The sequence below is a fragment of the Coturnix japonica genome, chromosome 5 (genome assembly GCF_054131305.1).
Source record: "Coturnix japonica strain WE chromosome 5, WE-NBRP24, whole genome shotgun sequence".
NCBI classification, from domain to species: domain Eukaryota; kingdom Metazoa; phylum Chordata; class Aves; order Galliformes; family Phasianidae; genus Coturnix; species Coturnix japonica.
The window spans coordinates 44635078-44707166 of record NC_140667.1 but is presented as its reverse complement, the minus strand read 5'-3'; the positions used below and the strand labels follow the sequence as shown (position 1 = coordinate 44707166).

The 72089-nt window shown below is 37.2% G+C and overlaps 1 protein-coding gene across 6 annotated transcripts; it reads right to left on the bottom strand.

The window, feature by feature from the left end:
• Positions 1 to 36256: 36256 nt before the first annotated feature.
• Positions 36257 to 67682, bottom strand: VRK1 (VRK serine/threonine kinase 1). Of its 6 annotated transcripts, XM_015865408.3 has the most exons (15): positions 67597 to 67682; positions 66666 to 66834; positions 64736 to 64820; positions 62344 to 62505; positions 60799 to 60854; positions 56856 to 56925; positions 56357 to 56444; positions 55137 to 55245; positions 54891 to 54983; positions 53789 to 53921; positions 52541 to 52661; positions 51427 to 51485; positions 51060 to 51238; positions 45702 to 45795; positions 36257 to 37734 (listed from the first exon to the last, which is right to left on the bottom strand). In XM_015865408.3, the coding sequence occupies exons 4-15, from the start codon at positions 62498 to 62500 to the stop codon at positions 37652 to 37654; spliced, it is 1242 nt and encodes a 413-aa protein (XP_015720894.2). In that variant the 5' UTR covers positions 62501 to 62505; positions 64736 to 64820; positions 66666 to 66834; positions 67597 to 67682; the 3' UTR covers positions 36257 to 37651. The 6 variants fall into 6 exon arrangements, 4 of the variants coding, with proteins under 4 accessions (XP_015720894.2, XP_085405567.1, XP_015720893.2 ...); XR_014946788.1 differs by lacking the exons at positions 64736 to 64820; positions 66666 to 66834 and adding an exon at positions 50185 to 50542; XM_085549441.1 differs by lacking the exon at positions 64736 to 64820.
• Between the last annotated feature and the right edge of the window lie 4407 nt (positions 67683 to 72089).

Here is a 72089-nt window from a genome sequence, read left to right as displayed (position 1 = left end):
ACCACGGTACTCTGACCGTCTTTTCTGCGATTCACCGATCTGCTGCTTGCAGCCTGCTACTCCGTTGCTGCTCTCCCCTGCCCCGGACCAACGTTAACAACGTGCTACGGGACGCTGCTGCATCCAGGAGGTGACTATTCCCCGCTTTAACGTAATTCTTGCTCTTTTCCACCTTTTTCTATCGCCTACTTTCCCTTCCCCATCACCCTAATTTTGGCATTCATCACTCTCCCTTCCCCATCCCCTCAATTGTCTATTATTTCCAATAAACTGGTCGGATCAACATTTGAATGCTTCTTCTTCTTAATCTCACGCCGGGCATAACATTATTAAAAGAACCTTTGCCTCACTCCTAAATTGGAGCGAGACAATATATTCATATATATATTCATGAATGTTCGGAAATTGCAGATAGTAACGAGTGTGTAACTGAGGGTGGTCATGGGAGGCAGAAGAGGACTTCCAAAAATGAGAGTGTACTACATGCAAGCTCTTGCAATGGCACCTGAATGACAGATCAGAAGAGTTTCTATTCTCTTCCCAGTAAGACATCATGAAAAATACAGAATTTTGGTCCAAATGGACAAGTCACTCCTTGGTTCTGTGGAGCACCCAGCCCCTCTCAAAGAAATAGAAATGTTTTTAAACCAGGTCAGCATGCTGCCATGACAGAGGAGAATACACACCATGTGCACCTTTCTGACAAAACAGTTGTTCAGTTTGCTACAGAAACCCCAAAGGAGACTAACAATTTACTGTATTTATATAACAAATAGTTTTGAGGTAGGAGAGCTGTGCATCTAGTGTCAAATTGTCAGCTTGAAGGTCTGTACAGTGCTGAAAAGGGGAAAAAAAACGTTTAGATTATTCCTAGTGACCCACATACCGCAAAACATCTGCTGACAACATGGTTGGCTTCCTGCCCAAGTTCAACTATGAGCTGTCTCCAGCTGATCATCTTTGCCCTCACAGTAATCAGAAGAGTCCACAGAAAGCAAAGGCGATAGTCAGGGATACATAAAGCAATTTGACCAGTTGAATAAGCACAAAGTTAAATAAATATGCACATGAACACATAACTCAGACATAAACCTGACCTTAAAAAAAAGAAACAACAGTACTACCATCAAATATAAGTCTTTCTTAAGAATCTTTGGGTTAGAAATAAGAACTCATTGGTGCTTAACATAATCCTTTGTGTTTGCAAAATGCAGGTTGTTTAAAATTTCAGATCTTAGAGATATACATGCACAATATGATTAGACAAAGCACTGGAAACAAATAAAAAGCCTTAAGAAATAGCTTTTGTACTGCCTTCATCCATCACTGTATTAAGTATAGTATTATCTTGCTTATAGGGACAGAAACAATATTTCTAGGTGCACTTGTGTTCCATCCTTCATTTTACATCTGAAATGGTGTTGCCTTGTCATGCAAACACATTGATGCAACTTGACTGTCAACCTCCCCTTTCATTGTTTACGGTTATTACTTTTTTATTATTTTTATTCAAATCAGTAATTACTCCCAACTTCCAAGTTTCTTGTGCTATCTTTGCTCTTGTCTTTAGGTGCTCATTCTCCTTTTTAAATGCACCTGACTGCTCAGAACACAGCCATAATCTTACCTGATACTGTTCAGATTAATAGACACTCATTTGTGGTCATAGTTGTGGGGCTTTTTGCACCTTGTATTACATACGTTACAAACCTTGCCACATCATTCAAAAAGCTGGACAAGTCTCTCATTTCAGTAACCTACAAAAATACTTGCTATTTTGCTGTTCTCTTTGTTAGTATCAGTAGATTAATTTTCTGCTCAGTAAAGGCCAAAAGATACTGTGATTTAAGGGTAGGAGAGGGTGTTCACCCCCTTCTCATCAGATTCTCCTCTGGGCCAACAGAAAGCCTTGAAGATTCACCTGAAATTTCTGAACAGACAGCTCCTGGACCTGGCTGAGGGCTTGTTACATACAAACTGTTTGGATGATTTAAAATACAAGTATAGAGATATGTAGCAGAAAGATGTAACAGCAAGCGACAGAAAACATGATCCCTTAGGTGCCATAGCTAGAGGCTTAGTGACAGATGATGCTGCAAAATGGCTTCAAGATGGGATATTTATAAAACTGCTTTATGAGAATTTTACACTGCTAATCACAAGGCTTTAATAATAAGTCTTCCCCTATTAATTGAAATCTAACTACTAGCTCACATTTTCAGACATTGTCTTTGTTAAATCACATCAGAAACTCCTAATATTCCTTTTCAATTTTCCAACCCTGACTTTGTATCTGGCAGTTTCAGGATTGCCTTCACCCTTCAAAATATACTAGACACAGCACCCCTCATTTGATTAATTCTAATAATTTTTAGTCATTATTACTTTTTAACGTATATTGGTACTGCAGATTAAATATTATTTATAGCTTTAATTTGTGTCCTGTTTGGATTGTACAATCACAGGGCTAACGTAGCCATCATTATTATCATATTGTTTTATACTGCTCCTAAAATTAAAATCCATTCTTGTCTTTAAATGTTTTATTGTAGTTGTCTTTCTTGTTTTGCGTTGCATAGTCCATGATTAATTCTGTTAGCCAAGTGCATATGGCCTGCTTGGCTATCATCCATTATCTTCATCATTGTTGCCTCAAAATGAGCACTTTATTATTACCTTTTTCATCTTTCCAATTACCAGATGTGCTTTTGCATTCCCATACTTTTCCTACTAGACTGAGATCTACATTTAGAGTAAAAGTCCCAGCTCATTAGTCACTGAAGACAAAGTGAATTTTCCCTGACTAAATACTGAAAATCTGAGGGTCAGTTCCAGTATTAGAGAAGCAGCCCATTTCTGAGAAACAGAATCAAGAATGGCTGTATTCTCCCCTAGAAGAAAAGCTTCAGGTTTTCTCAAAAGATGGTAGTTTAGTAAATGATAAGAAGAATTTTTCCTCAACAATTCTTTTTGCTATGTTTGATTCAAGTATCCTTATAGAGACTTAGAAGTCTTACCTAAGGCAGGTAAGGGCAAACCTCATCTATCCTGTAACTTATTTCTCGGAATGGCATCCAAAAAATAAAGGAAAAATAAAAAACAAAAGACTGAAAGCAGATGTTTTAAACATCTACATAAGGCTGGCAGCAACATCTCTCACTGTGAAAAGCCTTTTTCAAATATTCTATCCTGATTTTTCAGGTACAGGTGATGTAGTGTCGTCCAGTGTGTCAACACTCAAACACTTCTCTGACTGAATTCAAACTCCTAATCATGCAGTGTTCACTTATCCCCAAGGTTAGCTGAGCTAAATACGACGTGCAGTGAAAAACCTTGCCAAAGTAAGGAAAATATCTTTTTCTCATTCATTTCATTCATATGCTTTTAAGGAAAAATCACCTATACTTTTCTGTCCCCCTAACACCTCAGTTCACTCCAGTATTATTTCTCAAATAGTTTTCACAGGGCTATTAATTTTGTTTGTTAGTAATTTTACAGTCCCATTACTGAGCATTAAAAATAAAATACCATATCATAAAGCCACAAATTCTTCTCATGATTGATATTTCTAAATGCCCATGAATTCTTTCTATATTCCAATAAGGGTTCTTTAATTGAAAAAGAAATAAGGGAATCTCCACTTCTTTCTCTAAAACCTTTGTACCATTTATCTGTTTCTAGGCAAGAACATTCTTATTGCCGCACAAAGCAATGATGGAGCCAGACCTGCACATAACTGGGGATACATAAGGGAGATGTTATATGATAAGTAAGGGAAGAAGCTGCCAGCCACAAACATGCTAGCTTCTGTCTTTTGACCTAAGTCTGCTGCTGTGGGCATTTTAGAAAAATCTGTTAATAATCACTGTGAAGGAGGAAGCAAATATTACAATAGGGAAAAAAAACCAAAAAAACAGTAAAGGTAGCAGGATGTAGATAGAAACATTTAGAAGTAACTAGGGTGACAAGCTTGCAACTTCCCATAATACTGTGCTTTTGAAGAGACAAATACCTATTTGCTAAGGTTGGGTAATCAGAAACAGCAAGTAGAGCACCAAAAGCAGAGGCCCTCTGCATCATGAGTTACCTTTGAAACTCAGATAGTCCAGGAGAGGTTTGAGGAAGTGCTGTCACTTACAGGAACAACTTGCAAGTTCCTGTAGTGTTTTGGCACTTATAACAGGCTTTTTAAACTATTTTTTGGAACTCAACTGTTGAAGTGACACTTCATAATTAGCCCTCCTTGTGCTGATCACAGCCTTGGAAAAAAAAAAAAATTCTTTTACATTGTCCTTATGTGGATATTTCCGAATTGAGACTCCGTTCTTCCCATAAAGAAAGAACTGTGTTCCTCAGGCAAATTCTTGCCCTTGATCTCTCTAGATATGATGTTTATACCTTTGTGCCTCTCTATAGCCTCTTACTCCAGGCATAGTGACATTTACTTCAACAGAGCTCTGCCCAAGTGTTGTGCTGTACTGACATATCCAGACTTGGTTCTTCTGCGCCTGTAGAAGTAAAAGATGTCCCGTATGTATCAAGATGACAGGGCAATGTGTTGAGAACTTTTACATACAAAGTGTATTAAGATAACAGATCAAAAGAGATTGTGGAAGTGATAAATGTCACTTATATGCTGGCAGATTAATATAATGGCAGTGTCTGGGTTTTCATCTAAACACCAGCAGGAAAAATTTGACAAGTCTGGGATAGCATGGCATGGCTACTTCTCTCATTTGGGCTGATATTTGCTTTATCTATTCATCTTAATAAGTTTGCTCTGAGCAGAAGAGCAACTCTGCATCTTGCCTCCTGGCAAAAGATACACAAAGTACCTTTCTGATCTCAGTGAACAGTTTCCATTCTTTAGCAGGAATTCAGAAACTTTCTACTGCTAAAATATCTGCCCTATTTTTTTTTCCCCCTTTTTTAATGTGATTGTACTATCAGTGGCGGACTGTCTTTGGTAGTCCTTTGTTCTGAAGTTTTAGTAACAAAGTGTCTGGATACAAAACTTTGTCATATTATGTTTTGAAGGTTTTGTAGCAGTAGAAAGTGGTGTGCGTCTATGAGCATTTATAATAGAGAAAAGCTAAGTGATAAAGTGCACCTTTAACATAATGACAGTAATTCAGTCTCAGACAGTGAATGCCATTATACTCTCCTTTAAAGACTAAAATCAGTCAATTGAAATGACAATTATGATAATCCTCATGTAATGAAGATTATTTTGAAACAAAAATCTTTTTTGGTATGTATGCCTCTTAATGTGTGTGTATTTACTGTACCTAAGTACATTCTTGCCATTCTACTTGGCTGGAAATTTGATACAAATATAAAGGAATTTCTATCCATTCTGCTGGTTTTAGTTGTTATTTCTGGTAAACTATAAAATAGATATACATATATATACATACATACATACATATATATATATATATGTAATATTATTATATTAATTAATTACAATTAATATAATATTATTAATATAATACTATATGTTATATATATTATATATAATAATTAATATAATAATATTAATGTAATTAATTATATTAATATTATATATATGATTAAATAATAATATAATATAATTAAATATTAAATAATAATTAAACATTAGGTAATAATATAATTAAATAAATAAATAAAGCTTAAAAAGCTTTCCTAAAAAACAGCCATATATAAGTTTTGGCAAAATACTCTGAGCTGGGTAGCTTTTGAAAGTGGTTCCTTTGGGTGGTCTTTGCATGTGTGACACGATAATTCCTCTCCAGAGCATTCTGTGCTTTTATCCTGTGTTTTGTCATAACCTTCTACAGGGAGATGCAGTGAGCTTCCAACAAACCACCTGGATAGCTCACAGTAAGAGACTGTATCAGAAAACATTATTCTAACTGGGAGTCAGAGGGCAGTGCATGGCCCATCACAGTTACCTGTGCTGAAAGAGAAATATGCCAAACTTCTGATTTTAATTAGCCAACATAACATTTTCAGAGATGTACAAGGGAGCATCTAGGCACATAATCCTACAAGATTACAACCAGAGTTGTAACTTTTCTTGTGTTCCTCTGAAGAAATTGTTCCATTCTAACAAATTGAGGTACTCACAGACATTGTACATAGGTACAATGTCACAGAACCCAGAAGAACATACAAATACAGGGAAAAGAGAGATCTGTTGGGGTAAAGAGGATGATACAGCAGATAATAAGTCCAAGATAACCATAGGCAGCTTGGCTCCACAGTGAATGTTATGTAAAGCTGCCCTATGAAACAACCCTGACATGAAGTAGAGATTAGCACTACAATTACAAAACACATTGCAGAGCTGTAAGAACACTTCTGCCTAACAAGAAAGGTGCTTCAAGCTGTAGCTATGCATTTTGCATATTACAGTCTGCTTTATTTGTTTCAGGTTTAAAATTGTCATAACGATACTCCCCACACGTTCCTGGAAAATGCTTTTTAGGAAAATCGATACGTAAATATTTCCAAATGCTTCTCATTCATGTTTTTGTACCTTCCATCTCTTTGCTGATTTCAAGGTAGAGAACTAATGAAAATCCCCCAGGGAATCCCTTTAGCCAGGTGGTAGTTTACCTGCGATGTTTAGCAATCATTTAGGATGCATTCCTTCTTTGTTGAGGGATAGTAATTAGGACCACGTGAATTTATATTTATTTTGCTTGCAGAGTTTTATTAATGTGAACTACCCTAGAAGTGGATGGATTTCAGATGGTTATTTCTTCTTAGACCTGACTTAGTTCTAATGATTTGCCGTTCAAAATATGCGGAACTTAGACCTTTGAAAGAAGTTGTTACTATTCACTGTGAACAGTGGCCTAAAGTGATGCTGTATACAGCCAGATACACTTGTTGCAGTAGGGAAATGAGGCCTTTACTAAGGCTACTATTCTAATCTTTTCATCTAGTCCCTTGTCCAAATATATTATGCACTGGTACAAAGTTAATTTTTTTTAATTCCTGCAACAGTACAATAAACACCATGACAAAGCAGGGTGTCAAACACATGCTGGAAGGCTAAATGCAGTGGAATTCAGTTTCAGTACTGAGAACAGTTTCACCTGTACACATTTCAGTTGTGAAGAAATCATTGTGCCCTCCTGCACATTCTTGTTCCTTGAGTTTATAAGCTCACTGAGCCCTGATCCTATCAGCAAACTTTCTCCTGGCTCTGCATGAGTTTCCTGTACATAGTGCTTAATGCAGCAGAGAGGACTTCAGCTGGAATGTTTGCCATGGTACCATCTAGGGAAGCACGGTGGCCCCAGCTAATAAATTGTTGGGCAGATATTAAAAGATTTTAAAAGGCCAAATCTTGCAGGCCAAACACTGCCCTTGCCTTACATCAGCCATCACATATATGGGATATCTCAGCTCTGCTGTTCTCCTCCCTCCCTCTCTCATTCATGTGGGAAAGGAACAAAGTCTGTCTCTTTTTGCCACTCCAGGAAGCTGCATTGTACCTGAAGGCCTGACATGAGAGAACCACAGGAGCAGACTGAATCACTTCTTTTCTATCCTCAGCTCATGACTAACACTAATGTTGAAAGCCTGATGATGAGAACAGAAGTGTGCTGAGCGCTTCAGTGGGAGTTAGGCACTAAAAGTCATCCAGGCCCATGTACTTCACCAACATTTTGTCTTCAAGGTTCCACGAAAACATTAATTAATCCTCACAACGTTCCTGAGAGCTATCCCTACCCATTTTGTCCTGAAGGGAAACTGAGGGAGATAATTAGAACCTTGTAATGAAGTAACACTTGATGACCTGGAGCCCAATCTGCTATCTGGGTCAATAGGCAGATTATGTCCTTGGACTGACTAATTGTAGGTGCCTAATTGTATTAACACACAAAAGCAGCAATTCATGGCATGGCAAAGAAACTGCCACCCCCAGCAGTCCTTCCCTCTGGGTGAATTACATCACCTCAGGGCTCTGATTCACCATCCCTGACAGATTTAGCTGTGGAAACTAAAGAAAGTACTGCCTCTACAGCTGCCTTGATAGGTGTCACAGATGAATCCCAGCACCCCTCCTCAGAAATGAGACAGCAAATACTCTCTTTTTAAGGATAAAATACAGCGTTGCATGTTCTTATCTCCAAAAAAATATTGTAAGCCTAGAATCGTAAGTGGAGACTACTGTACCTTCAGCATATGCATAAAGAGTCGCTGCTCACTTCTGCCTCAGTTTCTCTATTTATATTTCCTAGTGATAAAGTATTGCTCCTATTTCACACGTTTGAACTTTGTCACCTTCAGTGAAGAAACCTTTAGAACAGGACTATATAACGAGCAAGTGAAGGGAGCTTACTGCTCAACTCCATCTCGAGACAGTGGACTGAACACTGGTTGATCACACTGAGCTACTTTGAAATTCCAGCCTTTAATTCAGTAATTTTTTATTGTTCCATTATTATGGGTCTAATGTTGGTAGGAAGAAAAATAAAATCTTTTCGGCCTTAAGTGTTTAGGATTTGCTTTCCTAAATATTTTTCCCCTTTCCTCAGTATTACTGCTGCCTGAGAAGCTGATGCGTACTTCACTGACTTTGAAACAATGTTTAGGGACAATCCAAAGGAAAAAAAGAACGCTCAGATGATACTACCTGTTTCATATGTTGAGATTCAAAGCAATTGCGTTTCATCAGAAATACGTGATGATTTCTCTCCCTCTATTACAGTCAATCCTAAGTATAAAAATTCTGTATGAAAATTTAGACAAGCACTACATTCTGTAGTCCTGAGATTTCACAGAGTAACATTTATCATTTCAGAAGCATCAGCATAAACATGAGTGCACATTGCTGGGATTTGTATGCAGCTATACCCATCCTTCAGACTTTTTTAACCTACCTTGTGGCTAATGACCTCAGGTGGGAATATGAGAGTATTGCATTTAAAAAGCAGGAAAGTTGCAAACAGAAGCCAATGGTAGGCTTTTCACTCTTCTATATGCTCTGAAGAGACTTAATCAGAACCTTTTCAATATATTTTCACTAGAGTTGGACTCAGCAAAACAACAATCACTTTTTTTGATTTTCAGATGCAGGAGACTGACAAAAGCAAAACAGCATGTCAGGTTCTACATTCTAGAACTCTAGAGACACAGAGTACTCTGTGATTGATCTCTGCTTCATTGTTCAGCTTGACACCACAGCCCTGCAGGAGATGACCAGAGCCTACTCTACATGCTCTACTCTAACAGTATCTCTCATTCAAGTGACTGGTGATCATATCTGACTTAGGGCACCCCAGAGCCTCTAAGGATACCAGCTCCCACCTGTAGACTAAAGGCCAGCATTTATTAATGACCAACTTCATCTGCTTTTCTTTTGCTAAACTTTACCAAAATAAGAAACTGTGGTTTTCAGATTGCTCTGAGACCAGCTGGCTTTTAAGCATTGGGAAATAACTCCCTAGCTGGGAACCACCATTAAAGACAGCAAATTGATATTGTATTAAAAATAGATGTAAAAGCCACTTACATAACTTTGCATTTTCATACACTTAAAGAATGTCAATTTATTGAAAAAAAATAACAGTCCACTTCCATCTAGCAGACTAAGCCAATAATAATGATGTATTTTACAATGTATGATCTTTGTCATGTGGCGTAGAAGTATAAAAAATAAATAAAAAAAAAAAAATAAAAATCAATGCAACTAAATTGTCAAGTTTGTCAATGACTGAAACTTCCTTTTAACTGTTACTTCACTAAACTGAATTCCATAACATCACATTAATTAACATCCTACTCTGACGCGTTTGTATAGCTGGGAAACAACTAGGTTATAACTGGGAGCGTCCAGGGAAAAGGGTGTATTATTACCCAAGACAGCAGGAGGTGTTCATATATAGCTATAAACAATTTATTCATTGCAAAAACTTTTTGAAATTATCAAGGCCAAAATTTCCCAAATAGACAAATCCTGCTGGATCCTCAGCTGGACTCTCAGGAAAAAGTAAGACTATGATTTTCCAGAAAATCTGTGTCTGTCTCACACAGAATTTATTTAGCCAAATGAAAGCCATAAGATCCAGTAACTCACTTAGATATTAATTAGCACACTGGCTAAACTACGTAGTTGTGTCTCATCAAACTCAGAGAGTACAAAAGTAAAGAACAAACCTTAAAGAGGATCCCCAAAGAAAGGCTTCTGTAGATTCTGAATATAAACTCTTCGAGATGCTCAGTGAAACATTACACAGGATTACCATGAACTTTGAAGGACCAGGCTGCTAGTGTTAGGAAATTCTTTCTTTCTCAAATAGGTGAAAGGGATCAGGACTTGCAGCTGTGATATGCAGGTATCTTGTCTTTTTATTTCTAGCCTTGTTTTTAGGGGAGCTGTTGAATTCCATTGTAAAAATCCTTTGGTTTTGGTTTGTTTTCCTGTATACGTTCCAGAGAACAAGGAGAAGTATTTTTTTCAGAATAAATATTCTGTTATTTGCTATTATGTTTCTGCAGCTGAAATCAAGCAGCTCGATCAAAGAGATCCTCTGGGACAGGTGCTAAGAACCATGTTTTTCACCTTGGTCTTTTGGGCCATGCTCTTAATTGGAGCTTAGTGTCCCATTAACTGTTGTGCCTCTTGGGATTTATATGACCACTTCAGAATTGCAGTTTTTGCATAACTGACTGCTGAACAACAAAGAGTCCTTGTAGCCATATCCCAAAGGCCCCCCAATTAAACATACAGCACTTATCAATTAACCTGATGTTTAAAAACCACAGTAGCTTAAAAGGCTATCTGCTTAGGAAAGTCCCTGGTCTAAACCAACAAAACTTAATTGTCCTCTAATGCAATTCTGCCCACATGCAAGGACTGGCTTTCATGTGATGCTAATAGTAGACTTTATGCTCTGTGGTGACCAGGTTAACAGATTTCTGCTCCATAAGTATTAGTTTAAAGGCATTACAATGCTGAAATTAATTCTGATTGTATCTCAGAGTTCAAAATATCTATAATTTTATAGTGTAAGCAAGTACACAGTGAGTTCCTATGAAGTTTAAGCCACCGCAGGAGAAATATATCACAGGTCTTCCAGTTAGATCTGGAGATAGATATAAAAAAAAGAAAAAGAAAAAAACAACAAAAGAACAAACAGATTGGTAATCTCAGCAGTAGTGTGGAAGAACAGTGCTGACATTTCCATGCTAGGGAAAGTGAATTCCACCACCTTCCTGAAACACCTGTGACAAATCTTTAAAAAAAGACTAATTTAACCACAAAGATACACACAGAAGTATATTACTAGTCAACTTATCAATGTAAAATGTTCAAGTAGAAAAACTCATCCATGTTCTTGTTTTTATAAGCTGAAAGAACATATTTCCATAATTCCCTAAAAATATTTGCTGCAAATTCCGTTTCAAAAGGGCTGGTGAAATAGCCATAAATAACTTTATTTATCTGCTGATCCTCTGAATTTGTGGAAATGAGTAGAGAAAACATACATTGGGTTTAGGTAGGACCACAGAAAATGGCTCTGCAGCAGAAATATGTATTTGCATGGGTCTAAGAAGACATTATTAAAAGCTTTCCAATGTTGCTTACTTAGATGTATGAGTTTTTAGTTCCAAGCATGCAAGGCCTTCCTTGCAGGTCAGTTCTCTGGGCCTCTAATGCAAAGAGGAATCCAAGTAAAGGTCATCAGAAAAATTCCTAGGATATCTCCAGGATCCCAAGAATGTTTTGATTTGTCTCCTAAACTGATCTTTGAGTCAATCTCCAAAAATTGGAACATCACAAATATACAGGAACTAAAAAAGAGGGGAAGGAATGTGGGACCATGGATGTGATCTCTCCAGAGAGCACTGGAGAATGGGGCAGTGCAATTCTGTTGCGCTCCCACTGCATTTCCCTCCACTGCCCTTTTCCCTTCCCTTTTGCTTCTTCCTCTGCTACAGCTCCTCTGACATTTTTTATCTGTTCACACCTTGCTGATTCAATTCATCAAACTGACAAGAAGATATCTACTTGTTTTTGCTGAAAAGTTTTCTATTTTTCTGATGTTCTACTTATTGAATCTCCTTTCTATATGATCAAGTGAAGAGGTCAACACAAGGTGAACAGCAGAGGAGCAGGAGGAGAGAACAGACCTCCAACTATTAGCCATAGCAAACTATGAGTCTAGCCAACAGCCTAACAGCTCATTCCTGTCAAAAGGAGGTGGGAGTACTTCCTTTCTGCTCCTCCTCACCAGCTCCTCCTCCTTTCTGCCTTGCTCCAGCTGCATTTTCTGTGGTTCTGATGTCAGAAAGTCTCAATTATAATTCAGCAAAGAAATATCCAATTTCTTTTCCCTTTCCATTCCTTTTTTCTTTTCCTGGTCTAGTTCCTGGAGATAAGTGAGTTGAATTGATTAATCAAAGCACTCAAGCCAGACCTGTTCAATGACAGATATATGGAGCTGGGACTGGCTAAGGGTTAGAGCATAGGACAGTTAAGCTCCACTCCTGGACAGTGAAGGTTGACTCAGATGGTCCTGGAATAATGCTGTGGTATACACACACAAAAAAAAATGAACTGGCTCAGAGTCAGATCCAGAGAAAATTTTGGTGATGTGTTCTTGTGTTAAACAAAAGAAGGCCCCACCAAGCCAGTCAAATTGCTGAACCAACAGGAAATAAACCATGACAAGAAATATGAATGATTTTACAGACTAGAACAGATGAATTGGACAAGAAAGTATCCAACAATTGCCAAGTTTTCTCAAGGGAAAACACCACAGTACAAAGTGCAGCATAAGAGCAGGTGACAGAAAAAGGCAAAAGTTGTTGGTCAACTTTACCTGGTTTACAGCTGCTGCTTTGTGTTTCCACTCGTGTTATCCCTGCAGCTATTTCAATGCATTTGCATGAATTTCTCTATGAGCTAGCTAACGTTGTTAGTGTCGTACAGAATTGAGACACAGAGTTCAAACAATTCACATTAAGTCCCAGAGAAAATTAGGGGAATGTGTAGAATCTGACCCTAAGATTTAACAAGTTCTCTGGTGCTACAAAGGACAAATTGTTCCCAGTTCTGAAGACCCCAATGAAGGCAGTGAGTAAAGGACACAAATAATTGAAATCGCATGAAAAAGCAACCCTTATCAAGCTCCCAACAGAAGCCTTGATTATTCAGTGTACACTGCCTTTCTTCTAAGTGTTTGTATTATTAAACAAATTTTGTATTGTTTAAGATTTTAAATAAAGAAACTTCAGTAAGTACATTCAGAAAGCTGCAAATGCACTTAGAGGAAAAAGCTTCCTTTATCATTATAATAATAGCATGAGAGCTTTATAAAAAAAAAAAAATCACGCAAAAAAACAAGTGTACAAATTATCCGACATTCATTGCGTGACATCCTGACAGCTATGTTAGTCCTGTTAAAAATATCCAGGAGGACGCACTTTGCAGATGGTACTTCATAATCCTCTCACTTAAAAACAGTCATTCTCTACCTCAGCTAGATCACAGCTTGATGAAGGCCATAGGACACTTGGTTCAGCCAGTCAAAGCTGCTTGATGAGGGTGTCTTTAGATAGTTAGTAACTTATTCATTCATTCATTCTACGCAGGAAAATTTTATGAAACTTGGAGAAAAAAAAAATCATACTCTTGCATTCCCTTTGCATCTAAGTTTATCTGTGGCCAGAATCCAGTTCAAATAACCCCTGCCTGAGAACTGCAAGTGTGAAAATAAGATCAAATGCCCTAGACTTTTACCTCTGGGAGCATGACCTCAAACCTGGTTTCCTATAGATTATCAGAGAAATGACTGACTATTCAGTGCCACAAAGCCAATAAATTGGTGGGCAACCTGATAGGATTGATTGTCAGAAAATGTTCAGGAATGGAATATCTTGCCTGGGATGAGGTGTCTAACCAGAACCCTACAAGTAACCATCAGGAACACTCAGCCTCACAGCCCACCCATTTCTCATCCCCATTCTAATCTGCAGCAGAAAAATACATTTGCCTACAATATTATACAGAAGAATATTTTAAAATAATACCAAGCAGAGAAATATAATTTTCTTAGCAAACAAGATGTCAACCCGACAGTACAAATGTCATATTTACATTCATCTTATTAAGATTTATACCATTTAATGTTGGGCTTTAAGAATTACTCTATAAACGGAATATAATTTTCATATAAAAGGGATGGTATATTTTTAAATCAATCCTGTAAAAACTCACTCATCAGTGGTTTATGAAACTTGAGTACACTGATGCTTCAGTACTCAATTAATGTCAGGCAATATGGATTTCAATCTGGCTTGAAATATATTTAAACAAATGAAGTAGATACAAATGTTGGCTCTTTGGCCAGACAGAGCTAAAAATCCATTTTCTACCCCATTTATAATAAGAAGTAATCTGAATCTAATTTATCTAAAGCACAATAGATTTCCCTAATTTTTACATGTAACCGTTACTTATAGTTTAAGTAATAGTTATATCCATGAATCTTAGTGCACTTAATTGAAAATGCATAGTATTAAAACATAAGGCTCCATCCTTCAAAAATAAAAGAATTATCCTAAGGAATAATTCAAGTAGAGGAGTGGGGGCTGGGAAAAAGCAAAGCAAGGGAACCTGAAAATATTCTTTAAATGCAAACATTTCTTCCCCTTTATGTTATATTAGGATCATGTTTGAATGAAATTAGTCTCTCTCAGCCCCATATTTCAGTTCAGATTACAAAATTCTCTCATCTGATTGTCACATTTTGCACTGAAGTCAAATCCTTCTGCAGCAGAGTGACATGTCAAGGGTGACAGTGACAAATTGTCACTAAGTAAGGAATAACACATGACAGGGCGTTCGGCCATAATGAGATATATGCATGCCTCGAGAGCGTTTGCAGGCATGAGGCTGAAGGGCGATTGCTCCCAGCACTCATAATGTTGCTAGGTCTCATTAAGACTTTACATGCACTGGAATAGATTTCTAGTGATTAAAAGAAAAAAAAAAAAAAAAGAAAAAAAAAAGATTTATGAATGAGCAAATCATGGCAGCGAGTTTTATTTTTATTCATACTTACCTATAAGTTTGTACAGATAGTGAGGCTGGGAAAAACAGAAGAAAGGGTCTTTTATCTCTCCTCTAAATTTTTTATGCTACTGTCCACCACTGCACTGGCACAACTACCATCCTTTCTAAATGAACACTATCAGTGAAATTTTTGGCCTAATGAACTTGGTGGTGTTCTCTGACATGTACTCATTTGTAGTCATAAACTGCATGGGCAAGGTGTTACTCTTCAAATATATAATGCTTTTATTAATGTGTCTTTTTGTTGATGTGGGTTTAGAGGTAATACAAGGGCATGCCAAAGTTCACAGAAAGGTCTTTAACTTATCCTTTGTGATTTGATTTCTAATGACTTTTTAAACTTAGTACCTCTTAATTAATTATAAGATCAACCACTAAAACCTGCCAAGACTATCATAACGTAGTGACTTTTATGAAGCAGGTCAGCCTTGTGGTTAAAGGGACATAGGAAGTCATATATTCAGTTTAGCCAGTGCATCTCACCACCAGAGAAGGAAGTGAGAATTTTGGTATGGAGTTTATTGCAGTCCTCACACTACAGATCAGGATTCAGGGCAAAGAAGTACAGTTGTGTATTTGCACAAACAAAAATTGAAGTCATGTAAAGAGAACTGGGTAAAGCTAAAGTCTTTCTAGAGTCCCCACATTAGCAAAATCAGATTGACTGACCTTTCCATGCCTCCATTTCCTTGATTCTGAAAGGCGACCATGAAGTTTAATGTCTTTAGCACAGATAACTTTTTGGAATAAGAATACACCCATTCACAGTGCAAAAGTTCTTGGTATTAAATAGTACCAATTTGTTTCTCCTATTTTAGAGACAATATATATGTATATATTTGTCTAGAATTGAAAAGTAAAATCTCCTTCCATTCTTCTCTACAATATATGTTCTGTCTCATTATGCTTTAAAAGATGGAGAGGTATCAGGATACAGCCTGTGATTGCTCATCAGCTGTCCCAATATTTAGGAAATTTTAATAATATTAACGAGATTTTACATCTGAAGAAAACTAGCTTCATTGCTTGGACACATGAAATAAGAGTATTTGCTTGTTAAAACAAACCTCGGTGGCAAATTACTATATTAGCCACAGTAATACTTTGAATTTCTATAGCATTTGTCCTATTAGAACTCCATAGACTCTTAGCAGAACATACTCTTCCCATCATACTATCAAGTATGTGTTTTCATAAGCGATATGGAAGTCACAGACTCAGCTAAATTTCTGGCAGAACAGAAATACGGGAAACATACCTCCCAGATATAAGCCTACTGGAGATCAAGAAGCATTTGGACAACAGTCTCAAAAATATGGTTTGAATCTTGAGTAGGCCTGTGTGGAGCCAGGAGTTAGACTTGATGATCTTTGTGGGTCCCTTCCAGCTCAGGATGTTCTATGATTTTTACCAGAAGTATATTCTTCTGGATATCCAGAACTTATTTATCAAATCTCATTCAGAATCATGCATATAAACATAACTGATCTTGAAACCTTATTCCATTTGGATCTGAAATAGAAAGATTTGGGGATAGGGCAATGCAGAGATGCTACAGAAAATAATTAGGGCCCATCAGATTGGTCTGAGCCCATGCATCCAAACCCTTACTCATGTAAAAAAATCTTGCTGAACTACTTTTCTTCCTGCCAGAGTCAACAATTTGTGCCCTCACCCCTCATCCAGCACTTCCCAGCCTCTAAGCTGCAGTGCCAATGAGCAGCCTCAGCTCTCCCATTTAGACAATAATAAAGTCACAAATCTCTTGGATCAGGTAACAACCCCTATGGCTGGAGCTGACAACTTTGGACTCGTTGCTCTCCCTGCAATAAATGAGTTATGCAAGTACATAAATTTCAGTTACTCACTGCTTTGGAAAGGAATTTCTGGATTATATTATCTGCAGTTATATCCTTGGCAGTGGGGCCATTCATGCATTTTTCAAACAAGATCGGCACCTGGGTCATGGCATTCACACAAATGGCCTGGTTTATGCTCTGGACTCTTAAAAATCCCACAGAAATATGTTTCACAGATGGGACGGTCATTGAAACAAACTGGGAAGTGAACACAATGATGGCAGTTTTATGCATTGGCAACTTGTCTGTTTTAATTTTAGACTTTCTTGATGGTTGTGTTGGCCCTTGACAGCCACGGCCTCTGGATATTACAGAACGGGAATTTATTTATTTATTTATCTTAAAATACATAGTGCCATTTATACTTATTATATCATAGCCATCTACAAAGTAACACATTCTTTGCTACTATTTACGGAGAAAAATTATGACAATAAGCTTAACTGTTGATTAACACCCATGGACTGCTTTAGTACATTGTCTTTGTTATTTGCATTACACCTTTTCTGGTTCAAAACTTCAAATTCAAAGTAGCCCATGCTGAGCAGCAGGTTGCCCAAGACCCCATCCAACCTTGAGATGGGGCATCCACAGCTTTTCTGGGCAACCTATTCCAGTGCCTCTCTACCCCCTGAGTAAATCGTTTCTTCCTAATATCAAATCTAAATCCTTTAGTTTAAAACCATTACATCTTTTCTTATCACTAGAGTGCCTGATAAAAGTCTCTCCCCATCTTTCCAGTAGACTCCTTTCTGTACTGAAAGTACCCTGTAAGTTCTCCCCAGAGCCTTTTCTTCTCTAGGATGAACAAGTCCAACTCTCAGCCCATATTCATAAGGTCCTATGACTGCAGCTGTGTCTCCTCTCTATAGCCCTCCTCTGGAGCAGCTCCAACAGATCCAAGTCCTTCTCGAGCTGAGGACTCCAGAGCTAAACACTGCAGATTAGATCTCACAAAAATGGAGCAGAGAGAGGGAATCACTTCCCTCATCCTGCTGGTCACACTTTTCACGCAGCCCAGGATACATCAGCTTTTTGGGATGTCCTTTATCTGCATGGCTGCTCTCAATCCACTCATCAGGATACTGGTTAAAGTCTCAGGGGGCTATGGACTCAAATAAGCAAAGCTAAAGAAGCTGTATTTTGAAAGTAGGCAGGTTCTGGATCACTTCTTAAACGAACAAGCAGTGAGTAAAGAGTGAGGATAAACACAAACAGGACCACAGGAATGTGGATGGAGGACCTCAAACCTCCTTTTACATTAATGCATTTTAAACACATTTGGATACCAAACTACAATCAGCAAATGTAGTTTGATGGCTGAACATTCCTTTATGTGGCTATATATAATGTTTACTCCTGTTAGAGTAAGGAATACAGAGGAGGGTCTTAGGTAAGAGCAGTTCAACAAAAAGAAGGTGGAAAAGATCAGTATTCCTAAAGGAAAAAGTTTTACTTTCACCAAGTGCCATTAAAACAAGGCTGGAAAATAGATCCTAGACTCTTTCCACTTGATGTCATAGTTTTTATTTTTGCAGCCCATGATAATTATATAAAGCTTATATTGAAGTGAGAAAAGACTCACTGAAATGCTCAACACATTCTCAAAGTCTCTTCTCCAGAGAATAATTCTCCAAGGATACTGCTGCATTCAGCCCACCTCCATTCCCAGACATGTATAAAGCTACCCAGGAGGGATGGGTAAGGAAAAGAAACAGTCTGCATAGCTGAAGTTTCCAGATTTATCAGTCTTGAAACTGAAGGCTGAAGTTAAAAATAAATAAATAAATAAAAATTGCTACTTACATCTTGTACAGGGGAGGAGATTGCTCAAATAGAACGCAATGTACTGCATATCACTAAAGAAAACACAGGCATGCAGGGCTGTGGTATGCCTTGTCTGTCACCTGCACAGTACCTGTCTGCCTGCCAGACCTCAGCCATCACTCTGCCTGGTGTTTGCTTTCGCAGCACTAAATAGCAGGCAGCAGGAAAGGAAAGGAGCATAACAAAGGACGCAGCAGACTAGACAATGCCACATTTGAGCCTTTAAGTTCAGCAAGAATCACGGAGATTACTGCATTTCTTATGACAGGAGGAAGCCCACAGGCTTTTAAAACAGTGGTTTTAGCCAGACCAAGTCCAGGGGACAAGAAAAACGGCACGAAGTGACTTTCCCACCATCTCCAGCCAAGCTTAAAAATCTGCTCAAATGGGAATCGAGTCCTGAGCCTTTAGACAGAAACCTCTTTGAGCTGAGAGTAAACCAGATACAGTTCTAGGATTCTCTCTTTTTTTAGTTTGGATGTGTTACTAACACAGTATAACGCTACAGTCAGCTACACATCATCCCAACTGTAAAAATTAAATGAGAGCTGTTGAATGTCAAGTGATGAAGCACTAAGTGTCACAACTTCAAAAGTCCTGCTTTTCTGGCAATATTTACTTATTCACATGACACATTAACATATGTAATAAGTACATAAAAGAAAAAATGTCATATGGAGAAGTCAATGTGTGCCCATAATGTAGTGAATAGTATCAGATTTTTTTTTAATTTCTTGACTCATATACCTGAAATACAAACCCTGTGCTACAATAACACCTTATTCTTCTGTGACTATATAGCACCTCTCACTGTCAAGGCTTCGTGACTATTACTCTCTCTTCTGCCTACATCTAACAGAAGTGTTTCACTTCCACTGAGTTTCTTCTAAAGGAGTTTTAAGAAAAAAAGATGATATAAAATAAGGAGTTATTGTCTAGGAAGTTATATGAGCTCACCCCATCAGTCCATAACCAGTATAAGCAGCGCATATTATTAAGCCACAAGGCAGCTTGTAGAAGACTATGGCCAAATCTTGAAAGCTCATTTTGTACCAGCTTTTTAACTGGCACACACTTAACTACACGTACTTTGCTTGCTTCCAAATTATGCCTAAGGTCCACTGCATGCACTATATGGCAAACATCAGCCACTTCAGTGAAACTTGTTTCTAGATATCATTGGTTAGAATTTTAAGGCAAGAAAGAGGCAATTTTATTCTGCCAAATCTGAAGAACAGATAGCCTAAGACATATGCAGCAGTTCAGCTTCACAGTCAATGATCTTTATTCATTATTTGAAAGTGAAAATAGAGTGCAAGAAAGGAAATGGTGCTGCAGCCTTCCCCGTATTTGACACTAGCAATCAGTTTCTCCAAAAAGAACACTATGGTTTTGGTACATTTACAAAGAAATAGAAACACAAAGGTGAACACTGAAAATATACGAGCCAGAAACAACAACAACAAAAAAGCATTTTATTTTAGGTCAGTATGTTCTGGGCCTAAACTTTTCTCCCAAAGAATAAAGATTGCATTGATATTCAGCTACTAAGTTAGAACAGATACGTGTTGCCATTTTAGACTTCTAAAGAGCATGGAGATCTGTAGTTAAATAAATCTCCCAATCTTCAAACTAGCAGAACAGTAGCAAAGATGGTGTCTACGTGCTATTCATCATATAAACTAAAACATTTGACGGCTGAACTAAGACTCTCACTGTTACCTTCAAACCTGAACTTCGACTTGACCTAATCCCATATCAAATGATAACAGTTTACCATCTGTCCTTGGTCAGCCCAATGGAAGACTTCAAAGGATAGATTTAATAGCATATAGTTTGGCCTTGACATACAGACTGTATCTGTTCCTACTTAACGAACAATAAAACCTTGTATTTCATTTCTTCTTCTTCTTCTTTTTTTTTTTTTTTTTTAAACAGATGGAGGGCTGGTGTCTTATTCCATTCTGTCACCCCATCTGGACGCCTTGAATGTGATACTAAGGGAAGCGTAGGGTGAGCCCACCAAAAGCTCAGGTCATGTTCAGATACAGTGAGAAAGGAAAGAAAATAGACTGATACCTATCTTGCTTCATGGTAAATTAAAGGCATTTGAAGCTGCCATAGGGGAATGTTGAGAATAAATCAGCACTAACTTCTGAAATAACAATGACAGAACTTCACAATGCATCATCAGAGTGCACTGCAAGATTTCAGAGAAGTAAATGTGCTTCATCAGTGACATCTAATTGAAAATATACATTTTCATCACTTAGTTTACATGGCACTTTGCAAAGCAAGAACTTTCAAGTCTAAACAGCACAGGAATCACTTTCTGCTTACAGCTTCTTCTGAGATCTCATCTGGCTGAATTTACCACACAAAAACTTTCTTGGAGAAATTTATATAAAGTTTTTTACTTTCAGTACAAAATAAACAAATTTTCTGTTTTTTGAATGAGCTCTTTATTATAATCAAAAGTTCAAAAAGCTTTCCTGTGAACCACTCCAATGCTATGTCCACTGTATTATACAGTGACAGCATTTTTGTAACTCAGGGGAGTAGATTTCAGCTACTCATAGCAGCTAATGCATGAAGTAGTCTAAGTTACTTTCATGCTTTCATGCTAAGATGGTGCCCCTGATCCTATGAGCAAGAGTATCCACTCCCCAGTTACCTCTGCTCTCATACTTTGAGCATACTGAGTTCTGACAAAAAAAAATAAAAATAAAAAAATCTAGAGGAAAAAGTTAAGGATGGAAAAATAATATAAAGATAAATTATGCACAAATATTAAGAATTCATTCCTATTCCTTCCCACTGCCTGTATCCCTTTGTGTCCTGTATGTCTACTAGGTATGAAAAAGGAATGTAATTCTCTTTCCTTTTAGCAGAGGATGTTGGATCAATCACCAAGGACAAAAATGGATCATAATGCTGTCATGCCTATCAAAGCTTTGACACACAGTGCCGAATCCAGTGACCAAAGCTTAGTAAAAGAAAAAACAATTTTCAGCTCAATGAATGTCTGCACAGATCCCTGAGACCATTTTTGAGACAATCGTTTACCACATGAACCACAATAAAAGAACAAGAAAAAAATCAAACTGATCCAGACCAAGTACATTTCTAAGTTTTCCATGACAAAGAAAAAGCATTTTTTCTGTACTGAAACAAACTGTTTCGGCAACTTCTCAAAAATTGTGGAGAAAATGAAAGTCTAAACTGTTACAAAGCTGCTGCTGCCAACTCTCCTCATTTTCACCCTTGACTTTTATTCAAAATCTGCAACATTTAGGTAGATCACTTGGAAGTGAACGGCACTGTTTTCAGTCTCCCAGGATAGCACCCCAGCCCTGAAGCAATAAAGCTGTTTGAGGTATGAATCTCTCCTACTGACACTATTCCACTTTGGGAAATAAGCATTTCCTAGATCAAAGACTGAAACTTGAGTGCGTATCTTAAACATAAGACTGCATAATTACTTTATATAAAACATATCTGGTTTTAAAGCTCCAATGTAATCTCAGCATCAAAACACATTCTAGCTTGGGAGTTACGTATTCTTCTGACACACAGGAAAAGCTTGATTTAAATCTCTGTTGATGGTTCTGCAAGTGACAGGGGACAAAGATTCCACGGACAGCAGTTTGGAGAAACTGATTTTTCAGGAAATAAGAAAAAAAACACAACCACCTGTATGTGTGCTGTAACAATGGGCCTTCCACGCAATAAAGATCAGGAAAAAGGAGGAATTATCTGAGAACATATTAGACAGGCCAGGCAACCTGTAAAAGTAAACATCCAAATCCCTGTTTGAGCCATGACAGAATGGCAACTTCCAGTGTTACAAAGTGGGAATCTTAAATGCATTTATTTGTTGTTAAGGGCGATTGCTAGCTCATTTCCTCTAATGGAAGTTTCTCCTGCTCACTTGCATACCTTCACTGCTGTGATTGAGGCAACCAAGCCACATGTCTTAGAGAAACCCTGCAGCCATGCTTTGATGCCAGGGTTGATGCCAAAGCGGGGAAAAGGACCCACTTCAAATTCCCATGGTCTGTGAAGGTCTAAAAGATTCATCTCTTCTAAGGAATTAGGGCCAGTTAGGCTCAGGAATGTTTGAAGGTTCAGATAGCAGCATACCTGTTTTCTTAACAATCCGTCCTTTCTCATCTTCAGAGCAAAAGCAAGTCAAGTGTGTCTTTATACACTACTTTAATAAAATGGATGTGCAGTACACATTTCATTACAGCCACCATGGGAATTAGAAGTAACTTGAGCAAATGGCCCCCAACTCCTTCTAATTATCTTTTTTAGACACTGGAAGACAAAAGGCACAAACGAACTAGCTCAAGGACAGCAGAATCCTCTGAGTTTCCCAGGGAGCAGTGACTGCACAAGCCGTGCCTGGAGCCATCCCATCAGAGCATGGCACCTCACAGACCTCCTGGCATTGCAACCAGGAGCCAGGTAGCTCCCGGAGGCCTTCAGAAGCAGCCCCTCCACGGGTATGCAGGACAAAGCTGAAAGGAATCCAGCTCTGTGTCTGAGCAATGCTGCCCTCCAATGGCATGCTCGTGGTCATTGCTCAGCCCATGCCTCCATGGACACTCCCTTGGCCACAGATGATTCACTTCCCATTCCCTCAGGCTCCTAACCCCACAGAAAGGCTTAAGAAAGGTGTACATGATAATCAATTGCTTACTCTTACTGTCTTAAGGCCTCTGACACATACTGCCAGGTGTCTGGTTCAGACAGCAGAACCATGTATTCTGACTGTCCTGGCCCTTGCATGGTGGCCACAGACCCACAGCCTTTCCTAGCCTGCTAGTCCCCTTGCATCTCATTAACAAGCAGATAATTCCTTGTTAATTCTTTCAGAGCTAATGCACAAGCAAGCCCAGGAACTGAGGGTTTTAACTGAGAACACAAATATTATTTTAAAACCAAACATCCAAATCATGACCGATCTTAAAGATCTGTCCGCAACCCTGACCACAGTCACGTGCTCCCCTACTACAGTGTTCACTGCAGCCCTGTCTGGGTCCTTAGGCCAATCCAATCTCTAACTCCTTTCTGACTTTCCTATTGGCAAAGTTCCTCTTCAGCAGTTTTGTGTGACCTCCCTTCAATATAATCACTCAACCCCAATGGCCCTCTTTGGGTTTTCCTCAACTTACTAAAACATTTTTCCCCCACACTGCTAGTCTCCACCTGAGTCAGTCAAGACCTGTTGTTTATTTGTAGGACCTGGCTTTGAGTCCTGAATGTATGTGAAGATTTATTAGATAAATGCATTGCTTGGTTTATCTGACTTGTGGCTAAATGCTAAAGGCCAGTACACACTTCAGCAATAACAGGTGCCACAACTTTTAGATGGACAAAAGCCTATGGCTACATTTATTTGAATAATCTTTGTGGTGACTTGAACTAGGCACACTTAGTGGATTTACAAGCAGCTGCAGAATATAAATGTATAAGGGAAAGTAAATTATAAACTGGAAAAATGTTGCATGGCTGGGAAAATGGAAATCCATGTGCTGTGCTCAGATCCAGTCAGTGCACTGCATAGGAGGTGTATATTTTGTGCTTTTAGTGAAGCTGGTCATTTAAGGAGCTCAGATACATGGAAGCACTTTTAGCTAACATGAAATACTCTTCTGCCTTTCCCTCAGATCCCCCCAGATACCTGTGAAATCATTTATCCAATACAGAAATAGGTCTGCCTTATGCCACACCAGCCTGCTTCTCAAAATCCCTGGCTGGAGTTCTGTACTTCTAAGGCAAATCTGTAGCTGAGATATATATTTTAAAAGTAACTATGTGTTTACAGCGTGCCTACTCAGATGCTTCTTGCATCTGGAATGTTACTAGTGTAAGTATATAGCTTATGTAAGCTTATAACTTCATACACATTTAAAAAGTTTGGCAGTCTGTAAGCCAGAGCTGTGATGTAGGTCTAGAGGGACCGAAGCTGAGGATCAAAATGCTGGGAAGTTTCAACTGCCTTTATGGACTTGCAAGCATAGTTAAGCAGAAGCTGTAACTCAAGTGAATAGGATTTCTTCTGTATGTAAAATCCAAGGTTTTCCTACAATAAAAAAAAAAAAAATACTGACTGAGCCTCACTGTAACCACTTAAGATGACCAGATTCCAGGCAACACGCTCCTCCCAGGGACCTGCAGATCTCCCAGCTGTATGAATGGACACACAGGCTGTCAATTCCCAGTACCACTCTCGGTCTCCAGACACCTCAGATCCTCTGCAGCCCACACTGCTTTGCATGTGATGTGGCCATGGTTTTTCTCAGTCAGGTGGGAGGGTGCTTCACATACCTTAATGCCAGCCCTGCAGTGCCTGAATCCTTACAGACTCCCCTTGGGAAGGGGGAGAAGAAATAGTACTTGTACAAAGTGGAACGTTTCAGGTACACAGTGGGAGAGGTTGTGCTGATAGTTGCAAATAATTAAACAATCAAAATTTCCATTGCATTCTTCATCTATAAAGCACAAAGAGCCTCACAGAAGCAGACTACAAGTTTTCCCAATTCCTTATGCTGAGATACAAAAGAAGGCTCCTAAATAAAACAAGTCTCGGAGACACCAAACACAGTAGCACATTCACTTCCAGCACACTGCTGTAAACAGAGGAGGTTTCCTTCAGACAAGGAGGCAGAAATGTTGTAACTTCTGCTCTCTATAATACCAGAGGAGTTCTAGCACTATAATTATGGTGACGACACAACCTCAGTCAACTATTCCCTGTCTGCCTAGGAAATTACATTTTAAACTTTAGAAGACTCCAGTAAATTGTCAGCCATGCAAACTTGCTAGCTTAAGGTGATTAACGTAATTCCCAGCTGAGGAAAGGCCAGACAAGTTCAATACAATCACTGGTACTTACAGGTAACTGACCAAGAACAGATAATCCAAGACATGCACATCTATCCCACCATTCATTTCTGGCAGGTTTACAGAATATACTGTATAAACCTCACTACAGAGCAGTCCTTACATTTGACTGAATTGACTGAGGCTATTTTAATTCACAAGGTCTCCATAGTATATTAACATTGCGCCTAAATTATTTAGCTGTACTATGAATCAGGAGCTTTTCAAGATTTCTGTGAGGGACCAGGAAAGAAAGTGGCATGCAGTGGCTGAGCATTTCATATGGAGTTTAGCACCTGACTTAACATGTGACTCTGAGCAAGCTGTTTCTGGTCCTGTTTTCTTGTCTTTAAAGGAAGAAAGTACCTAGTTTCTAGTTACGAGCTCCTCCTACAGAGTCTGTAAAGCTCAGTGTTTGTAGAACACATTGAATTCTTTGGAAGAAAAACGTACAAAATCATTATTGATTCCAAATGTTTTGTATACTATGTTGCTGCACTCAATAGTACAATCAAATAGAACATGTTTCTGCAAAGCCAGCATGTAGAAAATTCTCCTTTGTCTCTTTCTACTTTATCAAGCAGTCCAAGGAAATCTTTAGAAACCCTAATCAATACCAGTTAAAACATCAGGACTGATTTTATCTTCCACATTCTTTGTAATTCCTCTCAAACAGGTAATAAGCTTGTGGGAAGAATACCTTCTTTTCATAATTATAAGACACAAAGATTCAGACATGCACATTTTAGATGAAGGCCTCAATTTCTGAAGGCTCTCATTATCCTTCCAACACAAAGATACTTTCCTGGGGGCCACTGCTTTTGTATGGAAGGACGTGTATTTTGTTTTCTTTCAATTTTACAGTGAAAGACAATGTCGTGACCACCTCATAGGCTTACTAGCTGTTCATTTCATGAACAATCAAATCCACCTATTGTATGAGTGTAGTTTTATTAGAATACAAGAGCCCATGAAGAGTGGCCTATGAGCAAAGTCATTGTTCCTTCCATATGAACAGTTTCCAGTGCATGTCTCTTGGATTCACAGGGCTAGCACATGCATTTTGCCAACTCTAGAGACTATCCTAAATTGGTTCATCACATTCCAACCCTTCTTCTCATTACAAAGTAAATAGCTTGAAATGGACATTCTAGAGTTAGTCACTGTGACTGCTTGAATTGATGATAAGAAGAACATCAAAGTGCGGCACAAGTGCAAGTCTGAGTGACAACACCTAGCAATGCTTGAGGCTCCACTACTAGAAGCAATATGGGAAAATTGAGATTGTTGTAGTTCTTCAGTTCTCCTCTTGGCCTGTGAAAGTCTGCTTTCTGTAACTGACTTCCACAGGTTACTTATGTATATTTCCCAATAGGAAAATATCAGTGATGCAACTTGATCAAGTACTTGGCTAATGTGAAGGCAGAAGGGAATTTTTGAGACAGCAATGTATGACTCCTAATATGGGAGGGGTATGCAGAGCTGCCCAACTCCTTTTGACCAGGGCCTGAATGATTTCCATCCAACCCAGTAACAGATGAAATTAAAGTAACGCAGGCCAGGAAAAAAATATATAGTTATTTTTTAGATGAAAAGGGTCTTTATAATTTCTATCCAAGAATAAACAAGCAGAAAAAAACACAAACCTTAATTTCTGAGAAAGTTGTTCTCTGCAAGTTTAGCTAGCCCACCAGCAGCTCAAATGAGCAATAATACTGGCACAGCAAAAAGGGCAACAAAGGAACTGGAACTGTGCTACAGACCCCATGTAAGCATTAGATTGGTTCAGCTGCAATGTGAATTTACGACTATCTATAGAAACGTGTGAGACAGAAATCAACTGAAGGAGTCTCACTCCCTATGTATAGGACTTGACAGGTCTAAATGTGCGTTTTAAATGCCTGAACAATGAAAGAAAGAGATTCTGGTGATGAAAACTTTTTGAACAACAGAAAAAATCCAACCTGAAGGCATAATGTATAGAACATTAAAGACATCCTTTTATCTTTGGGAATATTTTACTGAATAACAACTATGGAAATAAAGCCCTTGTTTATTGTTCCTCCTTGGATTTGCAGTGGGAAGGGTTTTAATAACTATAGTTGATCCATTAGGTTTGGGAACTCGCAGTACTGTACATTGTTTTAGTGTACTAAATATAGTTGACTTCTGTCACTTTCAATTACCCTTCTGAAAAGGACAGGCGAAAAATAACATCTCTCTTTATATTACTTGGTTTGCTGTTGATTAATTCTTCTAGTGCTTGCTTGTTTTGTAGGGTAGGGAGGACAGAACAGCTAAATGGTGGGGGATGGGAAAAAAAAGTCTTAAAAAAGCTCTTTTACAAAGTTTAAGCTTGTAGATAAACGTTCATATTTATATTTCATAAATAAAATGTCAGGATTGGTGATAAGGACACAAAAGTCACAAAAAGAATGGGTTGAATTTTAACTCTTCTAAAACAGACCTTCTGCAAGAAACCCTGGATGTGAACATAAATTCCTAAGCAGGATACCTTCATTGCTAATGTGAAGCAGAACTAAATACAAGTTTTATATATTTAGTGTACTGACTTGCTCATTTTTGCCATAGCAAAAAAACTGTACAGGAACTGTATGCCCTAATTCTTAAAAGAACTGTGCTTCCCATCAGAGGTACTCTTAGACATTTCAGAACTAGTTCAATTCCATTTTGTATCACTTGTGGGTATACCTTCAGTACAGCTATGTACAGCTCTTAACACCCCTCAACCTCTCAAAAAGAGGTAGAAAGTAGGTATAAATTCCAGGGCAGGTCTTGAACTCAACTATTTCTCTGCAAAGGATACAACAGTGAGAAGCAAAGGCTTTTGACTGTGATATCCTCCAGCCATCAAACGGTAATCAAATACTTTGATGAGGAGGAAGCAAAAAGATGAATGTATTTAGTGATCTGTTTAAATCTCCAAAACAGTAAATGCTGAGCACAACTCCTATCAGAAAACTTGTTCTGAAAACAGAAAGCAGCAGCAATGATTTGCCCTGAGTTTCTCCAGAGTCTTAAGGATGAAAGACACATAGAGTTTTTATCCTCCCACATTGTTTCATTGATCAGACTGGGCTGATACTCTGGAAAGATCAAAAAAGGGCCTTTTGCAGGGGAAGAAGGGCTCCGTTAGAAAGGTTAGAAAAGTCTGCCTTACTACATCTGAAACTGCTTCTTTAATTACCAGGAGTATCCCATCACTGAAATCTTACGTAGAACATTCAGCAGTGATCATCCTCTGAAGAAATACAAGGCAAGAAATAATCCAAATTCGTTAATAAGATCTGGAAGAAGCTAGGACGGGATTAAAAAAATTCTAGCACATCCTATGATAGAGCTGGTGGCAATAAATTGGGTTCATCTGCAAAGGGGACAAAGAGGATGGTGATAGATACAGTTTATATTTCTTCGTTTTCCTTTCGCCAAGTGGATTGGATTCACCAAGTACAAGATTATTAACAAAGACAGAAGTGATGACATAGATATCTGCATGGAAGAGCTTGAAATTTTGACTTCATGGAACCATGTATCTGTGGAGCAGATGTGCTGGTACCCCTTTTTCCCCTCCATTCATTTCTCAGATGTTCCCTTAGCTTTTCCTTGATGACAATCTTCTTTGGCCATTGGGATGTCTCTGGGAACTGGGAAACAACAGACTATAGCTGCACTGAGCTCTGCTACAAGGTATGTAGACACACAATTCTGAAAGTGTTTTGTAGTGTGATGGCTTAAATAACCTGCTAGCAAATCATATACTAAAAACACATCCCTGCTTGTGATATAACAGTAGGTACATTCTTGGCCATAACTGGAATGCCCCAATTAGGGCAGAGTTTGAAATGTACCAGTTTAGACAAGAATACCTTCTTCAGGTTGTAAGAAAGGCAACAAAAGAATGCAAATAACTTAATAGAGATTCATTTCTATTCTGTACGAACAATCTATTTTATGCATGTTGTTTATCTAGTAAAGCCCCCCTTCATGAACAGGCAGTCATTCTCAAGACAGAAAATGATGCAAGTCCCTTTGCCACCAGTGGTTCAGATCCTTGTTTCATTGTTCTACTAGACTGATCAACTGTTGGGCACAACATCCCCTGGCACTGCTCTGAAGAACTCTTACATTTAGACATACAATTTTCAGTTTTAAGATGTTGGATACCCTCCATTGCTTGCTGCTGACCTACATGGGCTATTCGTGCATTCGGCTGATTTTTGCAGTAAATAAGCTCCCAGTAGAATATGAGATGATACACAAAAATATTTGTCCATCTTCCAATCTAGATACTTCACAACTCACTAAATAATTAGGGACTTATAATCTGTGTTGTCTCTCCCTTGGAGAATATTAGGACATTAAGATTAATAAACACTCCTGAGAAGTCATACCAAGACAACACATCCACACAGAAAATATCATGCCTACAGAGTGAAGGAATACTCTGGTGATTAAACATTAGAAAACAATATTGCAATCAGCAACTGGATAAAACTGTTTTCCAGAAGAAATCACTTCTTTGGTACAATTCTTTCATTCCCAGTTTGAGTGCCTTTTAGAAAAACCTAATGGGATTGCAGAAAGCAGTACCACTATGCTGTGAAAACACAGTGAATTGCAGGCTTCTTAGATGAGTCTTTAGATGTGACTGTGAGTCAAAAGCAGATGAAAGATGGATGGAAGAGGGAAAGCAGTGTCTGCAGGTGCTGCAAAAAGATGGGACAGAGGATATGCTGGACTGGAGCAGAGGAGTAAAACAGAAACTAAGGCAAAGTGCTGGTACTACACCTGACATCATGAGGGTTCCCTGCAATATCACAGACCTTAGCAAGCAGTGAAACCCATCTGACTCAAAGCAATCTAGTGAGTTCCCTAGTTGCAATACAAGACTCTTCTGGTTCCAGAGCTTTGAACATTGCCTTCAGTCTTCTCCTTGTCTGTTGTTACTTGCTTGCCTGTATTGTTCACTAATGGGCCATCTTGGACTTTCCTTTTCTGGCTTATATACCTGTAGAAACCTTTCTTGTTCTTTGCACCTCTTGCCAAACCCAGTTCCAGCTGAGCCTTGGCCCTCCTGACCCCAACCCAATACAGCCTAGTAGCATCCACACTCCTCCCAGAGTTCCTGTTCCTGCTTTCACTGACTGTACAATTTATTCATGCTCTCCAGTTTGACCAGCAGGTCCCACTTCAACCATGGCAGTTTCTTGCCTTCTTTTCCTGACATGTTGAAGTATGCTATATCATTTCTGAATTATCATGTCCTGTTTGGGCCTCCCTTGCTACTATCACAATACTTAAAGAAAAATTCAGATGTAAGCTAAACAGACAACAGTATAATTATCTTTTTCGCAGCTCTTAGTGGCTTCAGATGATTCTTTGGGCACTACCAAGTCAAGCTTCTCTTATAAAGAATTGGATTTCACTCCCAAATCAGAGCAGTACCCACAAAGAACAAGAAGTATTCTGGTAAAAATAAATAAATAAATAAACAACTATATCGAAGTACGCTTAATAAAGGAAGAAATTCCTCTAGTAAAAGGATAAAATGGTATTCAGATGCTTTATCTACATTTTATCTGCTTGGATTTGAATAATCGTGCATACCACCTCACAAAAGCTCTACACATCCAACATTTCTACCCTTTCCTTTGCAACACATGTACATGTTCCTTCCTGTTCTTTTCAATACCTACTGCTAAGTTAAATGCAGGACTTGGAGCAAATGTGTTGTGCTTATACCAGAAATGGATGACAAGGTTCAAAAACTCTTTTGAGGAGGGGTTTGGCTTGAGAAAGAAAGAGAAGCAATCAGTGAGATAGCTCATTGCCAGACATAGGACTAGCTAATGCATGAAGATAACAGAGGCAAGCGGTCATATCTGTTAAGTGGTATATCAAGTGTTACCTGGGTCTGCATGAGCTGCAAAAAATAAACAAACAAACAAAAAAAACCCACAAAACATTTAAATTACTGATTACCAGTGCTATCATTGACAGAAGGAAGTAACTGTTATATCATGTCCTGATATTTTCATCACCACGTTGCTCTCCTAAGTATGGTAGTTTGTTTACGCCTCTCACTATGGCTACCACCAACCATTACTACAAGTCAGGGATCACACATTTGCTATCAGACCTACTATTGTCATTCCAAGTAAACAGCCCCATAATATAAATTAGTGAACTGCAAGGATAAAGGCTTTTCTATTTTTTATGGATATATTTGTTTTCAGAAAGGAATTTGGTTTGGTAGTAAAACTATTTTTGTTCAGGCTTAGCAGTAGATCGAAAAAATTAGCTAGAGGGTTACTTACTTTCATGTAGATTCAGTGTTCCACTCTTCTCCTGGCAGAAAGAAAAAAGAAAGTACCTTCAGGATCTCAAGGCGCAGATCATGCACTTCTTATGGTATCAAGTAATTTCTTTTAACATTCTGCTGTGCAATTCAGCAATTCCCAGAACTGCATGTTATAGTTTGCATTCTGAACAAAGCTAAGTACCTTCCCTTCCAGGGTTCTTTTGTCTTCTAAATGAATCCTCGTTGGTTGCATTTCATGTTAGTCTGTTCATACTGCTTCTGTATAAATGAACATATTAATCCTTAATTTTCTAGGGTTTTTGTTCCATTTGCCAAGGAAGCATTTTTCTTCTCTCCAAAGCTGCAGATGCAGATTACCACTGTGCTGGCTTCTTCCTGTCTGGAGCGCTCTGGCAAAAAGAATTAGTTGAGGAAAGTTCACATTCATAAAAACGTGTATTTTCTTTTCACTTCTACCATACGTCACAGCTGTCTCCTAGTGTTCTCATCAGTTTTCTTTCAAGCATTACTTACATGAAACCTACCACCACCACTAGTGTCTGAGGAATTCGGAAAGCTGACCTTCCAAGACAGAGTGTACAAGTATTTGAGGGATTTTTAGTGCTATCAATTGACAATTCCTCCACAACACTCTCAGCTCTTAGAGCATCTATGAGGAAATGCAAACCCTCAGTGTAGACTTATTGAATCATTCACAGTGGTGTAGAAAAAAGCTGTGTGGATTCACTTGTCAGCAGCTTGGGCAGTTGTGGAACTTGAGGCTCTTTTCAGAATACTTGAAGTATTTGAGCAGTAGACCTAGGTGCAAGAAATCAATTAAAAAATGTTTAAAATCTGGTGTGGAAGCCAATGTGGTCAAGATATACTCAAAATTGAAAAGAATCAGGTTTAGGTCGGCATGAGAGAAGACACAGAGAAATAAAAAGTACGAATGTGATACTGCTGGTGAGTTCATGTTTCAAAGTGTGGCATTTCAGTATAGAGAAAACTGGCCTGTACCATCCAGTTAGAGCTGCTGCGTTTTTTATGCCTGGCATGCTCTGCATTGAGGGAAAATCGCATTCACAGAAAAAAAATATATTCCTTTTTCTATGTATTCCTTCAGGAGAAAAACTTAACAAACAAACCACTGATACAGAATGTCATCCACAGGGATAATGAAGGCCTAAAATGAAGCGAAGAATTCAGGGAATCATCCTTTTACATCTTCAGCAACTCAATCTAGAAAACACCAGGGAAGAACATCAAAGTGAACTTCAATTAGCATGCAGTTGCACAAAGCTTTTTAAGAGATTCTGAGTAGGAATCTAGAAATTAGAACTGTAATTTCCATCATACCTGCTTTCTCCTTGTCTATTGAAAAGGGTACCAAGAAAATCAGAACAGATTCCTTCTACCTTTTGGCTATACTGGTGCCAAAAGCCCAACACCAACAAACAGCACACTAGGTGAAGCAGCAGGCATGCTTACTGCCCAGAGCGCTTTTCAAACCAGTATGATCCACAAGTCCAGCTACAAGTGGCAGGATCTCTCTTGTTTGAGTACCAGCTCATAGGTCTTTTTTAACACCAGCTGGTGCACTATGGAAACTCTGACTTAGATGTCTCACTGCATATGCTAGAAAAAGAGTAACCTAAACTGGTTCTTCAGACGTAATCTGAAGTTTGCCTCACACCACTCACAATGAAGCAACTGGTAGTAACATATCTTCACCCATACATGGCACTGCAAATCATCCTTTAAGCAAGTATCAACTGGTAGACTCTATTAAAACTGTAGTCTGCATCAGTATGAATCTAGCAACCTCGAAACAGTAAAGGTATACATTTTTAAGAAACAGAAATGTCTAAGATGTTATTTGTTATAGGATGTTCCAAAGGCTGTTAAACTCCTGTCTGTGCCTTAAGAAAGAAAAAATAATTAAAACATTTTTAAAAAGGAGAAAAATCTAATTTAAACGTGTGCTACTAGGAATAAAAAATTCAGGTTGGTGTTATATTACATTAATCAGGAGGTTGAGGTACCCAGCCACGATCTTCAGGAAAAAAAGAAAATTACAGGGTCTATCAATTAGAGAAGCAGTGCTCTGAGCCTATGTGCTGGCATGCTTACAGTTTTTTTAATGTCTGGCAGGATGTTTTACAAACTAAACTCAGCAAGATGACAATTCCACCAGAAGGTGCTTCAGATGGTTTTGCTAATAATTTTGATCAGCTGAAATGGAGAAAAACATCACTTTATTTGGCTTTTCCAGAACCTGTCAAATCTGAGCAGAACTATTAATTGCCCCCTTCTGCATCACCCACCAGCGTTTCCCACTTTCTTCAAGAAAAGACATGCTTCAATTTATTTTTTTTTCCTGAAAGTATTCTGCATAATCAGCCTTTGTTCCAAAATGCTGTTTGGTCATTCTGTGTGCACTTCCTCTGCTAGAAGGAAGTACCATTTCTTGAAAATATTCATTGGAGGCTGGTATTGCTACTGCTAGAAACACGTAAGTGCTAACCACCATATATTGGCTTTTGTTTTAATAGCCTTTTAACCAACTTTGTTAATGGACTGAATGCAATTTAGATATGGAACTTGGCTAAAATGTAGCTTCAATTGGCTATTAAAATTTAAGAGCCAACTAAGATAGCTAATTACAAAAAAGCTCCAGTGATAATGCTAAGCAGAATTAGTAATAGCAAATGACAGTCTGTCTAGTCTTATTCCCAAAGGGAAAGAAACTCTTAACTGAGAAGTCAACCAGACAACGTGCAGAAAACCTAATTGCATTACTGGTATTATAGCATCCCAAATCTGTCAGCTCACTGGGACAAAACAGTGAGTAAAGTCTGTCAAACTACTCAGGAAAGCAACTGACCCCCTCCCTTCATGCCAGCTGCAATAGTTATAAGGAATTATTTGAACTTACTAAGAAATATTCAAAATTATCAAACCAGTACCATCTGAAAAATATACCTATACCGAATTTGATTCTCTTTGAAGATATTTTAGAGAGAGAAAAAAATACAAACAATCTGCCTGCTAAATGTTCAAGCACTAAAAGGAGCATTCTCTGCTTCATTATCAATATCCTCATTACACCATCAGTTGAAGTGCCAACTAGTTCTCCTGTGAAGATTTATCATGTATGGTGGCCACTTTGAAACATAGGTAGCAGAGTCTTTAACATTCCCTACTCAAGTGTCTCCCTGCTGTGCCTGTAAATGTCAGTCCAGTTTTTTCACGGCTGTGCACACAGATTAGAAACAGCAGGAGAGCTTGGGAGTATGACTACAATACCAGTAAGGACACTTGTCTTCATGGCACTGCTCAAGTGATGCTTGGAATGCAGGACCCTGCTGTTTTCTAATATTTACACACAACTGGAGTCATCAAGAGCAGTAAATGCAGTCTAAAGGCAGCTTGCTTCTTTTGTGTTAGGGGCTTTACTTTCAAATGGGATGTCAACAAAAATCTACTACACACTTCTCCTCTTATAAAGTAGTGCATTTCCTCATCACTGTTTTGCAAAACAGTGAGAACACGTACAAACACATACAATATGCAATACATACAGCAGTAATACAGGTTATGATCACAGCCTTCCACTTGGTCCCGTCCTTGACCATCCCAAACCTTAAACATTTTACAGAAAGCCAGAGAAATTCTTGCCTATGAAGACCATAGTTTTGAAGGGTTTTTGTGCATGTTTATGAAAAGGAGATGAGGAGACAAAACCTGAAACATTTTCCTATAACAGAAAGCACTTCCCAGTAAAAACTTTTTCAAAGACATCCTGCGTGGGATGGGGCAGCTTATGAAACCTACTGCTCAAAACATTATTTTCCAAGATACAGAAACTTGTTCATTTTGATTTTGGTAGCATCAAAAAAAAAAAACAACACAACCACACACACTCCTAAAATCTTGGAAAGAAAAGAAGGCAAATTAAGTCACTATGACCACTAAAATCTGAAACAACTAAAGTACAAAGAAACTGAGATATGCAGGATAAGTAAGAGAATAAAATATGCTTTCTTGACAACAGTTATCCAGAACAGCTTAATGCTTTTTGAAAAAAAGGTTATTAAATGAGGTCATTAAAATAATAGCTTGATTTGAGGAGATTCACGTGAGGGAATTCAGTAATCCTAATTTGTTTATGAAATAGAATGCTACACTTAAGAACCTTCAGCCACACTTTGATAATACCTAGGAAAATTAGCCCGTATAAAAATCTAAACAAAAACAACAAGGCGCTAGACCTTTTAAATATGAACTTCCAGTTTTATTTGAAAACAATAAATCCCCTTGTTTTCAAAACACTTCCTCATCATTCATTCACCATTTTATGCTACAGCATTTTTTTCAGTGTGTAGCTACCCAAACATTATACCATCAAGCAAGCAGTACACTGGACATCCACACAAAAACACTACCCATTGGCTCAATTGGATTCCTTTTCGTTTGTCAAATTTCACAGCGCACACTCACTAATATGAATTATGTTCATGCCCTAATTATATGCTTTTATGTGGTATGTAAACAAAAACTAGAGGTATATCACACTGAAATTAAATACCACTTTCCCCTCCCCTTTTTTTTTCTTGTTTTAAACTTACAACACCAATGAGAAGACTCAAAGCCAAGCAAAGAAGTGCTTGTAAGCCAATTTTGGGAGCATACATGTTTCTTAGCTATTAAAAAAGGAAAACCATTAGTTTGTTATGAGAAGTGCATATGAGTCAAGCTTTCACTGAAACTAGATGCCTTAAAAAGTTATAATTCACATTTATTAAGTTCTCCAGGCTCTTCACTAATATAAAACAAAATGGGATGGGCAACTTGAGGATTGCTATTGTTCTTTCTTCCCCTCCTACCCCCCCTTCCCCCCCCCTTTTCTTTTTTTTCTTTTTCTTAAGTTCTGGGCCTTATGCCTGAAATTCCGGTTTCTTTTTTCCAGAAGAACTCTGAATAAATGAGAAAATGATACAGAAAAAATACTGTTTAAAAAAAAAAAGAAAGAAAGAAAAAAAAGAAGAAGATCACACTCAAATTCAGTACCTATCCTAAAAAGAATTGTTTAAACACATTTTATAACAAACTGGAATTAAAAGGTGTTTTTTTAACTATTTTGTTATCTCAATGAAAATACTTGAGAAATATTTAAAACACGTCTATTATTTCAGGCTCCTGGACTTCAATCATCTCAGCGCACACCCCTTTCAAATACATTCAAAATTAAAATTAAAAGAAATCAGATGCCACAATATTGCGCTCCTTAAAAATAACCAGAACTGTATTATAAAGCAGAAAAAAACATTATAAAGCAGAAAAAAAAAAAACCACACCCTTTCAGTTTGCATTTACATACATAAATTTATCTTAAAAAAATAAAAACGCATCCTCACTTCAAAGTTGGTAAATGTTGCGTTGGTCCTACAGCAGACGTAACTTATGCAAACATTTTACTGAGACGTTTATTCTTCCAAAAAAAAAAAAAAACCAAAAAAACAGGTACAAACAGCAGTCCAAGTTTTTTTTACAGGAATTATTATGTAAAAAAAGGGAATGAAATAGATTCCAGTGCTACAGTAACTGATAAAAAAAAATAACAGAGATGAGCTGAAGAGCAACTTAAGTTGTTGCTCCATTCATTATTTACTTCTGAACCCTCCTCCTGGTTGCTGCACTTTTCTTGGGCTTCGGTGACGTCATTTTTCTTGTTCTGGTAGCTACCGCTCCTGTAATTTGATAAAGAAAAAAAGAAACAAAGAAGATCAGCTGTAAAATAACAGGAATGAATCACAATAAATTATATTGCTGCATTTTATGATGATAGATCAACTCAAATTACTCATGTAGTTTTGGTTTATATGAGGACAGAAAAAGAAAACAGGAATTTAACACAGTTTCTGCGAAGCAACATTAGCCTGAAAAGAACACATTGTATGCTTCAGTTTTTCAAACCATTTACATACAGTTTAGCAAATTTAAAGGCCCACCTTCAGCAAAAGATGAAGAACCAGTTCCTCTTCAGATCCTAAATCTCTCCTTCCCTCACCATGTGCTAAATTACAGTTGCTTTTCCTCCCAGTGTTGAGTCATTTTTGGTGTTCTCTGGATCTTGTGCTAAGCTGATCAGGCTCTGCAACCTAGCAAATGACTTTTTTGGGGTCTCTGAAAGCTTAATGATTTGCGGCAGCTTAGATTGTTCTGAACTAAGAGTTTACATGACAAAGGCATACAGGTAGAAAAAAAGGAAGCCTTGTTTGGCAGCATTGAGCTGTTAAGTCAGCTCAGCTATCAGTACAACTTAGTCTTCAAATTTAAGCCTGTCATGGTTTTGTGACTTTTGTTATTGGTATTCCATGTCAAAACATCATGCGGAGCACTGATAAAAAGAGTTAAAGAGTTGATGCTCCAGTTCCACAGGTTATCGACAGTTCTGTGTACCTGGCTCTCAGAAAAGAAGAACTACATCTCCCAGAAGACTTCCACTGTTCCACTTACATTTTCCATTTAGAGGGAAAGATAAACTGCTCGCAAGTCATAAGAAGTCCCCTTTTTTACTGCTCATCTCTGCAGTGCATGCTCCCTTGCAACCTCACCTTCAGGATCAAAGTAAGGCCTTTGTTTTTGGACACTCTCATTTTATTTATTAGCCTCAATTCCAATTATATGGTATTACATTGTGTTATTTTGCATACCAATATCATATTTAGTAAATTAACTTTCTTCCTCAGATTGCTGCTGCTGTTTGGTTTTCAGGCCCGTCTTCCTACCCTTCCACCTTGACAAATAATCTAAGAGACAAGTTTCATGGAAACTCTTTACAAAGAAGCTTCTTATGTAAGACAACAGCCTCTAAGCACTATGAATCACTGACTGTTGAAGCTCAATGAGTAAATCTGGAGGAAAGAAACAAAGCAAGGAACAATGCACAACAAACCAAAATAGACTCAAGTCCACTCAAAACCAGAACTACACCAAGAAAAGCAGAGTTATTGTTTATTGTGTAACTTAATTTGCTCTTAAAATGTTGCTTTGAAATGAAAAATACCAATATCAACTTTGACGAATGGAGAAAAAACATTCTTGCTCCTTTTTGGTCCAAAAACATTCTCTGCCATTCAGCACAAAACTACAAGTAGATTTTGATGGACAGTGCATCTTTGATTAATAAATCCCTTCAGAAAAAAGTGACAGCTCTGATGATGGTTTCTTGTTTTTGAACAAAGCAGCTCAATCAATGAAAGGTCTACTCTGGCAAAGCACCACACACACACTCCAATCACAAACACTATTTAAAAATCGAATCTATTTTGGTACCCTTACCAATACTGGAGTACCAGTAACTAAACACTACATATAAGCAGGTATCAAATTAAAACAGAAGCTCAGCTATATAAAATACTTTTTTCCCCAGATAAACTACACCATATTATCAAGTACTAGTTCATCTTTTTCAAAGTCACACAATATTCCAGCAACTACAAGTGTAAATTCCAGCAAGAAACAGAAATATCTGAGTTTTAAACTGAGTAACTCCAGTGGGAAGTAGGCTAAATTATTTTTCCCATTCATAACACTTCTTCAGCTAAGAAGAAAGTAACTGTGATTTTTCATCTGATTATAGATTATATAACCAATGTTACAATCACAGGTCAAACTCACACTCTATTAAAAGCAAGTGTCAATGAAAATGATGACTTTACAGGTGTTTGTCTAAACAGAAAAAAAATGGTGTTTAGTTTCCATATCTGTATTGCAGGAGAGTAATACTTCATGTGTAGTCAAGGACAATACAAGAAAATAAAGCTTAATAATTCTTCAAGGGAAAAAAAAAAGGGGAGCTACAGGAAAGGAGTCCTATCTAGCAAGGTCTGTTGTAATAAAATATTGGGAAATGGTTTCAAGTTTAAAGAGGCTAAATTTAGTTTAGGGATAAGGAAAAAGTCTTTTACAGTGAGTGGTGAGGAACAGGTTGCCCAGTGATGTGGTGAATGTTCCATCCCTGGAGAATTCAAGAATCAGGACCTTCATCAGAATCTGGATTAGGATCTAGACAACCTGATCTAGCTGTGGATGTCCTTGATCACTGCAGGGGACATGGACTAGATTACCATCAAAGGTCCCTTCAAACTCTAAGGATTCCATGATTCTAATTCAGCTTACCCATTCCTTATTGCCCATGCAAGATCACCAAAAAGGAAAAGATGACAGCCACCCTGCCACTGATTTTTCCTTTATTTTTATTGCATTAATGCATATATTTCAAAGTTTTACTAAACAAATACACTCATGGAGAATCTCCAAGAGGATCATTACAAAACAAAAAACAATCCTTGTCATGGTCTTTCTATTCCTAATTTCAAGTTTAAGTAGCAGCATCACCGGCTTAAACTATCTGATTAACTTGCATTAAACACAAAACATCTTTAGCTTCAAAGTTTGCAGCTGTTTCAGAAGATCTTAAGATCTGTACCAAGAAGCCCACTTGCTTTTTCAAAATCAGTTAGCCCAGTAACACACCCCCTCCACACAAACTTTCCAGTATGAATATCAATTGTTTCCAAACACAGAAACAGTCCTGAGTGGGCAGCACCAAATGAGGATGCAAACAAAGCCATTACAACTAAAAGAGAGGGTTCTTATATAGTAGATTAAACTGAATTAGGTTCAAACAGAGGTTTAAATGAGGAAGAATTATATAGGCAAAAAATAAGCTAGATGGTGTCACTGCACAGCTTGTTTTGAGACTGCAACAAAGTTCAGTAGTGGCATAAAGAGTCCCCACAGGCTCTAGAGGAATTATTAGACATGTTTACTATGGTATCTGATCCTCTCCATGTAAACAGTATTATACAGAAGAAATCCAGCAGCACTGTATAAGGATTTGGGTTCTGCTCTTCAAGAAAGCAGAAAAAAAAGTGTGGTAATCATGGACTCAGCAAAAAATAAAATGAACTGAACAGAGGAAAATAAAAGGAGATGTGAAGGTGCAGCCTTTAGTATTTATCAACTGTGCAAAGCACTGCTGCAAAAAATGAACCATTTTCATGTCCACAGCAAATATGACGAATCATAAGCTTAAAATGTCAAGAAGGAAAATTCATATTAAATACTAAAATTATCAAAAGAAAATGCTGCTTCTTCTTGAGCCATTTTCAGTAGTAAGGATAGTAAAGTGTCAAACGAGTCAATGACCAAGACTGCTTCAGAATGCTCACCACTGAAATGTTAAAAGAAAATCATGGTATGCATCAGGTATTAACACCACTGTAGGTAGATAACCTATCTTTAGACTGGTGTATAGCACAGACCATCTTCTGACGATGTTTTCCAGTTCTACATGAGGTACATGAGAAATAAAATAACACCTGAGTCTAAAAATGACATTTCTATGCATGACAAAGGTTTCTGTCGTTTACTGGACAGTAAGAGATCCTAATCATGAAAACCCAGCTGCTAAGCAGAAATCTGTTACAACTCAGGTATCAAAAGTGACTGCAGATTACATCATAGGTAGAATATTTTCGAATACAACCACATACAAATTTTAGACTCCAATACCTGCTAGGTGAAAAATACATGGAAGCATGCTGCCGGTTAGAAGCTGCATCACTTGCATACACTGAAAACATGAGTCCATGTAAGTTTCTGTATAATGGTGCCAGAAATTAGTCTATACAAGCTCCTGTAGTAATCATTAAACAATATAGTTACCACCTTCTGCCCTCAACAGAAGCACAAGCAGTCGAGCACATTGATAAGAAACAAGGTTACCTTCTTTTTCCCCCCTTTTTCTTTGAAAAAGAGAAATAAAGAAGAGCATGTAGTCAGTCCTCTGACAGGCCTTTTCCCAACTCCTTCACAGAACTCTGCATAGCTAATAAAGACTTGTACGGTAATGCTTCTGAAATAACAATTTTTTGCTACTTCGAAGACTAGTGAGGTGACTGAAAGAGGAACAACTAGAAGTTTTAGTTAGTTGGCTTGTTCCTTCTTCTCAGCAGCTTTTTTGTCTAACAACAACAACAAAGAAATTGAAACATGCTTCGACAAAAGAAATGGACCAGAAGAATTGAAATGTGGGCTTCAATTCCAGGAAATATAAAAATGGTAGGGGGGAAAAGAGAGGGGAAAGAAGGATGGCAGAGCTGTAGGATGGGGTTTCAATTTCAGTACCCTGTTATGAGTCCTACTGCTCAATGATGTTCGCTATAATAAATCAATTCATTTTCATAGGAAAACATGGAAACACATCAGGACACAAGAACATATTTGTTTCACTACTTTTATGCCTGCTTATTTTCTAAAGATAACATTGAGTCTGAGCATTCTGAAAAATAATAATATATAATTGTTCCAGATAAAACTGAAAGACTTATTTACTTCTATCTGCTGAAGAGGCTCCTAAACACAACTGTACAAACTGAAAACAATAGTCACATGTAGCATGTGTTTAAAAGCAGCCTTCCTCTTCACCACACAGCAATTTGCAGGAAGAATAAAAAATTTAGGTTAAACGTGTACCTTAAATCATGAAAAGGTGACTGTTTCCTGTGCGATTCTGGGCCACTAAATGTTTCTTTTCTCTTTTCTGGAGAAAAATTTTACTTTCAGGATTTGTATCTAAGTTTAAATTGCAACATGTGTTCAGCACATTGCGCTGTATCTTCAAGGTCACAGAACAAGAAAAAAGCAAACACCTCTTTTACTGTGTTTTTCTTTTAGCTATTCACATTTTCCTCAGTTTCTTTCAGTACTTTTAACATACTTTACATTTAATGCTTTCTGTTAGCAGCAAATGAAAGAAAGTTCCATGAGACGCAGTAGGGAACATTAATGTATTTTACATTATAAACGTGTCCAAAGTCTTAGTCTACAGAGAGAGAATATAAATATATTTCTTAGTCTGCAGAAATAAGTTTGAGATAAGGAGGAACACTGTGTAGGAAACTGTGTTCCAAGCAGACAGGAATATACAAGAGTATTCCTGTATTTTACATACAGAAAATTGAAAATAGATGCTTATTATCATCATCTTGAGCATGATAATAGAAGTGAAAGAAGAGAAGAACAACAGATAATTAGAACTACTGCAAAGAACAGGTTTTACTGAAAATGTGTATACAAAGGTGTAAGATTAAGGGTTAGAAATCTACCAGTAACGTGTGGAGTAGAAAGATGAGTAACAAGAAGTGCCACAAACAAACTCAAAAAAATCCTATTATTTACATACTCCTTAAAACTTGATGACAAGACCAACAATATCCTAAATATAAAATGGAATCCAAGCATAGATTTAATCCAACATGATGTAATCAATCTTGAATGAATAAATAAGAGATTTCTAAGACAAAAATTCAGGTTCTGATTTATGCAAAGCTATAAAACGTAAATAAAGACAAAGCTAAGCACCTCTTAATTAAGAAATGCTACTAAACCTTACATGTTGGTTTGTTTGTTTGTTTGTTTTGTTTTTTTATACACTGCAAGAGTACCTGAAGACCACAGGTAAGGCCTTACAATGTTAGATGTTGTATTGCAATACAGCCATGAACAATTCCTACCTCTGGCGGTGCTACTTATTAAAAAAATCCCATTTAAAAAATACTTCCCATTTCAGGCCTACTTTAGAATTTCACTCGATTTCACTTTTCCCCCAATTAATAAAATCGTAGATTGTTTTCAAAATAATAAAAAGAAAATGAAAAGGATTGTATAAAAAAAATAGAAAAGAAAAAAAAAGCTTTTCTTTTAAATTGAAATCATGTCTTTTGGCAGCATTTTTACTGGTGGGAAGAGGTCAACTAATAGATTAATTTATTATCATCCACAGTATCTTGGAATCCTGGTTTCAGGATAGGATATGGAAGGATATGAGTTCTCATTACAGAAAAGAAAGAAGAAATTGATTATAATATGCCATTTTTAACTCTTGTAGTTAAATGAGTAAAGAAAATTGTTTTATACAACACAGCATGTTTATTGAGAGCTTTCTGAAACAGTAGCTGAAAAGTCTAGCACTCCTGCTTGACAGTATCAGAAAGACTGACAGCAGGCACACTGAGTGAGATGGAGTTTACTGTACTTACCTGAAGTGACCACTCTTACACTGAGAGCCAAATGAAAAAAAGAATTTCATCCTGCCTAACCTTTCTTCTGCTCTTTATTATTTCTCCACTATGAGGCTCCCTGATCACAGCACTAGGATATTTCTTTCCTGGCAGAATCCCTTGCAGACCTTTCACAGAATCACAGAATTTGAGCACCATGGTGCACCCAAACTGTTGCACAGCTGGACTGGGATCTTTTGGGAGTGGATTAGACAACTCAGGTTTTCTAAGTAGTAGGATACAGATAGCAATAACTAGTTAAACAGAAAGAAGCTGCATGAGTTTTTGCCACTCTGAAGTCCAAATACTCATGAAAAATATGAACACCTTAGGAGTAAGCCCTGTTATGAATAACGCCAGACATATCTAGCATGTGCCAGAAACCAATCAATTTAAACTTTAATTTCTAAGGATGCATCAAGACATTACCCACGTTAACGGACAGTAAACTTTAAGGTATCTTTTAGTCACAAGACTAAACACGTAAGAGAGGAACAAGTCCATGGTAACATAAAATTAGTCAGATTAGGAAATACAGTTCTATGTATTTTTGCAATCAGCTATTTTTGATCTGTCAAAAGCATCAGAATTCTAAGATTATGAAACAGTTGCCTTTTCTTTCAATACAAATTTATGAATCATGTTTAAAGAGAAATTTTTTAATGCCAAATTTGAAGAGAACAAAATGAGTAAGTGCATGTGTATCTTTTTAATCTGAAATCACCCCTTTCCGCCCCCCACCCCCCTTAATATTTATTAAATTGAGAAGCACAAGAAGGTGAAACTAGAACCATTTCACCTATAAAATTACCAAGAGAAAATATAAATGTAAATTTACGTCCATCACTTGTTTTAACTACTGGTTGCTAAAAATACCCATCCCGTCCCAAATAACTACAATTAGTCAAAAAAATCTTAGCATTTATATAGTTGATGAGATTTGGATTGCAATTTCTGAAGCCATTTTGCATTTCTATGTATGAAAATCTCAATCCACAATCACAGGGAAGTTGAAAGGTAAGAGTAACATATAATACCACACTTCAAAAATGTACATTCTGCTCACAGGAACCAAATCACAGTAAGTAGTCAACAGTATTTAAACTAAAAAATTGTTTCCAGGTCTTCAATAAAACATTAAATCTAACAATAAAAGTCAGCATCGTGTCAAATAGCTATTTCCTTCAGAGAAAGTATAATCTAGCTAATTAACATTATTTCAGCTGCTGACAGACTAGAAAATTCTTAATAAATTGAGATCAACAATTCAAAAGGCATTCGAGTAAGAGAAATAATCACAGATTTTAATGATTGGTATTCTATAACGTGAACAGCTGAAAATGAACAGAGCAGTGTCACCTTCTGGAATAACACTAGCTTAATTACTTGTACTTTGTACCACACAGAGTAAATACACTGGAGTAATTCCATAATTTAACAATATCACTGCTTCTGAAATGTTTTATTTTTCCATTCTGCCATGCACCTTCATCAATCATTTTTTTAAATAAGGAGATTTGTTTTGAGGTGGAGTCTATTACAATCACTTCATTATTTTTAGAGTACTATAATGATTTTTGACTTACTGGAAGAAGCAGGCTTCTTTTTTTCTGGACTTCCTGCATCTTCCATTTCTGCTTCACTGCTCTCATTGGCTGCAGCTGCTGCCTTTCTTTTTTTCTGTAAATGAAATGGCAATTGAAGTCAAAAAGTAGAAGATATATTATCCTCACAGGGTATTCTACAATTTTAACCATCATTTCCTCATATAGTTCAAGCTATCAGTTGTAGAGGATATTTATTCGTATATCAACATAAGAATACTAATACTAGGCAACAAACAGTTTAAAAGTTCACTTTCCCTAACTACAAATCACATCAGTTGGAATTTTAATGTATGAAAATGTAAGTTTTTATTATCAAAATCTATTTTATTTACATTGGCTAAATGGCTGCAAATAGATTTATCTGAAAAAGAATCTTGAAGAACACAGAAAAACATTTTACCCCGAGTTTATGTTAATGGATTTTTCTCAAGCATTTATATATCACTAAATTCAAGTTTATCTAAATTCTGGCTTCTGAAGGCTTGCTTTGCTTGAAAGTTGATAACATTCACTAGCAGTATGTTATTACTTTTACCTAATAGCAACAATAAGTTCTGTTTCAAAGAGAAGTACAACTCTACTCAACATACATTATCTTAACATCTCTACATTGACAGTAACCTTATTATCTATGTGGTACAATTAATCTTACTTTTACAAACTAATTTTAAGGTAGTTATGAAAATATTTTATTCAAAACCCGCATCATTTCTGCAATTGACATATATTTGTAGCAGAGATTTAGCAATAATTGAGGAACACGAGAAGAATTTACTTTTTTTTCCCCCCCAAAGTATGCAAGACTATAGCTTTACTAATACAGCTTCTTAAGTGGTTACAACTTCACATGGCTCCTGAGAGAAGGGGAGAGTGCATTACATCTTTCCTTTCCAAAGTGTTGCTTCATGATTACCATCTAAACCCTGCTGGGCTGAACAGATTGGTTCGATAATTACATACAATAACTGCAGTGGGCAGGTAACCCTCAGCTGGCACAGGGCAGCTCCCCTGTGAGAACTTCCATATGCAAACTGCACTGATGGAGTGCATTAGGTACATCTTTCCTGCCGGTGCACAGGCCTGATTACTGCCAGCCAAGACTCCAAGGTTAGCATGTCAGCAGATTTGTGATGCATTAGGCAGGAATAAACACAGACACTTTTGTTCATTCTGACCAAAATTAAGGAAGACTATTTCAGTGCTGTACTGCTTTTATATGAGAGATAATACATTCCTCACAATTGTACTAGAAAACATTTTAAATGCTCATCAGAAAAACGGATATCCAATATATGCCACACAAAAGCAAAATACATTTATCTTGTTTCCAAGCTTATTTAATAAAAATGGTTTCTTAATCTTGATGCAGGTGACATAGTAACAGAAATCAGGCTGCATTCATCTAACGATAGCTACACCTGTGTTTTTTGAGGCCCATCATTAAATTAGAAACCACATTTTCCCGTTGGTTCCCAGTAATTCCCAGCAGCTCTTCAGTATTAAACAAAATTTATTCAGGACAAGGACCGCATCTTATTTAGAACAGAGTTCCAGATACTTCAATACATGGGACTGCAAGGTTTCTGTTTGGCTATAAGTATTAATACCACACACACAAACCAACATGCATGTATTTGAAAAAAAGGAAAAGGAAAAAAATCCTTCAGCAGAACTATGGACTGTGTTTCATTTACTTAAACATCTGGGAAAACCTGAGTCATTGGAGTCATGATACTGAAAACAAAATGTTAATTTTTAACATAGCAGGCATCTGCGTATTCTAGCCAGATACCAGTACAGGAGAATGAAATTCCATGCTTACATCCAACGTACAGTGCACATCATGGCTCAATGTAAGTACATGAGCTGAACACACAAGAGAATCCTACATCCTAACAGTGAGACAGAAGCTAGAAATTCTCTTCTGGTTAGGAAATACCAGATTTCTGAAACCAGGTGGTTTCAGAACACCAAATGACACTTTCAAGACAGCATTACACTAGAATGCCCTAAGGGATTTGAAGAAGACCTAGCAAAACTGAATGATCAGTACAGCCAAAACACCACAAACACTCTACACTACAGGTCAACATCTTCTCAAAGGTGGAAGCCAGACTACATTTTTCTTTTCCAAACTAGACTTCAAACACGCCAAAAGAAATTCAGAATGTGGTGGAATACACTGGTTTTCTGAGGCAAGATGTTACTGACCAATGGTAAATTATCTTTACAGAAAGCAGCTTCTAACAGTTTGGATCATAGAGGGTGCTCATCTTTCAAAAAGTCATCAAGCTTCTTGTCACAACTAAAAAAACCAAATAGTTTTAATTAGCATATTACGTTCTTCCTTTTTTCCTTTGTCTACCTAATTGTTCAGCAATTCTGTAGTCCAGCTGTCTCTCAGCTAGCACAGATTTTTTTTGTGTGGAAATGGGGTGAGAGGAAATATAGAAAGAAGTCGAAATGTAAAAAACTAACCAATACTAACACAAAAGAACCTGTGGGAAACTATTACTGTACGCTTTGGTCTTGACTGATATTGGTTACAGAAATAAGACTTCTGTATTTCTGTTCAATGGAAACATTCACCAGCCATCTCTGCTTGACAAGGACATTAAAGGTCACAGATGCTGGCTCTGCAGCAGGCCAACTTATTCAGCAAAGAACCCAGTCAACCATTAAACAGGTTTGGGGTTTTTTTTTGTTTGTTTGTTTTTCCAAAACACTCAAGTCACATTGACCCACAAACACAAAAAGAATTTATGCTAATAAACCTCTCCTTTTGGATGGATCTTTACACTCAATTCCACAGAACACTGAGGAATTCCAAAAATTCCAAAGCCATAGGATTTCAGGCAGCATAAACTGGGCAGTTCACTGAGCAAAAGTGAAGAAAACCAGTAACCAACATCTTCACCAACTGAACAAAGAACAGGCAGAATTTTTGTATGTAGGTTGCTCCAAAAGTAATGCCTTCTATCTGTTTTCATGGAAAATACAACAGATACACAGAGCACAATAACACTACTTGATAGAGCAAGTTCTTGGCTACAAAACACTATTTTTCAACATAGTCACCAACATTAGCTGATTCACATAGATGAGCTGATTGAGATGCTTTTCATTTCATGGCGTAAAAGCCATCCAGAACGCGGCTTGACTTCCATGTCACTGCCACCACTGTTGAAACGCACCACCCACAGCCTCACTGCACTCACAGCTGCTGTTTGGTCTCTAGAAATGTTCAGCAGGTATCAACGAATGTTAATGGATTCAATTTTTTCTGCACGAAGGAATTCAATTCCACACCTTTGCTTCACATGCACATCTACGTCAGACTCCATTCTGTCAGACTGCCACTCTGCTGCCATCTGTCACATAACAACAAAATGCAATGGAATACTGGTGGGAAGGTTCAACCTGTACTGCCATATCACCACCATCTGCCTCTGGTGTCATGGGCCAATATAGTAAAATAGGAGGCATTACTTTCACAACAGCTCTCCTAATATTGTATTTCTCAACTCCCTTGTTCAAGCAAAAGAAACCAATGAACTGTCCACTTTTTAAGGTTCGCAGTTAGACAGGTAGTAAATACTGTTTGAACTAGAGGATATTTATTATTCAACTGCTTACCCTTTTTTTATCCTTATTAAGCATCATTTTATGTCTTATGGAAGTCATATTCTAAAAAGTTTTTACACTGCATTGAAGTTAAAGTCCAAATCTAGAGTTTAAAGGCTTTTTAAATGCAAGAAATAAAATACTCCTAGTCTACCATTATAATTTGGTTTTGTAAACAACATGACATCATTGTGACTTCACTACGTGCCAGTATGAAGAGATAAAAAACTGTACTTAAAAATAAACTTTGAACTAGCCTTGGAAAGGAAGCTACTATCATGAAGATCAACAAAGCAAAGTGCCCACAGTGCTGCACCCTGGTCAGAGTAACCCAAGCCAAGAGTACAGACTGAGGGACAAGTAAACTGAGAGCAGCCTTGAGAAAAAGGACTTGGAGGTTCCGGTGGATGAAAAATTAGCGAACAGCACACATCTGTAGGCTGGAAAGCAAAGTGTATCCCGGGCTACATCAAAAAAGAAGCAGGTCCAGCGGGTCAAGAGCAGTGACTCTCACTGTCTGCCATTTTTAGACCCCACTTGGAACAATACATTCAAGCTTGCAGGCCTCCAACTCGAAAAGGACACAGAGCTGTTGGAGCAGGCCCAGAGGAGGGCCAAGGATGATGATCAGAAGTCTGGAGCTCATCTCCTATGAAGAGATGCTGAAAGAGCTTTGATTTTCTTGTTTTTAGCCTGGAGAAGGCTGCAGAGATACCTTAATACAGCCTTTAAACAGCTTGTTCTGCAAGTAATGCCTCCTATTTATTTCCAGTAAAACCACAACAAATACAGAGAGCACAATAACACTATTTGATTGAGCAAATTCTCAGCTACCTACCATCGTTTCCAATGCACTGAAGCCAATATTCAGCTTCAAACACAGTTCCCTAGTTGTAATCCCCAGATCTGAGTGGATGAGCTGATTGAGACGCTCTTCATTTCTTGGTGTGACAGCTGTGCATAGCCATCCAGAACGTGGCTTGTCTTTCAGGTCATCGTCGCCACTGCTGAAATGTACCACCCACCGCCTCACTGTGCTCACATCCACTGTTTGGTCTCCATAAACGTTCAGCAAGCGTCGATGAATGTCAATAGGTGCAATTTTTTTCCGCATGGAGGAATTCAATTACGCACCGTTGCTTCATATGTGCTTCCATGTCAGATGCCATTATGTCAGACTGCCCCTCTGCTGCCATCTGTCACACGGCAACAACATGTAACGGAATAGTGGTGGGAAGGTTCAACCTCTACTGTCAAACCACCAACATCCGCCCCTAATGTCATGGGCCAACGTAATAACATAGGAGGCATTACTTTCAGAGCAGCCCTCATACTTAAAGAGGCTTGTAGGAATAACGGAGAGACTTTCTACAGTGGCATGCAGCGATATTAGTAATAGCTTTAAACTCAAAGATAGTAGATTTACTATGAGACATTGAAATAGGTTCATGAGAGAAGAGGTGTTCAAGATCAGGGCAACCTGGTCAAGCACAAGGTATCCTTGTTCATTATCTAATACGAAAGTACACCTACAAACATCATTCTGGATTAAGTGTTCACACCAATTAGCATAGTTAAGTTAGATAAATGAGTATAACTTAAATAAACATTACACTAATTGCTTATTTCCTACTTGATGCAGTAATGACACCTATTTCCAATATGACTATCACTATGCATTAAAAGCTGTCAAATTCTTAAGAAAACAAAAACCTTTTGAACAGGGTTCGTTTGCACGTCTCCATTTTCTGACAAGCCAAAGTCAAGCACTCCATCATCTTTTTGTCCAATGGACTTGAGACCTTGCAGAAGTATTTCTCGGAAATGTGAATACACAGGTTTCTCTTCATAGCTCAGTTGCTTCACCTTTTCCATATACTTCCTTATTTCATCTAAAGAAACGGTACCTCTGGTTAATTTCTGTATGCTTCTGTAATTCTACCATGAAGTATGAGAAGTTACACATGTATTAGTTATGCTGTTCACCTGACGTTGTTATTTATAAACTCATAATTATGACTTTATTACAACACATTTTAGAAAAAAAATAAGCACTGTAATTTAAAATAGCTCCTCTTACCTGGTTTATTTTTCTCAGGAAAGCATTTGTCCATCAACTCTGAAATGTTATCTCTACATCTGAAAAAACAAATTATTCAGAACTATCACAGTGTTCTGACACACTTAATAAGTATGTGGCTTGGACCACTGTCAGAGGCAGGAAACACTACTAGGTAAATCTTTGGTCTGACTTACTACAGTTATTTTCAGGAGTGTAGGTTTGAGAACCTAATGAGTACCACAAAGGCTATCTGAAATACAGCAAGTTTTTGTTCACCAGTTTCAATTCTTATAAAAGTCAGCAAGTAGAAGACTGCAGGAAAAGCACTGTTCCACTTCAAAATCACACACCAATGCCCTTATCTCCTCCAGCTGAAGGACTATTTCTCTAGCTGATCCTATTCAGAGCAGATTCTGGGCCAAAGCAATAATGAAAAGGGGGGCAGAACTGCAGGGGAAGAAAAAAAAAACCTAAACATTGCTAACATAGAAAGAAGAAGAAAAAGTGTGCAAACTGGGAAAGAAAACCAAATAACAAATACTTGCTTATAGGACAGAAACTGCTGTACTGGGACAACCTTATTTATATGAGAGGTTTGAGTGGGAGATTAGCAAGGAAAGTGAAAAACTAATGAAAATCGTGAGGGGAAAATAGCAAAAAAGAAACCACGTTAGTAGCTCTGTAGCTGGAGTGATGCTCAAAGATGTCAAAGATTCATCTTCAGGTCTCATTTCCACTACTAACTTCAACGTATGATACTCTTAAGGCTACCCATACCTTATGCCTTGGTTCTCTTTTTCTAAAGCATAATTAATGGTCACCTGCATACTGTGCATACATACTATTACCATGGTTGTATTCTAAAGCAATGGTACTGGGGGATAAATAAGCATCTTATTTGCAAAAGACAACAACAGCGTAACCATACAAGTAAAGTTTTACTATAAATCAAGGATACATTATATGCAACAAAGAGAAGTTGAGGTGTATACAAGACAGAATATTGACCAAAACAGAATATCCCAAGAGTACCAAGTATATCTACACTAAGACAACTTGATTTTTATTTCTGATTTCAAAAGAGGTGGGGGAAAAAAACAAAAAACAAAACAAAATAAAAGCGGTTTCTCACCTGATCTTTGAGTCTCTGACAAAATTTGGATCTTTAAGATTATCCTCCCACGGCAGATGGCCGCTAAGCCAATGAACCATACAGTAACCTAAGATCTCCAGATCCCCTCGTCTCGATGGTGCTAAATAGAAATACACAGATTTTAAAAAGATCAGTAAGAGTAGTTAAAAAAAAACCACAAAAACATGCAGAGTTGAACAACAGTTAATATTTGTATTTGCATTAAAGATGATAAAAAGCCACTGCTAAGAATGTAATGCTACTGCATCTGTTATTTAAGTGCAAAAGTAAGTAAGGAAAAAAAAATATATTGTTCCTGCATCTGGAAGGATAAATTCATTTTCAAATCCTTTATCAACCTCCTTCTTCTACTGAAGGATATGACATGCTGCAGTTATCCCAAGTGGGGAAGTTTTTAAGTACTCCCATTTTAGAAAAAATTTAAGCAAGTGTCTGAAGTGACTGACTTTCTGTTCCAAACAGTTTTTACTTCCCTTTCTCTATAATAGTGCTGAAATACTTTACTTGAAAACCAAATACAGGACAGAAAGATACTGGATTCCTAAGACTCATCAAAACAAAACAAACATCTCATATACTGGATACAAATTACACTTTAGATAAACAATTTAAGATATTTTGTCCATGTTCAGTTTAAAGTTCACCCTGAAATAATTTTCAAAATTTGACATTTTTGCAAGACGTACTTTGATGCTAATTAAAAAATAAGAATAAAGAAAATAAAATTGATATTCACTAGAAATCAACAAGATATATTCACACAGATGTTGTTTCCACAGTCGACATTTTGATTTTCAATGACTATAGCCCCAATTATTAATATCCATAATAAAAGAGTTTTGTTAAAATATTATTTAAAAATTAATCTATAAAGAATACTGTGCATCTGTATCAAATATGAATAATGTTCACACTGATAAAAGATTTTTCACCTGAATACAAGACCAGTTTGTCTATCAAGATCTCATAAGCACTAATCCATTTCTACGTAGTTAATAAAAAGCAGTACACTAAATATCTTAACTAACAAGTACAGAAAACTACCTTCAAAACAAATGTCAGTACACTTAGCAGAATGTTAGCTTAGTATGTTCATATAGCCTTCAGAGAATTTTTAATAGCTTCAGAAAGCTGGTCATTTAAAAACAACGCAGCAAAGTCTTAAGTATTAATTTTTAAACGGATGTACAAACATTTATTACTGAGAACAAAGTATTATATCCTTACCAACGCCCTTGTGTGCATCTATACTGGTGTACTCAATAGTTCCATCATGACACCGTTTCGGATCTTCCTTGTATGCTTTGTGAACTCCTTCAGGACAGTATCGGTAGGCAAGTCCATAATCCACCAAATACACCTAATAATTTCCACCAAGAATTTGAAGGTTAAAGAATTATGCAAATAATAAATTAAATCCCAATTATTGTCATTTCTTGAAAAGATTAAAGAATTCTCTCTTTTTCATGTAAGTGATCCTCATTTTATTGAGATCACCACATAAGATTTTAAACAATGTCTTTTTTTCCTATTGCACTTTGGTCTAAAGAGCACTTCTTGCCAATGAAAAGTCCAGTAAAATAGGCAGTTATAGCCAACAAGTTTAATTTCAAACAAAGAAAAAACTCGTACCAAATCTCAGTATTCAGAGTAATTCTTTATCTCTCACTTACTGTCCTACCTTCTTCTAAGTCAGCTGACACTATTTAAACAATACTGACTACTATATACCTCTCACATTATCCCTCACTGAAATCAGAGCTGCTTTAAGAGAACTCGTATCATTTTATTTATTATATGAGTTAAAGTTTGGGCAAGAAGATACACAAGACTCTGAAATTCTAATATGCTTTTTTTTTTTTTTTAACAGTGAAGAAAGTTACAAATGCAGAAAAATGAGACTTCTGTAAATCAAATGGAACAATCAACACTTTAAAGACCAATTTTTCCAACTAACAGAACACTTATCTGATGGATTTCTTGAACAAAGGAATGAACTAACAATGCAGACAGGCAAACATAATTTACTGGTGTGCTATATAATTTTAAGCTTCCCCCTGCAAATACCTATTTGAGAGTCAATTTTTTTTTTTAATCTTGAGAGCTTCTCTAGATTATTATTTAGGGCAAATAGTCAATTTGATAACTGTCCAGCAAACTGCATTAAAAAATCGCAGAATATTAACTAGATATAAATGTCAAGCAGAAATAATGTTACTATATACATTCTTAAAAATGAGCTTCTGCTAGATTTCACTGGTTCAAAGCACTTCCATGTGTTGTCAAACAGAAGATTTAAAATATGGGGAATAAAATGCATCAGAAATACCTGATTAGGGTTCTTGTAACTCTGAAGAAGATTTGAGGCCTTGATGTCTCCATGCACATATTCATGCTCATGGATGTATTCCAGGATATCAAGCTAACAAAACAAAACAGTAATATAAATGCAGTACCCAGCTCCACCCAGCAGAGGACCTGTACTCAGCATTAAAATGTGATTTAACTGAAAGAGCTTCACAAGGAAGCCAGACTGTAAAAAATAATAATAATAAAAACATTTGTTTAAACTTACTATTCTCAAGCCTAATTGAAGTACAGTTTTATGAGCAAATCGCTTTGCATTCTCTTCATACACCTTCTGAAGATCTCTGCCAAAACGATCCATTATCATAAATCGATAGCTAAATGCAAGGGAAAAAAAGCAGCAAAGTTAATCAGTAGTTCTTAGTATTTTACCTATATGTTAATTGTACAAATGAGTGAATGAAAACATCTCAGAAGATAAGCTGCAGGTTCACAGAAAGCAAATTTATAGGAAATAGCTGAATTTTTTCTTTTCTTTTATAAAGTGATGTTGATATCAACTAGTAGCTTTTCTCTGCATGAGCTACTCAAGTCTGCCCATTTAAAAGAATGGTGTCTTTTCTTATGCCTGGATGGTTACACAGTACCATACTTAGACAGGAAAATATTGCAATTCAGCATAGGTAAAACCAAGCACCAAGTACTTACAGAAATAAAATTTTTTTGGCTTTCTAAACGACCAAGTGATATTTATACATATAATTAATATTGTTATTTTAAAGAGGTGGATTCTTGAAATCTATTACAAACTTTCTTCTGGCCTACTACGAAAAGTAAGACTCACTTGCCAAAGGCGTCCTGACATTCTTCACTATAGCCAAAGCGGTTAATGTAAGAGCTCACAGTAACTACAGAGAAGAGTTTTGCATACTCAACTATGCATAAAATCAGAAATTTACTCCAAAAGACATTATTACATTTACTTTTGTCCTTTAAAATTCATGTAATTTTTTACATAAGATAAAGCCTAACATACTGCCAGAGAACTAGTAAAACTTCTTTGTGATATAGCTATAAAAGGAAAGTCCACTAGGAAGCCAGGTTTTATAAAGAGGTATTTCATTCAATACCAAATAATAAATAATAATAAATATGAAAAATGATACATAAATAACTTGGGTATATAAATTAAAATTTTGATTTAATTCACATATTAACAGTTTCTAATTCACATACACATATATGTAGCCTTACTGTTTCCAGCAATATTTGAGACAAATGAAAACTGAGAAGATGCACAAATGAATAAGAAACAGTATAAAGTATATCTATTCATTTATTCCTTATATATACCCTGTAATGAATTTTTATTTAGAAGTGAACAACATGAAGATAAGTGAAAAACACACGTTAAAACAAATTAGGTTAAAACAGATGGTGGGTGTTGATAAAACAAACCCTTGTATAGCGAACAAAAGATATAGTCACCTGTTTCCACTTTTTTCATGCAAGCCAGAACCCCAATATCTTGGTACACCTAAATATTTCAGTTTATGGGACTTAGTCCACTTCTGAACTGGAAATACAAATAAAAGTAAATTCATGAATTTGCATCAGAAGAGTTTACATAGAAGGCGGGTACTCATCACTAACAGTTTCTGTATACGTGTGAGCTGCTTATTTTATGGAAATTACTATGCCAGTTGTACTGGAAAATAAACAATGCATCATTTATAGGGACAGAGATACACCTAAGGTTTCAATTTAGACAATGCCATTGACACAACTGCAACGAAATGTTACCAGACCTTCTAGTTTTACTATATACCTTTACTATATGAAGATTGTATGCCTACAAGATTTTAATCATTTAAAAATAATTTTGAAAACTACCAAAAAAATTACTTTAAAGATCAACATTACTCCTGTACACTCCATCTTCCTAATTGCTTGTCATTCATTAAAAACATTTTAATAGACTGCTTACTTTCATCTGGCTTAGCAGCTCGCATGTAGAACTTTAACTCAGTAAAAAGAGGTCCATTCTGGCTGGGTTCCTTTAAGACAATTTAAAATTAGTTAAAAACTGCTGTAATTATTACACATTAACACTAAGAGCTAAAAAAAAAAAAAAGTAACTTCACCCTCTAGAAGCATATAAATGATGAATTCAATAGAATGATTTTTTTTAATAAAGTGAGATTGACTCTAAAAAGTTATTTTTATTACAAATTGCTTAACAGTAAAGGTATAAAAAAATTATTCCCCATAACAAGGAAGAATAAAAAAATAACAACTGAAACATATAGAAATATTACCAGTAATTGGCAATAACAGTTTAGGAAAAAACGTTAAGCAACATTTATTATCTCAGATTTTCCAAATTAAAGTTGAATTGCCAGAGCTGCAATAGTCATTAGTGAGCTTAAATAACATCTGTAATGACTGGAAAGAAAAACCTCAACAAAAGTTAAACTCTTGCTGAACATGAGGTATTTTGTGATTTTCATACCTTAGTTATCAAAGTAAAAATTACTTAAGATTTCATGAGTTCTCTCTAACTGAAGAACTACACTTATTTCGACTTTAGTTTGAATGCAAGGTAGACGCTTATGCAATTAATTAGAGTTTAATCTTCTTTGGATAGGCTTCTTCTTCTTTGGATGGCTATAGTAGCTACATATTACATGTGCAGTGCAAGAGAGAAATTGGTCTGAAAACACCAAAGTTTTGAAATACCACAAGAATTGCAGGTATCGGAGTACCTTAACTATATGTTATCTGAAGTTAGTGAAGAAAAAAAAGAAAAATGACTTCAACTCTTGCACTTCCTAAGTGACTGATTTTGAGACAAGCTTCAATAACTAATGTTATTCTGGCTACTCATATGTTCAGACACATCCCAAAACAGATGTTTTCATCAAGTATGTGATTACCAGCAATGACAACCAGAAAGTCTACAATCACAACAAACAAAACATAGAAGATATTTAACACTGATCTCAAATGGTTAAAAGTGTAATTTTTAAATGGAGATGCAGCAATCCAGAAAACTGTTGAATGTCAGACTGCACCACAGCAGTCTTGTACATCTACAAAGTAACACAAAGAGATCAAACACATTGATGAACAAGGCCTTTAATGTGCATCTGATTTATTGGTTACAGGTAGAGTTGGAAAACCACTCACAATGAGACCAAAGACCCAGCTTAAGCACAAGTCCTAGACCAGGACACTATTAAAAAGCCTATCTCCACCTCACTTTCTGCAGCAGCATTGCCCTGACAAACAGTGGAACAAAGACAACCATTTTTTGGCCCTTTCTTGTGCAGCCAAGCTTTAGACCTGAGCCATGAACTGGAAAAAAAACACCACAACCTATTGATGTATGCACACAAACTTTGGAGCATCTGTAACTACCATCACTTATCTACTATGGATACTTATCAACTACAAATAGTTCATATATCATGGAGAATAGTTTAACATTTGAATTCTTTTATTGTGGTTATATTGGATGAATACTTCACTTGTTTCCACATAGCATATTCCATTAATAATCTAAATGAGAACATAAAGTCTCTATGTATTTTTTATTCGATTTACTTATGTTTGAAGAATGCTATTGTTACTAAAGTGCAGAGGAAAAACTGTAGGTGTTAACAATTCTTAAAATAGTTATCTTTAAATGAATCATCAAATCTGATGTCTCTGTTGAAGAAAAATTCTCTAGTCAGAGCAAATGCTGAAAATACAGAATCTTGTCATTCCTGAAGAAATTACTTCATCATAAAACAGACATTTATGTTGACTACTATACTGTTTCCTATAACACCATTAGTTCTATATAAAGAGAAACAAATGTGTATTAAAAAGGCTCACTGTGATGCCCACTGTCTGCCATACTACTTATCTTACAACACACTAAGATTAGAAGGACTTCAAACACAAATTTCTACAGCTTATGCCCACAGTCACTCTAAACACACTACTTGCAGAACTGAAATTAAGCTCTAATTATAAAAGATACAATGGAAGAGATTACAGAGAACAAGTCAAATCTCAACGAATTTCTTCAGGTAGTATTTTAAGAACTCCAATCTCTGTAAGTCAGCAATTTAATTGAGTGTTATTAAACTCTGCATCCACTCCTGAACAATGGCATCTGAAAGGTCCACAAGTTGAAAAAGCATTTCTTTTTATAAAAGCTATAATTCATTTTGTACTGCTCAGACATCAATACTATGAGGATGTCAAAGACTAAGCCAACTTCCATCCTGCTTTAATAGCTTAATTTGAAGAACATTATTACAGAAGCACACATTTTGTTAAACACTAATAATTGTTCAAAGCTGTTAACCACTCTGCTTTGGATCAACTAGGAATCACCCAGGCATTAGAAAATAGACCCTTATCCATAGTTGTGTTATACTACACTGTAGAGGCATAATATGTTATCAGTCATTTGTGAGGGCAGCACAAAACTGGGCTAACACTTTATTGCCATCAACAAGAAATCATAAAACACAAATTAAAAGCGAGTGGTCATCAGGGAGATTAGAAATGGGAGTATTAACAAATAGCTGCAACAAAACGCATCTAGCATAAAGTCAAACCAAAAGTTATAATTCTTATTATTAGGGCCCAAAGTGGAAGGAAGAAAAGCAGATAAATAGGTTTGAACCTTGAGAAAAGGAGCTTCCAGTGCCCAGTCACTCTTTTGGGAACGACCTAACCCCGACATAGCCCTGCCCTGATGCAGCTCCCTGCCATGCTTTCATGTCCTGTCACTGTCACATAGAGAAGAGCTCAGCACTGCCTCTCTGCTCCCTGTGAGCAGCTGTAGCTGCCATGAGGCCTCCCCTTAGCTCCTCTGCTCAGAGCTGAACACAGGAAGGGACCTCAGCTGCTCCTCATACATCTTGCCCCACTGTGCGGGGGTGCAGTTAGGAATATTAATATATTTGCATAAGTGACAAGTTATCACAGTAAAGCATTACAGATGAAACTGCCACACTTCTGAACTGTGCTGAAAATCAAACTTCAGAGAAGTTCTTGTGGAGTATTCTGATATCTGCTTTTATCACAGGGCCAAAAACTACCAAGACAGTAGATCCAGACCATTCACTATGACCATTCTCACATTCCTGATTTTACAAATATTGTTTTATAACAGCAGGATCTATACAAAATAATCTAGCAAAACTCAAGAAAAAAATAATTTACACATTTATGAAAAGAGCATGATAGTTAAATCAAATTGATCAAATCTTTTGTTAGCTTAACTTTAAAACAAAAGAAAATTTTATTTAATAAAAATGGCCTGCTGAATTAGTTCAGCAGGCTAAAATATGAGCTACCAACTAACACTGCTGATTCCTCTATCTAGCTGCTAGGTTAAAAAATTATGCCTCTATACCATTTTAATTCACTAGAAAATAGAATATGTGTGTGTTTTATCATATGATGTTTAAACTACTTTATATCTGTGGGGACACTGGGAATCAACGTTTTGCTGTTTCCACTCCCAAGCCATCTGTCAGTTTACCGATATCCAGTGAGCAACAGTTCACACAGACTCATTGTTGAATCACAGAAATCGTCCAAAAGCTATCCAGGTTTTTATTATTTTTTGTGGGTTTTTTTTTTGTATTTGGGCTATTTACAATAAGCAGCAAACAAAACAGAACCTGACCCATTTCATGAACTCTTTTCAAGTCTGTTGATGTTGCTCTGTTCGCCTCCTATACGCAAGAATTCCGTGTCTCAGAATTCCTCTGTATCACCACAGTCCTGGTATAGACTTAAACAAAGCACATTTCAACAATGCACCGTGAAACTGCATTATTTTTAGTGAGAATATGTTTTAAATTACATGTAATTGTGAAACATTTTCAATTTGTGAAGTAAAGATTCAAATGCTCTCTTACCACTTTCACAACATAAGGTGCATCACTGCCAACCAACTTGGAAGAATTAACATCAGCTGTTAAAAAGAAAGGGTATATTAGTAATATGAGAGGTAGCTGTCACAAAACACACACTTATTTGCTATTCAGGAAGAAATGACTGCGCAATTAAGTACTGAAATAAGCATGTATCAGTCAGTACATTATACTCTGGCAAGAGAACTACTATATATGGCAAGAGTACTTTGTGTGGACATGGTCTAATGTTCTCCCTTCTACTTGAGTACAGGCAGTTTACTAAATAAAGGCTTCTTCATCTAATATTTAAAAACTTTTTCCCAGTCAATAGCACTTCCTTCATTTTCTAGGACTGTGATGAACACAGAGTCAAGGGCATAAAGGTCAAAACAACATTCTATCTAATTTTTTTGTCATGTTACGTATCCAGAAGTGACTGTAGGCACAAAGATGTTGATAGTTGTCACCAAAGGAGAAAGAAGTATAAAAGACATTAAATTAGGCAAGTACCAAACACAGAAGGAATCAAGACTACAGTTTTGTGTAGATCATAATTAAGCAAATACTGGGCAGGCTTTGGCTTGAACAGTTCAGGCACTGTGTATACAAGGGAATGAGTAACTTGAGTGACTTTAACTCCAGTCTCTATGAATTAAATAGCTCAATGAGCAAGGCAAAATAAGCAGAAGGTTTCTTTAGAAAAAAACAAAACACCTACTAGTCCTGTTTTATCTCTTAATCCACTTAAGCTACATTCTGTTCACCAGAAGCTAAGAAATGTAATAATGTATCATGTTTTAAATTAGTATGAATCGAGTGCAATCTTATCATGAAGAGAAAAGATGTTTAGGAGAAAGATTGTTAACTGGATCACCTTACATTTTATCCCTTCACAATTGTTCAGAAAATGACTAAGAGCAAAACAAGGTTTTTTGATTCCCTGAGTTATCCTTGAGAACTCTATTCATCTGTTCAAAAAACAGATATACTAATTATGGAACACTCTCATCAAAAGTTTACACTGAATTCAATAAACAACATTGTAAAACAGGGTGTTCTGATGCCTTAAACAGTAAGGTCCAACGCTACAATCTGTTCCAAACACTGAGTACATGATAAAGTACCCAACTCACATCAGAAGTTCACAATGCAGTGAAGAAGTCAGTATCAACAGAAGTCAAAAACGGCCAAATTGCTATCAGTAGCCTCCACAGAATGTGCTTAGGAGGTTTCACTTCGCAAGCTAAGTACGCTCACAGAAGTATCCCTTCTTCTAGTCTGAACAAAACTTCGCTTAAAACAAATGTTCAATTATCTTTTCACTGCTGTAAAAAAAAATACTATTGGAACCTGGTAAAACTCAATGTTTACAATGACCATTCCCCACTCCTGTTGTTTTTTTTCCCAGAACATGAGCTAAGCCATAGTTCTAGCCAAAAACCTAAGTTGAAGATACTCTGGGTTTCTAACTTAGGGACAATTATTCATTGTTTTGAACAAGCACAAACATCTCACTTTGAACTAATACCAACAGATCAACAGACTTACCAAGGTATAGGCGCCCAAAGCCTCCTTGCCCTATAGGAACACCTAATTTCCATTCTTTTCTTGATGTGTCTGTTAGAACCTCCCCCGAAGCAAACACTTCAGCAAGTTTCCTTTTCGTGGGGGCCTTTTTTCCAGCTGTCTTCTTAATATATGGCATCTTCGCTGCAGAGGGAGAAGAGGAATGAAGGGAAAGAGAAATAGAGAAAAGCAAGAATTATGTGCTGACAAGAATTATTTTCATGGTATTTCGTGTGACAGTGCTTTATGCTTGCTTTCGCTTCTGATTGCTTCCTATGTAGATTGTTTAATTTGTTACTGTGAAGATACTTCAAAAGAAATACAGTAAGTATTTTCCTTGGCATGAATTCAAAACAAAAATGACAAATTTTTTCAGGCTTCAGAAAAAAAAGAAATCTGAAAGCAAAAATGTTCACCTGAGAAAGTTATTAGGAGACTCTGTGTAACACACAGCAGAAAAAACTCAGAATCTGTTATACTAAATTCATCACAACTGACTGTAATACTGAGCTTAGAAAAAAAGCAAACTAACAAAACAAAGCTCATCAGTTTTCCAGGAGCTTAATTTGCTTTGCAAAAAAAATGTCAGATAATCCAAGTTTCTAGTAATAATAGGGACAGGTATTAACGTTTACACCACAACAAACAAACAAACCAGTAATATCTACCTTTCTCACAGATTCTTTCTATCTGTATGAAAATATCAGAAAAAATAGTGATTCAAACTGTTAATTGTATTTTTCTCCTGTGTAACTGCAAGCAACAGGAGTGAATCTATTTATCATTCACAGGACAGGACTTAATAGATCACCAAAATCTACACCTAACTACATGTCTGGAGACTACAGATGTAAAATAAACGTTGTTGCAACTTTCCAACCTCAGGTTCCAGATAAGCAGCATTTCTAGAAGTAACACAACAGCTCATTGGAACAAACAAGGCAGAACAGACCTCAATGTAAGCAAACACATGTTTGGGCTCCTTCACAAGCTGGACAGTCAGCACAGGAATGAAGTGAAAAGGTACATGATTCTAGACCAAAGAGATGTCTTGCTTTTTCAGGTTCCTTTTTAATCTGAGAATTTTCTCTCTGTCATAGAGCCACGCCTGAATACCTACATGGATGAAACGAGTAACTGCAACAAAGCACTATTATCAAACATCCGCGTCACTGGAAGAGACGGGTACTTAATGATACCTAAATTGCACTTGCATCCTCATCATAGGATGTTTTAATTCAGCATCACTTCCCCATATTTAATTTTACTTAGATACAGTAACATTCTTCCCTATAGTCAAGATACAACTTAGACATTCTACACTTAAAATTTAGGACAAACTTTGCTCATAATTTTACCCATATCCTCTTGTCTTTATCTTATTGTTTCCACTTAAAATGGGATATATACTGTACTGCCTTAGAGGAAGAGTCATCCTCCAGCTATTCTGCAGATCCAAACATCAGATGCAAGTTCAGCTAAGACCAGGGAAATGGGAAAGCGTTGAAGTCAAAGCACCAGAAGAAATAGAGGTAGGAATGGCTGTGGCCATTCCATTATACTGGCCAATAAGGCAAGCAGCTTAGCAGTACATCCAGATCAGGAAGGAAAAGACATTATCAGAAAGCACTGAGTAGAGCCAATAAAAGAGGTAACGGGATAATAAAAATATTTGGAACCACCCTTGGACTGACACAGGTAAGGAAAAATCAGCACTTACCCAATGGACTCAGATACGCATAAAGACTGTGATCACTGACATATTCTACAGGGTACAAAAAAAGCCATACCAGGGGAGAAAATAGGTCTCATGACAACAATTTGAGAGATATGATGAAGGGGACGTAAAGAGGAGTGGAAAGACTGCAACATGACCTCAGAGTTACTGTAAATAATTCCAGAGAGAATTGGATAGGTGGAATTCAGGTCCCTGAACGCTGGACAGTACAGTAAAAGCAAAATTCACAGCATCTCCTTCAATAAAGCTAGCAAGCCAGCCAAACAAATGTATTGATACATTTAGTATCCTTGACTTCCACAGCAATTCTACTGATAGCAGATTCCCTTTAAAGAGAATTAAGTTTACTTGAAATAGCTTCACAAAAGTATTAAGGAAGGAGCTGGCATTTCTCTTTTTGGTTATTGTTGTCATTCAATGCAGTCAGTAATTATAAGCCTGAAGGTATTTAGTTAAAAATAAATAAATTAACAATGACTTCCCTTTACCCATAAAAACAAAAATTAAAAATGGACATAAGTTTGAGCATCCCCAGCTGGGATCCCTGCCCTTAACAAATACACTAGATACACATACATGGTTTCTTGGCTGTCTATATTCATATCCATCTGTTAGGATGGCAGTGTGCCTACTTACAAGTTGGTCAAACTATCGGTAGGCCAGAGGTGCCAAACGCTGATCGCTTTCAATGGGCAGCATCCACAAGTCTATGCAAGCGCTCCTTTACAAAAAATAAAGCTGTTATCCATTGAAATATTTAGGCAATGACCACACATTTATTTGGATAAATCAACTCAAAGACATTCTACTGATTGAAAGCTGAAAGACCTTTAGAGTGCAAAATCTTCCTACGTTAAAAGTACAAAACTGAAAAACAAAATTGATAGCAAAAGATTTAAAAAATAAAAAACAGATTCTGAGATTGTAGCACGAATTCTGCCATTCTACGTTTTTGTCAGCTCACAAAACACCAAAGATGAGGCTTTTGTCAGGAAACTTATGAACCTGCGAATCTAATGCAGAACTGCCCGCCTGTACTTTCAACAGCTGAAATACAGTCATCTACTCTTCCCTGGAATCATCTTTAAAATTACATTTTCAAAAATTACCTTTACCTTTCCTGCATCTCAATTACACTTCCCCATCAGCAAACGGAACTATTTTCTATTTTACAGGCATCGTGAAGCTCAGTTCATTAGTGCCCGCGACCATCTGAGTTCCCTGAAAAGGTTGCCATAGATGTCAAGCACTACATCGTCACACAAGCATCAAATAGATAGGACCCCACTTAGCTAAGGTACCCGATAAGAACAAGGTGTGCGACTGTAAACAGCAGCATTTTATGTGGTTACACTGTGTTCCAGACAAAGACCTGACTCCCAACAAATGTAAACAGCTGAAGTCTATTTGCCTAAAATCTTGCTGGAAGATTCTCAGTAACACAAAGGCAATTTCTTCTTCTCCTCCCTAAAAAAAGCATCTTGGATGAAATAAAATAAACCATGCTTGAGATATGCAGACAGTTTTGTACCGGTAGCGCCAGAAGTATTGTTAGCTTTACAAATGTCATCTACAGCAGCTGTAACTCTAGGTATAATTAAACTCTTAGAAGAAACTTAAGTAGCCACTTCTCAATTTGTGCCGGCGTCCATTTGCAATGAAACTTTGTAATTAACATACATCAAATTTATTTTGAAGGATGTAATTCTGCTGTGTGGCAAGTAAGACTGATTTCCTCATGATCTTCCTTTTCGCTCTCTAGAAATTGTCTTTTTTATTAATGGTGATCTCAACTGGGCCCATTTTCACTCCCAACAGTGAGAAGTCATGCTGCTGACCTGTGTTCCTGTTCATGAACAGACAATACCAGCAACACCTTTAACATACATGTTTATTAATAACGTTCATCAGTCATGGCAAGACATCTAGGTCTGACTGAGGGATTATTCTTGAAAACGAAGGAGATAATTTATTCCCACAAAGAAGGCACCAGTCTTTTGACACAGTAATAACTACAGGAAGTCTCACAAAAGTTAGCATATTATTGTTAATGATACAGAAGGACTGTGTATCACTGTGAAATAATTAAATAAATTTAAAAAAAAGCCTTAAGCACAAGCTGAAAACCCAAGAAGACAACCAAGTTAAACACATCTGCCATTGCACCTCAAAGAGAAATGCAAAGGGCAAGACGTGGGAAATGAAAACCACAACTACTGCCAGAACCAGCTTAGTCCAGTTGTTACACAACTACCCTGATCCTAAAGCCAATGATCAGTGACTTGGAGGTTTGTATGTAAGAGGAATACCATGTAGGTAACTCTGAAAGTAATGCCTCCTATTTATTTCCATGGAAACTTCGACAGACACAAAGCGCACATTACCACTCAGCTGATAGAGCAGATTCTCCACTCTAAAAGACTGTTTTTCAACACAGTCATCACTACGAGCTGTGCATTTTTGCCTGCAATAAACAAGAGCCTGCATGCCACACTGCTAACAATTTGCACCAAAGGAGGTGACTCACTGCTGAAACACACTACCCACTGCCCAGCTGCACTCTCACCTGCTATTTGGTGTGCAGAAACGTTCAGCAAACAGCAGTGAATGACAGTGGGTGCCATTTTTTCTACATGGAGGAATTCAGTGATGTATGAATGCTTACTGAACAGCAAAGCTCAGAAATGCTTTGCAGCCATGGCAGTATTTAGTGCGTTGGCCACGCAGGGATCCTCCTGCAGGTGACAATCACAGAATCACAGAATTAACTGGGTTGGAAGGGACCTCAAGGATCATGTAGTTCCAACCCCCCTGCCTGGCAGGGCCACCAAACATACACCTTTACTAGATCAGGTTGCCCAGGGCCCCGTCCAACCTGGCCTTGAACACCTCCAAGGACGGGGCATCCACAACCTCCCTGGGCAGCCTGTTCCAGGGCCTAACCACTCTCCTAGTAAAGAACTTCCCCCTAACATCCAACCTAAATCTTCCCTCTTTTAACTTAAAACCACTTCCCCGTGTCCTGCTATTGTCAGCCCTTTCGAAGAGTTTACTCCCCTCCTGGGAGTAAGTTCCCTTCAGGTATTGAAAGGCTGCAATAAGGTCACCCCACAACCTTCTCTTCTCTAGGCTGAACAAGACAAGCTGCTGCCGACACTTTTCCTCCTCCCTCACCTCACAAACATGAAGGAAAGCCCTGTAGGCCCCGCCGCCAAATAAAAGCAGCACAGACCACGAGGAAGCTGCGGGAGCTGGAAGCCTCCGCTCTCCTCACGCTACCGGCCCGGACAGGCTCCCCCGGTTTGGAACGGCAGAAGGCCTCATGTACTACCCAAAAAGGGAAACGAGAGAGCCCAGCCGCAGACCTGCCAGCACGGAGGAGGCAGAGCAGGCCGAAAGCGAGGGGGGAAGGCGGCCCAGAGCTCGGAGCCTAAAGAAAGACGAGTAAAAAGAAGAAGAAAACGCAGCGACCCCAGCTTAGCCGCCGCTCGCGGTACCTCGTCCTGCCCCAGGCCCAGCCGCTCCTTCCGCACCGTCCGAAATTCCCGCACTGCCCGCAGCTCTCCAGCGACCCGCCCGCCCCACCGCCCACATCCCAGTATCGCTCATGTCCATTGGATACAGCCGCTCTGCCGGTCCGCCCCTCCTGGAACGCGGGACATGATGGGAGGTGCAGTCCCTGAGCTCGCTCTCCAAGAGCTGTCATTACACAGTGTGTTCAGCACGAGATTCCTTTGAAAGCTTAGGCTAAATTGGGAATAATAGAAATCTACACTAGGCATCCTGCAGATATTTAAGGATCCGAGCTATTCTGAATGCTGCTGAATCTTACTTCACCCAAAAGATTGTTCAGAAGAAGTGGAACATGCTCCCACATGAACCTGGAGAAGATTGAGATAGGACCTTAAAACTTAATACTATCTGGTTAATACCAGACTACTGGGGTCATAAAAAACATTTCAAGTTGCCAATATGGAAAACAGAATGAGAAATTTAATAAATATTCAAATTCTACACACTAATCCCGTTTTAATTTAATATGATTTAGTTGCTCTTAGTTCCAAAACAAAATTAGCTGAACTGCAGAGAAAAGATGATCTTCAGAATGACATTCTGAAAACGGTCTTGAGAACAAGGCCGTAGAGACTTAAAGTAATGTTATAAATGCTATCCCATCTAAAGTTGGTACAGAAAACTTTCTTACACGAAGAGAGAAGCCCAGACCTCTGATTTTAGTCTGTTTGGCCTGAAAAATCAATTCAGTTTCAAGCAAAAGTTACATATATGATACACAAATCCTGTTTCTTTTCCTCAGAGCAGAGACTTTTCTTGTATTATCCTTCTGTACACTAAGGGTTGGGCTTTTGTTTAGCCAGTGTGAATGCATCTGCTTTAATACTGCTATAGCAGGAGATTCAAGAGTTAACTACATCCACAGTGCCCACAACTCTTCTTGGATGACCACTGCATACTATTAATTTTTTGACAAGATTTCAGAAAAAGCAGGTATTGACCAAACTATCAAAACATTGTATGGGTTTCTCATTATCATGTAATGTGTAGTAAGTGGATTCCTGGAATGTACTGACTGCAACTTTCAAACATGCTTTTAAAATTATCTTAGATTTGGTAATTGTGTTCGATTCTCCTCCATGGAAAGGATGTTCAATCTTTTCAATTAAAGATCTCTAATCTTAAACAAAACGAGTAATCCAATATATGTGTGCACTACAAGTATAGCAGTTAAGGGTTTGAATGCTGCCTTAGAATAGTGTTAAATACCCTATATACATATCGAACTATATTATTCAAGCAGTTGGATACTTTAGCTATGAAAGATAAAGAATCACATCTCCAAAATAGTTCTACAAGAATGTCTGAAATGATAGAGATCGAACTACAGCATGAATCCTTCTAAGCTGGCATCTCATAAAATAAACTGGTTAACTTTGAAAGTTTTCAAAAGAATGATGAATCTCCAGGGTAACGTTCTCCTCGAATGCCAACTCATTGAGGAGAGCTACACATCAGTTCTAAAACTAAGTTACATTTCCACATTCCCATTACCTGGAGAAATTTAGATCTGTTCCATGCAATGGATTCAAAATAGCACAAAACATTTAAAACTACCTGCATCACCAAAAAATGAAATAAAAACAAAAAATAAAAATAAAAGAGTGTTCCAAATGATCAAATGATTTGTCTTCCCATTTTCATTCGACAGTAAGAAAATGGGGAATTTTAGGCAATGTTGAATAAAAGCCGAGCTCAATGTCTTAAGTTGGTTGAGTGCTTTCTAACAAAGCTGGATAGAATGCAATATAGGAATGCAAGGATATGAGGATTCCAGGAAAAATGCCAAATAAGAAAATGACAATTGTCTGCAGGTAGTGAGAGCCAGAGAGATACACTATTTACACTTAAGTTAAGCTAATTTCTGCTTTATTGTAGCTCTTGTCAGGCTGTGATTCATGGGCCACAGGTCTTCAAGATATCAGAAGGGCATACTGGAGTGAAAGATGCACATGTGTAATTCCACATACAAATGCAAGTGTGCAAACTACAATCCAGAGTCATTTTAAAAAAAAAGAACTGTAAAAGGGATATGACTTTGCCAGAAAATATTATTCTTGAAAATTATTGCCATAAAACCTCACAAAATTGTCATTCACATCTTTATAAAAAACAAAACTAAGTGACCTTTGGATTTTAAAAGTTATTCAATGCCACAATAGTATTTTTACATTGTGTTCTTCACATTTCTTCCTATGGGTTTGTGGAGCAAAGACAAGAGTTTGTAAAACTCGCTGTGATTGCTTCAAATTGCAATCCTTCTGAAGCATTAGTCCAAAACCATTTTGCTAAAAATGCGGTTAGAGGTCACAAACGTTTGGAGAAGAAACGGGCATGATTAATTACTAAGAGGAAGATCCTGACTCAGTAGCCTTCCTTGTATTGCCTTCCACCACTGTGTGCAGTGAATTATGCTTCCAATCACATCAAAGTGTTATTTTGCAGTGTGACTATACTGACACCAGGGGAAAATGTGGTTACTGCAAATTTATTTCTTTTTTTTCTCTCATTCACATTTCACAGTATTTTCCTTAGTGGGAAGACACATACAAATAAAACATAAGCTGTGGTTGTTTTTGTTTTTGTTTTTTTTAATGTGCCCTTACTCATCTTTAAGAGGGTAGTTGCTGTTTCTTAAGAACAGCAGTACAACACTCCAGATCTGTCTTTGTTCACCCATTAATATACATCCTAAGAGCACTTAAGAAGATCTGCCAGGTTACCTCAGAGCAATGTATATTTTAACAGAGCAGTACAACATCCTACTGTAAGGAGTGCTATTAAAAGTTATTTGGAAATGAAATTGGTTTTAATCAGTTTAAGATCTTTCCAATTACCTTCACGAGTTGGACTACTTTTTGTACTTGATTGGATAGGCATTTAAAGTTTTGCTTATGAATGCAGTGAATAGAAACTAGAGAGAATCAGCTATAATTTTTACATTCAATCCATTTGGTGAGAAAACTGGTTTGATCAATAAAGATATTACACCTCTATCTAAAAAATTCTATCTGAGATAGGGCTGACACCTATGTTTTTCTCACTCAGGGAAGGTACAATAAGTATTGCTTCATAATAGCATCAAATTCTGAAAGAACTTAATAAAGCAAATGCCTGTTTACCCCCAATAAAAATGAAGAATCAGACATACAGACGTCAACTGAATTTTGTTTAGCTGGATGCAACAAAGCAGATTTTTCATAGATGCTACAGACCTGGATTTCCTGACTCCTAATTCAGTATTACAAATCACAAGGCCATTCTTAATTACACAATTCAAAACAGACTAAATTCAAAATTAAGATGCAGAAGAAAGAAATGTGTTTGTAAATCTTGCAGCTTTTTGAAAATATTCTCTGTATTCATTCCCCACATTAGCTTAATTGTCAAAGAATTGAATATAGGGAAGAAGAGGCCCAAACTCTACATATTACCCACAAATTTAATAAGGAAGAGTTGTAGCATTAGTGGAGTTAATGAAATGTTGTGGAAGGAAAGCGACATAGTCAGATCTGCTGGAAGTTTCACTTTGTTTCCTAAAGTTTTCTGATGCTAACAGACATGTAATTTGAAGCTGTTAAAGGGAATCGTTTTAAATGACTTGAAGCTTCTAAGACAAAATGTTGTTTGAAGCACATTAAATTAATCCCAATTAAAGGACTTCCATGAGTTTCTAAACTGTGTTTTCTTTGGTCAAGGTCCAAAACTCAGAGGCATGGGCAGTTCTTTTTTACTTAAAAATAAACAGACAGACTGTCTTGGATGTGAAGCGTCTTCATCCATCTTAGAAGCTATATTTATAGGTACGCACACATTTTATCTAAGGAACAGTGGATATCCTACAATGTAGATACATTCACATGCAGACAAACAACAGTACATGGAGCCCAACTATAATAATACAAAGAACTTCTGTTTATCATCAAACATTACATGTGAAAGAATTATTATCTATCCTGTTGCAGTGCAATGCTTTTTCCTATAATGGAATTTTACTCTGCAAATTTATTTTGGTATTAAAAGGTTCCACTTTATAATGTCTATGGTTCAATCAGTGATCTAAAAGGCACTTAAATGCTTTGAACAAGATACATAAAACGCTTTTATTGCAAAAGCTTTGCTGTATCTACCAATTTTACCATTGATCTCTTTCCATGTAAGGCAGTTCTGGAAGCTGCCCATGCTGTATAAAATCACATGGTGGCTTTTGATCTCCAGCTGGTGATTAAAGCACATTATGGAGGTTTGAAATTTTCTTCTGGTCATTAGCATACCTCCAAACACTTCTCTGCTAAATTGCAGTGGTGTTCTCACTGCGTGCTATTTAAATAAGAAACCAGGAATATATAAACTTATTATTTATTATCCTTTGTAGCTCAGAGGATACAGAACTCTTGAATGAGGTGAGCTTACCCCT

What these genes read in the sequence shown, in the direction of transcription:
- VRK1 (XM_085549441.1), bottom strand. Translation starts at nt 66,723, where the DNA reads ATGGCACCCACTGTCATTCACTGCTGTTTGCTGAACGTTTCTGCACAC. An exon ending in GTTACAAGAACCCTAATCAG is followed by an intron (nt 53,922 to 54,890) that starts GTATTTCTGATG and finishes GGAAATTATTAG; the next exon opens with GTGTATTTGGTGGATTATGG. An exon ending in GTCAGAGACTCAAAGATCAG is followed by an intron (nt 51,486 to 52,540) that starts GTGAGAAACCGC and finishes TTGTTTTTTCAG; the next exon opens with ATGTAGAGATAACATTTCAG.